Raw genomic sequence first — 70,547 nt, forward strand, 5'->3', positions numbered from 1 at the left:
AACGAGCAACAATATTACAACTACGCGGAGCGTGGCCAGTTTTAAATAGAAACGCGTCGTTCACCTGACGAAATTGTCGAGTCATCGCGACACACATATTCCGTTCGCATGCAAATACTCCCCCGTCCGATTCGTATTCCCAACGCTTACGGAGTAATCTTCGTGAAGAAACCATTGACGCAAATGACACCGTTTCGAAAACTCCGCCGTGCTAACGGGTAATATCATTTACAGATACCGTCGTGACGCTTAAACGCCGCGTATCAGCGTCCCTACCTACCTCTTATCTCGGCTTCGCCTCGTACACCTCGCGTGAACCGTTCATCTTCCGTCGCCTCGCCCCTTTCGCATTCGAATTTCGCGCCCGGCCAAGAAGGTCCGTAAACGCGGGAACTCCATCGCGGCTAGTGGACGCGCGATAAATCAACGGTTTATTGTTCGCGAGCGTCGCGATGCCATTTTTATAGGCGTCAATAAATTTCGAATTTCCACCGGTCTCAACCCTTGCCGGATCTTTTTTAGACGCGCCGTTCAGCACTCGTAACGAGCGCGGACAGGTCGACGGATGAGTACAGTGTCCCTCTTGCGTGCTACCAGCTATTTTCCAAATGAGTTTATTACACTATCGTAGCTCAGTCTTCGCTATGGACTTGCTCGCAAATATCTTAATGATCCTTACATAATGGTTCAGTTTGTTTGTTTTTTTTTTCTCCGTTTCTTGCCTTTTCCATTTATCAAATTCCATTTCACGATCGCATGCATCGTAGCTTGGCCATCCGAAAAACGTAATTTTCATAGAACACGGAACTGATCGAGCTTCGTTTAAGGTGGTACGAATTAATCACGTCACAGGAAACTGGAGCGTAGAAGCTGTGCCATTAAAAGTATATGGTACTCGTATCGTGTGCTGTTGGAACTTTCAAGTGACCTAGCACCGCGGGTGGTGACTAGTGTAATTTCTACGAACCCAGCGGCGAATGGAGAATAAATTTGTAAAAAGAAAAAAGTAGGAAAGGTAAACAGAAGACTTTAATCCCTTTTCATTCTCGTAATCCGTTTCCCTGATCAAGACGGGCAAAAATCTAATTTACTAAAATCGTAAAGCATACAAGGGTGACGGCCCTCGCGTCCGAACCTCGTCGTTGTTTCGAGAATTTACCTGGGCTTCGCCGAGCCTACGGCACTATTATTCTCCGCGTAGCTATTAGTTCATTGGAGTCCGGCATGTTTTTCGAACGAAGGCAATGACTCGTTTGTGCAAAAGTTGTCGACAGAATTGTCTAGCTGTTACCCGCCCTCCTCCTGTGCATACACTTCTTTATCGTGGCACAAAATATGCCGTAAAGTTAAGTCAAATGTTACACGTAGACACAAGCAGACATCTGTCACAAGTGCTGCACAAATACGAGAGACACGAAATCTCTTTTTTTCTAAAAAGAGATCGAGATCAAGCAAGATAAACGAAGAAAAATGGAGCAACGTGAACAGGTTGAACGGAGTTTAATTCAACGAGACAGTAGATCGGGGGGGGGGGGGGGGGGGAGGAGAACAAAGAATTTCCTCGATTGTACGCGAAGGTAATTAGTTAAAGAAGAGAGGGAGAAAAATGGGAAAAACAGGCAGGGACGCGTGGGTTGAATAGGATAATAGTGTGATGGGAACGGAAACGTGTCGAGAGTGCGATGGGTGTTGCGACTTATGGGTCGGAAGAGGTTTTGTCCCTTTTACAGGTCTTTACTATTGCCTCTATTGCGGGGGCAATTTCACTACAGTTAGGTGCCGAAATTTTTAAAGAGGTAAGAAATACAATGTAGAGCAATCATCGGGCTACAGGCCGGCAGACGGGACAATGCGAGACAAAGTCGGAGCCACGGACAAACTGTCCCGTTTTTAATTAAAACGGTTACGTTTTAGGGCCACCCTCGGACCCCCCATCAGCGCGTCTCCATTAACTCCAACTCCTCTGGGATTCGGTTTGGCCCATTTTTCGAGCCTAATTTTTCTACCCTGTGTCTCGCGCACACGCTCGTGCGAGTACGAGAAAAAATTGAAACTTCTGAAATCCGCGAGATTACTTCGCGTCGTCATCCGATAAAATTCATTCCTCGCGATTTCGCGTTCCGTATCTCCTGGGGAACGAATGGAAATCTGATTCGGGCGTACCGGCACGGTTTTGCTTTTTTTTAGAGAAAGAGAGGGCGAAGCTGGTCGGTGTGCTTAAGATGGTATTGTGTTGCGATACCGCAGCATTACTCGCATCTCGAAAGCCGTAAACCGGCCGAGTAATTACGGCGTTTACCACAGCCGCTGTGGACCCGTGTACCGAGCCGGCGGGGTTCAGGCGAAGTGCGAAGGGCTCGTCGCAGCGAGCGACGTGACGACACCTTGACAAAGTGCGCTGGACAATGGGCAACGAGTGCCCTTTGTCGCGTTATTACGCCATCGATCATGCGCCGGGACAAGGAAAGCACGCGCCGTTACGTAAATTACCGGTCACTGCCGTGCAAAAGGCGATGATTACGAGGGAGCTACTCGACCGCGACGAACAATGGAATCGAATCGTCGCGAAACTAACGCGATCGAGAGAAACCGACGCGAGTTATCCGTTTCGATCGCGTTATCCGCGCGCGCGCCTTCGTAGAGGGAACGTTCTCCAAAATGAAAGTTGCACGGGTTACCACGATTACACGTGTATCGTAATCGCGTAGAAAGAGTGGAAAGGCCAAGGAGAGAGTGAGAGAGAGAGCGAGAGAGAGAGAACAGGTATATCCGTAGGCGGAGCGTTTCGAAGCGGCGAACGAAAGGGGCTTAAGGGACCGCAAGCGCTGGCTGCGATGCGAGTCAATATTGTGACACACGTCGCCGTCGGTGGGCCTCAGACAGCTGCCATTATACCGAGAGATTATCTCTCGCTTCTATCTAATGTAATCGACCTTGCGACGGGATGATTCCACCAACACCGTCGTGATTCGCCGTCACAATTCACCGACACCGACGAAACACGCCTGCCATTTAACTATTTCGATTCCCAGTCTTCCTCGGCTCGCGAGTATCGTACGGATTTCAGCGACACCGGCTAACGAGAAATTGTTACCCACTTTGGTTCGTTAATTTGAAAATTACACCTTCGAGAGCCTTGACCCGTTCGCTGCCATCTGTGAGATACCTCGTAGGTCGCGTTACCAGCTTCGATTGATCGTGGTTCACGGTTACAGGCCGAGTATAAACTCTTTCGATTCGAACGGGTTTAACTTCGTCCCGCATGGTTTTCATTTAGATATTGCCGTGTGATGGAAGCTAGTAGTAACTACGATCTTCTTACGCGTTACTAGTGTTTCGATAAGGACGACGGGTACATTTTGATGTGTTGTAGACTTGAACCGTACGGCTTACATTAATTCAATGGAAAGAAATATGGAGCGTAATGATAACGAAAGGACGACGACAACTACGATCTTAATTATACCCGGCGGCTAATTAAATTTCCACGGTCGCTCGATTTTCTGAACTCGGTTCTCGCGATTTCGAAATTACGTATGACTTTGTCACGACCGCGAAATGAAGTATCGTTTTAATCTGCCGACGCGGTGCCAACGAACCCGATCGTATTAAGCGTAACTCATCTACTTGGAATATTTAATTAGAAGTTAGAGTATCCTTTTATATAAAAAAATGGAGACTAACACGTCGACTGACTGTTATTGCTTGGAATATCAATGCGATATCTCGTCGTGATAAATACTCGGGTACCGCGTAGTTGGCATCGTTTCGTTCAAACGCTTGAAAAATCGGTATCCGTTTGATCGGGCACCTTTGTTCGCGAGTTTAAAAACGGACGGCCATTTCAGTGGCAGCGAAGGACGAACGAATTTTAACGAGCCGATGAAAAAAATAGAACAATTGCCGGAGGAGGTTTAGCAGGAGCAGTCCCGATAAAAGCAGGTACCTCGAGCGTTTCGAATGCACCCGATCGCGTGCGTACCCCCAGGACGCGTCGTATCGGGCAGGGTGGGGCCGCGTAAACACGCGAGGGGGGCAAAGGTTGTATTTCGGTGAATTTCCGCGGGCAGCCGCGAAAAATGTTGTCTAGCGTAGTTGGCGTGTTTTACATGGGAATCGCGTCGAAAGGGGGATAGAGTAGAGAGGGCCGTGAGAGCCGCCTTCCTCGGCTGTTTTTTTCCTCTTTTTATCGCCGCGCGATATCCCCGGACGCCATTACGGTGGCCGAGGCGAGTACCAGCCGCTGATTGGCCGAGGTAAGCCGACCGGTGGGGGTTGGACCGGGCCGTAGGCGGAACTCGACGACTTAACGCGGTCGCACCCTACGGTAATCATAGACGAGCAGGCAGTCGTCAGTGCAACATCGTGAACATCCACGACACGTACGTCACCGATCGTTTATCGTTTGTCCCGTCGGTCGGTCTCGCGAGGAAGCGCGAGAGAGGATTTCCGATCGTGTTACGGTGCGCGCGCCCCCTCTAACGCCTCGCGTGTTCGCGTTCTCCTTCGTTCTATCTACTTTTTTATTTTTCTTTCTTCTTCCGTTTCTTCGCCTCCCTTTACTGTGCGGTGAAAGTGACCAGACGGACTCTCTTCTCTCTCTCTCTCTCTCTCTCTCTCTCTGTATATCTCACGGTGACATCTCAGGCAGGTTGCAGTCGAGCATCGAGGCAAATGTACCCCGCGACACCTCGATAATCGGCGAACAGTGAGCCGCGTTCGTGAGAGATCGGTGCACGCGAGATCGCCGCCTACCCGATGACGGACATTAGCAGTATCGGTATGGTCTCTTACTACAATCCGCTCGCGATGTACCGGCAGCAACAGCAGTCTGCCGGTCAGCAGCAGCTGGTGCAGCAGGTTCAGCAACACGGGCAACCGCAGCAACATCCTGCCGCGGCGAACGCCGACGGTGGCCAGCAATATTGGTACGGTTACCCGCACGGACACCCTCACGGACCCCATCACCATCAATCAGCCGGGACTCAACAGTATTTGGACCACGCGGACGTTCTACCCGGATGGCCTCATCCGCATACCCACCCTTACACGCATCTACAGTATCAACATCACCAGGCGTATCAGCAGCAGCAGCAGCAGCAGCAGCAACAGCAACAGCAGCAGCAACAAATAAACGCCGTGACGGATTGGAGCGGCGACGAGACGAATCCCGCGGTCGGCACCGGCGAACCAAGCCCGCCAATCACCGTCAGCGGCAGCGAGATCAGCAACCCTGGCACACCCTCCACTCCGCCGGCTAATAACAACAATAACTCCGTCACCCCGAATAATAATAATAACAACAACAACAACAACAACAACAACAACAATACGAACAACAATAACACGACGCCGATGAGACCCGCGCAGATTAGGAGTCCGTACGAGTGGATGAAAAAGACGTCCTATCAGAGCCAGCCGAACTCAGGTTAGTCGGGTTTGAGAATCTTTTTATGTTCGCGCATGATTCTGTTATTCGCTACTCGAAATTGAATCGTGCGTATAGAGTAGTCAACGACGAAGATCGTTTAGAGATAGAAGGATAACGCCAATATAAGGAAAGGTACGGCAGGCAGATAACGCGGTCCCTACAAAAAGCCATTCGTTCGAATCGTAATGTCGTTTCCGACCCGGCGAATCCATCGACGATAGCGATGTTTTTATGCGACGGTCATGCGATTGTTGTTGCTGCTAATACCCTTCTTTACGAGATCGCGAATCATTCGTCGGGCGAGATTCAGCCGGCGATAGAGCCGGGCAAGGTCGAAAGCGCGCCATCGGGAGGCTCCGTCGAGGACGTTCGGCGACCGTTTTCGGTTCGCGCCGCGTTAATTCGCCGCTCGATTGCTCGAGATACCATTCTAATTGCCCGTATTAAATTAATCGATTGCGTCGCCGTGATGGATGAGACGAATTAAAACGTTTCGCGTCAACGCCGATAACGCCTCCGCGTTAATGGAGCGTCGATAGTACCGCGACGCGTTTCGAGTTCCCGATTCATTAATAAATACGGCTAGTAGCAATCGCCTGAGTTACGCCTACGCAAGTTTTCATGTATCGATGAAACAGCAATGGTTGTTCGTGTTCTCGCGCGATGGGATACTCGCAGGAATTGTTCGCTCGCGGTTTAACGCTGTTTGCGAACAAATTCTAACGTAGAATCAAACTGTTTCCAGAGGTACGAACATTCCGGCAATGTCGTATTTATTGCGAACGAATTGACATTTCTTCATTCAAGATTAACGATGAAGAAACCTAATCTCCGTGTTTACAGCTATTAACGTATTCGGGAACCTTGCCGTATTCTCATTATGCGTACAAGTTGACTCGTGAAGCCACGGTAGAATATTTACACATTACTTGGGATAGTTTGCATTTATAACGTCTCGTCTCTTTGTTTTACAAATTCTCATTCTATTCTATTTATTGATAACCTCCCGAATTTATTAATAAATATTCCCTTGGGAACTCATCGAATCGAGGATGAGAAAATTTGACCGTTTAAAGTTCGAAAATTCAATTCCGTACGTAAAGCATAGAGATAAAAGGCGATTCGTGTTTGATACATCTGGCTGTAGTTCGGTTCGATTAATTGCGGATGAGAAAGACTTATTTTTTTTATTTTTTTTTTTTTTTTGTAAGAACCGTGGAGCACATCGCGCGCGTTCGCGCTCGGTTGTAAACGCGTCTCCGTGGTCTAGATATGGCGAACAAGGTAAACACGGTAACAGACGAGCAAACACCTAATTGCTCTCAAATATTTGTGAGATAATCTCCGTCCTCTTGCCGTCGTCTCGATTTTCAACCGGACCAAGGAAACGGAGAACGCTACCCGTTCGTGTTACGGTCCCCGGTAATCTCTCACCGACCGAAAGATTAATTCCCCTAAAAATGTATACCTCGACAAACAGGACGCCCGGAACGATTGCAATTATACGAATTCTTCGCCACGACTCTCCAACGCGTACGTGTACCTACGTGTTTCCTGGTTTACGTGGATCGTTAATTGCTTCTGTAAACCTTTCGACCGTGTGCTAATTTTTCCTGTACAGTTTACCGTGTTCAGTTTCGTTTACGCGTTGTATGCACAGCGAGGAAGATTTACGGTTTCCAACAATCGGTGGCATAATTCAAAAATCGAAATCGTCCGTACGTGTTATCGTCTATGTGTAACTTTTATCAATTTTAGAGTATCACATTTCTGAACGGGATAGAAATAGTTTGTTTTACGTATATTGTACTGTTGCAGCGTGCAACATAACTACAAACTGCAACGCAAGTGCAGGTTCAACGATTCACGAGCTCTGCACCATCGACGGCCTTGGTACGATAACGTTAATTGTCGTTCGATTATTATGCTCGTCGTTATTTAGTTGACTAGTAATTATTGCGACGCACGACGATTATTTATCGTCGTTGGGGAATGCAGATATTTTATTGGACATGCGATTATCAGTTAACGGTCTCGCATCGGGTATATCCGCCGCGGAGCATGTTCGTTTTCATGAAATTTTAATTGACAGAATATCGATGGCACGTAACATTGTTGCACGATAAATTCTCCAGTTAATTTTTGTTTTGTTCCATTTCCCGTAGTGAAGCGGTAGTTGCATGAAATCTGTGTCGAATTTCCGAATCAGTTTCACGCTACGTTTACGAATAATAGTCAGAGTCCTCGATTCCGTGTAACGATATACTCGCGGAACCGCCAATGGGATCGTCGTCGAGACGCCGAGCGACGTTGAGCGACGCCGACGAGCGCCGAAACTTCTCCACTCTTGGCCTGTTTCCTTCGTTTCCATTGCTCGGTTTCACCCCGTCTTTCTCCTTTCTCCGACCGTTTCACGACCGCGCGACCCTTCGATACCTTCTAGCGGCTATTATCTGCATTTTATGGTTATATTGCAGGCAGCCGCTGCCTCGTATAACGACGGCTCTCTGCGTTCATTCAAAATACCTATTACAATTACACGGCTAGAACCGCGCGTACTCCTGTCAGCGCGCGATTTTTCCCCGCGATTATTACCGCTGCTCCTTCTCGAACGATCCCGCTCGCTGGATGTGGCAGCGATGGCGGCACGCGGTTCCTCCGGATTTTATCGCCGCCGCCATCTTGGTCGCTACCGTGGAAAACCGATCGTTTCGCGGTCACGTTCGAGCGGTTCGCCATTTTTTCCTCTCCTTTCATTTAATTACGAAGAAACGCTCGCAATTCCATGGTAGCAACCAATAAAGAGTACCCCTGACAGGGGGAAGACCGGGTTCATTCAGCGTCGCTCCTACAGTATCGTCGTAAAAGTTATTCCAACAGTTTGTTTTGCCAACAATGAAGGTTAATTAAACTGGTCGTCCGCTTGGAACAGCGGGGGGTAGGTCACCGGATTCGTGTGCCTGACTTTCTTCGGGAGAGAGTGGAACGGCTCTGTTTCCGGTAAACGGGATCGCGCGCCGTGGTTGCTTCGGCTGTATTCCTGACCCTTTGACGTTATTTCGCCCGGGTTTGCCCGCAACTCGAGGGCCGGCTCGTTAAACTTGGCCATGGCCAGCATGCTAATATAATAATAAGCTGAAAGGCGGTTACGGGAAGACTTTTCCGGTTACCTAGCGCACGATTCGAAGGTATACGCGTCCCGTTCGTTGTCTGTCCCCCAAGTCGTAGACATTATTGTCCCCAGTTGTTCGCCGTGGACACGTCGTTCGTGAAAACGCGAACCGTTTCTCGAAGATGGCCGATAGAACCGGATTCCGAGCTGTCTCGGCTGGATTCGCGATCGGCGTCCTTGCGCTCGCGATTTGTGCGCACGTGCCGCTCGATATTGCGATTCTATCAAATTATTCGGATCAGTCGGATGATGCTCTAGTAAATAACCGCGTCTACCGCGGTATCTATTACAGTTGACACGCGTAAATGTCGGTATCGAAGACAAATATTGCGTTACCTGCTTTAGTTCCAGGTTGATAACGATTTCAGCGATTTCTAAAACTGTATCGCATTGTCGTGCGAGGCTTTCTGGTAACTCGTGCGCGTCGTTTTCTCGAGTTCTGCTCTTTTTCTCCTGACTGGCTCGCCTGATAAAGTGGTGAGGCGGCGAGAGCAGGAGACACTTGATACGCGATATACAAATGTTGCACGGCACAATAGAGGTGTAATTGTGATGCCGGTGACGAATGGCACCCGTGCGGGTCCAGGAGCATCGAGGGTCGCGGGCGTTATGGGGGTGGCTCGGGAACCGGAGAGGGCGTCGCTGGATAGCGGGAGGAAAACCGGGGCACGCGCTTTCACCATCTCGCATCGCGTAATGGAAGAGCAAACGCTATAATGGGGTGGCAACGAGCCCCAGGAGCCCTCTTTCTTTGCTCCCCGAATCGCGTCTCTGGTTTCCCGACGGCTGGTACGCAAAATATTCCTCCCTCAGCCAAACTCGAACAGCGAAATCGCGACGCGGATTTCCCGTTGGCCGAGATCGAGATTCGCGAAAACGAATAAAACAAATAAACGCGTCAACGCAACGTTCCACTATTTCTTTCCTTTCACGTTGATTCTCCCGAGGATCGAGTTGACTTTAGTTGTTTTCCTAAGGTCGACGCTTGGTTAAAGGTAGACGCCTGTTTCGAAAGAAGTTCGTTTCGTAATCTCTGTGCAAATATCGCGCGACACGTTTCTGTGCTGTGCTCGAATTCTTCCATTTGTTGTACGACACGCCTGACAACCTGCGTTCCTTGTTACGCGCCGGTTTTTCTTATCGAGCGCACCTTGTTCCCTCTAATTTTCGTAGCTCGAACGCTGATCGAAATTTTAAAGGATGGACGCCTGCAAATATATCCGTAATCCGCGTATTTGCCGACGCGCGGTTCACCACGATCAGCGAAATAAAATAATCTTGACTGACCTGGTGTAACAATTACGCTATTCAGGGCACTGTAGCAGATCGAGCGTTGACAAGGAACCAGCCGGATGATCGTAGGTGCGAGTTCCGATATCGGAGAGATGAAAAAGGCCGACAATAATCCTTGCCGACTCGCACACCGAGCAGCGGTTCGTACAACGAAAAACCGACCGTTCTCCCCTTCAAATAACGCCCACCCCCCTCTGGGATTCCGATAGACTTTTTCGGATGTAAAAGTTCAAGTGGATACACAAGTTTGCCGGTTAAAAATCCGAGTACCGCAAAGAAGGCGACTTCCACGCAACCGTTTTAGAATTCGCTGTATAATTCCACGTAGAGGAGATTTTCATTTCCCATTTTGCCCTCGCTTCCTCCTCCTTCTCTTCTCTTCTCTCGCGTCTTAGTAACGCTGCGTAGGGTTTGGAATTTTTTTTTCGCCGGTCCGATGAAAGTCTCCGAACAGATAAAATGTCTGTCGATAAGACTTAATGATATTGTTACGTGCATCAGGTTTTCAACGATGATTATGCCTCGGATCGCAAATATTTGCGATCCCGAATAACGCGCGGCCGAGGTGTCTTCTACACGATTTGGCGCGAATTACTTCATCGCTCTTTATCTAGTTCCCTTCTCGCCGTTGATCACTGATTCGCGAATTGTGCGCCGTTCCACTGAATCATCGTCTAGCGTGTTTCCTTGTACGTAATCGCGCGCGTGCAATCGAGAAACGAGCTCGTTTTTCCGTTCGCAACGTCTCACTTGAATCGCAATTTTGAGAGAAACGCGACAGAAGTGTGCGCGATAACGATCGAGCGCAATCTGAGCAAGTCTGAAAATTCGACGTGCCACGATATATTGTTCTAATATTTGGATAGACGTGATACCTTTCGTATCTATCTGTTCCATTCATCGACGACGGTCAAGCTTTTATTCTTCGATGTACTTGCCTACCGTGACATCGCTTTTCGTATCATAATTGTTGTTGCTATTGTTATTATTATTATTATTATTACTGTTATTATTTACTCGTGCAACGTTGCCTTTCTCTTTGGCAGAAAGGTTTTTCTTAATCCCTGGTAATTTCGTGCCAGCCATGCTGGATCCAGCTACGCGCAGGCATACATGTATACCATTGAAAAGTCTAAGGTCGAAGCTTATTCGTGATGTCTCGAAGGCCTCGAGCACTCTTATCGAGGAGTGGTGGATTAACGTGCACGCCTTTGATCTCGCCGGCACCAGGCCTTATCTAATCGTTTTCCTTTCTCCCGTTCCGTCCCCGTTCCCTTCCACGATCGCTCCGTTCACCGTTCTCTGTTCTCCCTCATCCCGTATTTCGTACGATTCGTGTAATCGTTTCGAATGCCAACGTTCAAATCACACCCACTGCCTGCCGGCAATTTTTTCCTCGCCATTTTCTGGCCAACGTCCCTTTTTCCGGAATTCTTGTCGCGCCGCTCGTAAAACATTCGCTCTTGTCCGTTTCCCTCCTTTCAGGATCGCTTGTTACGAATATCTGGCGTCTCGATGGTGTTTCGGCGCGTAGAAATCGGCAGAAATCGCCCCTGTTAATATCGAACGCCTCGCTTTCAGTTTGTTGCAGATAATCGAGTTATCTCGCGGGTATATCTGGCTTTGTTGACGTTGTCGATGCAAGAAAATAATAGTTTGCCTTTATTTTACGTTGCGTTCATTCCTTGGTTATTACTGGTCCTGATTTATGGCTGTAACCGTGCTTCGAATGCGTTTTAGGTATCCCGTGTTAAATTGCGTTATTAATTCTCGTTTCGGTCGAGATGCGTATAGTGGTAGTGTATATACGCGAGCCGCCGATTGTCAAAAGCGTTATCTCTGTTAAACGCGCTATTGACAGGGGAATTAGAGAAGCAGATATTAAACGTGTAATGATGTCGATCGTTATCGTTCCCCTTTTTTTTCTCTCGGCTTTTACAGGAAAGACTCGGACAAAAGACAAATACAGAGTGGTCTACACAGATCACCAGAGGCTGGAGTTGGAGAAGGAGTTCCATTACAACCGTTACATCACGATCCGCCGTAAGGCCGAGCTTGCAGCGAACCTCGCGCTCTCCGAACGACAGGTGAGTAATCGCCGAAAATAACGCGAATCTGAATCGGTGCCGCGATCCCGGAGCGATCGCGGACGACTCGTCGAAATTACGAAACTGACAGATTAGTTGGACGGACGGAGAAGATTGTAAGTAACGAACATTTGGAACATTTGGAGTGACACGACCGTCGCGGCGTCGATCGAGTTCACTTTGCGAATAGTCGCGGGAAGTTAGTTAGAAAAAGAAAAAAGAGATCAACCTGAGACGTTTCCGTTGGCCCATGTTGCAGGTGAAAATTTGGTTCCAAAATCGGCGAGCGAAAGAACGGAAGCAGGTGAAGAAACGGGAGGAACTGGAGCAGAAGGACTCGAAATCCATGGAGAGTTTGTCGTGCGGCGCGATGGCCAATCTGACGCTCGGAGGAATGGGAGGAATGGGAGGAATGCTGGGTGGTTTGATGCACAATGGTAGCTCGCCGCCCCTGGGCATCGGCCATCCGCCTCACACGTTGGCTTTAGGCCACGCGCCTGGTTCGCTGCATCCGCACGCCCATCAGCATTCCCATCCGCACACGGTGTTGGGTTTGTGACCTGAGGAACAGGTCGCGGAAACTTGGTCCAGCCATGGCTGACCATGGCAGTCCTCTCTTCGTACGTGATGCAGAAGAACGAGAAGAAGAAGGAGGAGGAGGAGGAAAAGAAGAAAAATAAAAAGAAGAAGAAGAAGAAGAAGAAGACCAGCGGTTGGCACGGCAAATTAAAGATCGTGCGTGATCCATTTAGCAGTTCATTATTCGCGATTAATAATACGATCGAGATTGCAGAAGGAACGCGACGGGTTAGCCTCGATACGTCTTTTTTTTCCTTGGGATAAGACAATTCCAATCGATTTCGTGATATGCAATGTGAAATTTGGTGAACGTTCGAACATTTTGTTTCATCGTCACTTCGATGAATCTACAGACGGACGGCTGAAAGAATCCTACAGGAGGGAAACAGTGGTTGATTATTTTATTAAGCGCCTTACTTACGGTTTCATTTTACGGATGACGACTGACACTGGTAAAGAAGGATGGTCTTCGTCCTGCAGATTGTCAAGACTGGAATCTGTATTTGTCCGTCCAACGGTGACTGCGCGTGGAGAGACGGAGATATCTTTTTTTTTTTTTATTGTATAACCGTTTGTTAGCACTTTTTCGTTATCCTCGGCACGGGAGGAATTCATGATGGCGGTCTCGTTATCCACGGCACGTTCTCTTCTTTCCTCTATGCGGACAGTATTACTTTTATTCTATATTTCACTGGAACAAAGTTCTGAATTTGCTTCGTAACGCAGCGTCACCTCTCCTTTATCGTTCTGAGAAATGCGTTCAGGCTTTTTAAACCAACGGACAGTGACGCGATTCGGATCGGACGACCTTGTGTATATAAAAAGAAAAAAAAAGAAAAAAAAAAGAAATAAAGGAAAGACGACAAAAAAAAAAGCAAGAGAGAAGTGGTAGCGGAAGATCGAGAGCAGAGGAGAGGAAGCCAGAAAGGATCGGGGGTTGGTTTCGGGGGATGAAGAGGGGTTGGGGTCGGACATCGATCTGGTAGTTAAGTTCAGGGCTCCCACGGGACTCGTTGCCACCTTCGCAGCTTCCTCTCATCTTGCTTTATTTGCGCCGTTCTCTCCGCGTGTCCCGTGGATACATAGCCCGGGCATTGGTTACCGCTGCTCGCCCGCTCGCATAAACCGCATTACACGTTTTTATGCTCGTATTTGTATACGATCTAACGAGAGTCATTCGAACCTGGAGACGCAGGCTCGAACTTTCCTCTCGAAGGTGGCGCAAACAAATCGCCGGATCGTAAACGGTGCGTTACCATTTCGCGAGAATTACAATCGTTATTGCCGTCCTTGCCCCGTTGGATCTTTAACGACACGAGAAATCCTATATAACAGTGATTCAAAAATGCGAACGCTAATCTGTGTATATATACATATATATATATGCAATGTGTACATTGATGCTTCGTCGTTTTTTCTCGTAATCAAGGAAACTTTTGAACAAACAACCGAGCTTAACGTAGCCGAGTTAGCTATTTAATTATTAGGAACGCCGATGAGTGAGTATTAATGTTATTTTATATTATTTTATGAAAGAACGAATGTTTCTACGTTTCAACGTTTGCGACTCGCTTAACTAGACTTGTTTTATTCTTTCGAGCAGAGCAGTTTCATTTTATCAATGAAATTCTAATAAAACGCTATTGCTAAATGATTATCTCAGGATCTAAATGAAATAAACGATATCCTTATCAAGCATCAGACCCGTGCATTTTGAAATTTTGCAACGCGATCAAAATATCGGGGGTGATACTACTAGGCTTGACGATCTTATAACGTTCTTCGAATTCAACGAATAACCTATAACTTGCGATGCTTATGTATGCGATTGTTTATTACGGGCTGGCAACGTTCAAGGGACGTAAAACCACTGGCACTTTATTATTTTTGGCCCCTCTCTTAATGTGTTACATTTTCTTTATTGTCGTTAATACTCGAAAAGCGCCCAAGGTCGAAGGATCCAGTATACGTATGCAACAATAAAGTCGCGCGAAGAAACATGTAAGCGCGTCAAGAACGGAGTAAAACGAGTCCAAGACGGGAATAAATGTCGGGGATTAAAATCGGTTCGAGCGATCTTATCTCTTTTCTTTCTCTCGTCATTTTTCTTTAACATCTCGATCCGCGTATATTTCACAAAGGTGCTAAATGTTACCGCCATATTCCTATCGCTGGTTCTCCAAGTGCAGCTTTGCTTCTCGCTAAACTGTCGCAGAGGCAGCGATCGGAGAAACATCTTGGGAAAGTCGAGTTCAAACTTTACAGGATCTTGTTGGCCTTGATTTCGATAGCGTTAGGTCACGATATGCTTGAGAAAACGAACCTGATGTTTCGTTTGCGATATTTGTGATAAATCTCCGTGCGATAATCGTCCCCGTTCTTTGCAATCTGGTAATGATAGATTTTTCAGTATACATTCGGCTATTTCAATTCTATATTCAACGTGACTCTGTTTATTTCCTCCGTTATTTATTTTGTTGAAAGAAATGTACAAGACAAGTTGGACATAATATAAATATCTCGTTTACCTTTTCATTTTAAAGCAAGTATTTCGTTTCTCGCGTTTAACACTGACTGTGATAGCACTTTGACAAAACTTTCAGAAACGCTGTCATCGAAATATCGATCCGGTGGATAGTGAATGGTCTTCTTCTGCCCTCTATGATATTACACAGCGTGCAGGAATTGTGTTTACCTACATTATCGTGGTCGATAAATTCAATGACTCGCGTAAATATTTTGTTGCGTAAATTTGTTGTTACTCACGTTCATACGAAATGGTTTGCTAATAAAAACGTATTTTATCGTGTCTCACGAGTAAGAGATTATCACAGATATCGTTTTGTGCGAAATAATCAGTTCGAGTTTCACTTGGAGCCATCGTGCGAAGCGGAACCACCGGAAACGGTAGTTTTCTGTTTTCACCCGGGAAGAATCGGAGAACTGCTACCTGGGCTCACCGCGTAAGGTAAGGGGAGCGCGCGTACTGCAAAAGGATTTTAGATGCATACGAAGGGAGGACGTTTTATTACAGTTTTCATCCGCAGATTAGCCCCTTTGGAACCATCGATACTCGATTCCGGAGCGTTTTATAGCCCCCCATAAAAGTATCTATTTGGTGTTTTCGACTGGACCGACTGGACCGAGGAACTCGAACAAAAACCTATCCCCCCGCAACCCAGACCCCGGAATTTCTTGGTGTATACGTGAAACGTTGTTGCGTTTCAGGGTCCAATTACGTACGGGTTGCCGACCAGACAATGTGTACCTTCCACATAATTCCAAAGAGGCTACGCATCCCTTTCGCTTCGTCTTTATCTTCTCTCCCGATCCTGATTTCCACCGTTCACGACGCGATGCCACCGTCGACTGTGTACACTGTACTTACACATCGACATCACCAGGCCGTTTCATCGGTCGGTTCATTTTATACGTGTGGGTCACGGGGAACGAAGGAGCACTCTTTGGTTCCATCGCTTCTTTTGTAACGAACTCCACAAAACCGTGTGTCGATCCACCGAGATTTCAGTTTACACCGTCCGATGTGAACGATTTCGTGGATCGTAAATCGTAGATATGAGAGACCAAAAGAGAAATTGGTAGCGGGGTATAAGTCCCGATGTAGTCACTTCCTCGAGGGTATTGAAGTGGCATCGAATCGTTGCGTTATCATTTAAAGCGATGTAAAGAGAACAAACAAGCGAATAAAGTACAAACGCTATATTTCGTGGCTGCTTTATGCCTGAACACATTTCTCAGAACGATCAAGGAGAGAAAACACCACGTTACAAAGTTGATTCAGAACTTTATATCCCTAACAAACATTTTATCCCTAAAAAAATAGAAAAAAAATAAGGAAAGAAGGCATTAGAACCACTGTCCTACATGACTGTTACGCTGTTTATAAAAATTTATGAATTTCAATCTACGGCTCAGCTGTTTGCTTAAAATATTTTAATAAATTTTCACGCATTTAATTCAAATTTTCCAGTCACTGTTAGTGTTACAATCTTATTTTCTGCCGAACCGGCAACATTCGAAATGGTAGAAGAATTAAAATATGTTCAGCATGTAATCAGAATTTTATCATAATTGATATAATTCTTAGCACAACAACAGACAAAATAATATACTCGATTAATACTAGAAAAGACGCTAACACCAAACATGCTAGGAAAATATGCAGTTAACATTATTATGCAAGCATATTTATTACAGTTCTCTGTCAACCCATACTAAAAACTCAATATTGCAGTTTTAGAATTATGAATTTTTTAATTTGCAAACATTCTTTCGAAATATCAAATTAAAAACAACCAGCAAGAATACTGACAGTAGAAAAATGAAAATGGTCGAAATGTAACAAAATCATAATAACAACTTGTATCGTTTGGTATTCGTATTTATGACATAATTGTAGAGTCACAAAGTTCCAAAATATCAATAAATTATTAAAATTTACACGTGTGAGTTTTTATGTCACGACATTAAAACCATAGAAAGCATATGCAAAAGCATTTATAATTAAAACCGTTGACTTATAAAATCAATGCAAAAGCAAACGGCTTTGTGCATTTATTAACACAATTCTTTTCACGATTACAGTGATGTGCGATATTTCCCATTGATATATTCCACTGCATTTTAAAAGTATTTATAGCAAAAATTCAGGTTAAAATTAATTATATTAACAACAGGAGATTAGCTTATTTATATTAGTCCATATTTTATATATCATTAGTTTTGCATTAATGTTATTTGTCTCGCAATAAAGATTTTAGAAAATTACAACTTACAGATAATAAAAGTGATAAAAAAATATTGATAATGTAATTAAATAGACAAGTTAGTACTTAATAATCACCCGTTGATAATGCATTAACGCGAACCTTCATTTTTGTTAAGATACTCTTACTATCTTTTAGAGCTACATTCTTAATGCGCACAGTTTAAAAAAAACCGATTAAAGTACTTACAATATGCAAAATGATTATGCATATTGTATTTATAAATATCTATATACATAAATATGATTATTCATATTTATATACATAAATACGACAATAAAGCATATTTACATAATCTCATTCTGCTTTATCGTGTAACAAAAAGAAATTTCTAATGCACGCCGATATATATATTCTCGTTTATATAGATCTCTATTTTTCATGCAAATAGGTAGATATATTTTGATTATGTTTTTATATGTATAATTTTTAAATTTCATATGAAAGTAAAAAATTCCTCCCTTCGTTTCCTATACTTATTACCATAGGCAAATAACTTATATCCAAATAAAATTTATATCATATACTTATAAAAATCTATAGTGTTATGCATAACTATTTAGGAAACGTTGTATTCAATTTGCTATAAAAGAGTAATATAGCAAATCTTTAATTTACATCTAATAATATTACAATTTAATAGAGATTATTTTTCAATAAAAATAGTATAAACATTTTTTATAAAATTCTACAAATAGATTTAGCACACTTGAAATATTTTATGTATATATATGTATATTTGGCAATCATTGCCAGATATTTGTGAAATATAGTTTAATTAATTTTCATGATAAATATGTGACAAAATGAAAATTTCATCCTTCATGTTCTGGCAATTCTTGCAAAGACAGAATAATTTTATGAAATATGCCTCTTCTCGTTATGCATTGTTATACGTTAGTTAACTTATTTTTAGAAGCATTTTCATTAAACGTAAAAGCATTCATAGTGACACATAAGCACTCTCTCTTTTGCACAATTACGTGCATACTGTAGAAATGCTATAATTAGTATTGTGCGATAAAATTAGGTTTTCTTATTTTCCTATACAACAAGTATTCATGAGCATTAATAAATTCCTTTTGTTTTTGATAGATTCGTAGCTGTGGTATTCTTCATCGAATACTCCCGAGTGGAAACCACTCAATTGTTTCGGTTGTCAGATCAAAACGTCCTAATGGCAAACGAATACCACCAAGAAATTCATTTTCTTGTAGAGTATCATGATTCCATATTGTAGCCTCTAAAGTTCTCTCCTTAATAACATCCAAAGCCATTCTATATTCCAGCTACGATGAATAACGGTGCGTTATACATACAAGAACAATCATATAAATGGAAAGAAAAGATAAATATAGTTTCACTCTAAATTCATTACCATTTCCATGAAAGAAGGATGACAATTTTTCTTTACAACCTTTGTTTTTCGTTTCGTCTTTTTCGTAGGATCAGGTTTAAGATAAACTTTAACGTACGTATTTGGTTCTTGACCATTGGCTACTTTAGGTAAACCTCTAGCGTGATGGATCATTACATAAAACGCTCCGCGTGTATAATGAAGAGACATTCTAATTTGTCCACTTTGTACGTTGTCTCTTACTCGTTTTTCGGCCCACCAATTGCCAACTGATTGAAAAAGAAAAAAAAACGACAAATATTCAACGTATTAAGTATTCAACGATCAGTAAGAAACACGTCGACTAAATTTTCTAAAAATGCTACACTGTTGTACTTGCGAAAATTTGCTATACCTTTCACTTTACGTAAATGAATATCAGCGTTTTGTTGATCTCTTAGTAAAGGATGAAAGAATGTGTATACCAAATCGCTCTGGGAAATTTCTGGTGCCATTTTGAATAAACTCACGAGGAATTTCTCAATATCCGCCCGTCGTTTATCCGCAACTTGTTTTATATTAGATCTCCCAACGCTTATACCACTTGGTAAACTATATAAAATAAATCATTAATTTATATCAATATAATCACATTGCCTAATTACTAGATATATGTATGTACATCGATACACAAATTTTGTAATTGTATGGAAAGTATTTAAAATAAGAAGAAAACTTATATGATTATAGATTTCGTGTATCGTACGAAAGATATTTTTTTACATATCAATGATTTCGGTCTGATTAGATAGTACAACAAAAGATAACAATTGAATTCTGATATAAAGTAACAAAGTAGCATGATACAAAGTAACAAACAGAGGTAGCAATAACTTGTTAATAGTGTTTATTGTGCGCGTCTAAACAATTGGTGTATCTTGGAGCATTTAAACGGCTAAATAATATCAATTTTAACGGGTGCGTATTACTGTCGAATTGATAACAAGTACGTAAGATTAAATTACATATATGCATTGTTTTAGAACGAAACGCTCAGAAATTAAAAATGGTGCTAGGTCGCTTCCATGCTCAAATTCCGATACAACGGAATTCATCCAAGAGATCGACTGTACCTGAATTTTATCGTAAAATATCACAGACTGATTCTACAGTAAATAAATTAAATAAAAATATAATTCCATTTAAACCCGTTAATGACAGCGTTAAACAGTAAAGTTCTTAATCTCAATAAAATCAGGAACAGACTTTCGCGTCAAATAAATAATCAAGAGAAAGAGCTTAGCCTATTAGGAATGAATATTTTTGTAAAGATGACCAAGCTATTGTATGATCTCTATGGATACAAATTACATACAACATAAATATGATTACGGTATTTTTTAATAATTCGAGATTGTCGGAACAATTATACCATCACGTTAAAGAAATGACAATATAGCGTAATTTTTACTTACCTAGCAAGTTTTGCGAGAGGAAAATGAATGCACAACTTTTGATAGAACTCACAAAATTCCTTATACGATCGAAATAAGTAAGTAGGATCCGCATGACCTTTTCGCTGTATGCGTAAAATATACATATAGTATTTTTCAGGATCGTATCGTTTCTGATACCCGTGCACTTGAACACTCGTTAATTGACCTTCTTGTTGCATTCTGCAACGATTAGGTAAATATGTCCTCGTTTCGAAATTTGTATAAAATATTAAGAAATATATTAACAGACTTACGTGTATGTGCGTGGTATAAAAGACAATAACGTCCCATCATTGTGATCGCCTGAAAATCTAAGTTGCGCTAAATTGTGTAAGAAGAAGTTGAACTGTGTGAACCAATTTTTAAGCGAACTTTCTATCATTCGAGCAAATGTTGCAGCTGCCTCAGGATTTGTTTGCTCGGGCAGAAGAGCTTTTTGCACGTAACTAACTGCGTCCACTGTCACCCCAGGGATACCGGATGATGTCATCTGTGAATTCGTGTAGTTATTCATTTTAGACTTGTTCACTAATTCTTTCATCTCAATATCACTAAGCTTTTGTTCTATAACACGTAGTTTATATAAATCGGTTGTATTATATTTTTGTGATAACAAGCCATCCATTTCCATTTTTTAAGTTTATTCTTTTTCTTCCTTGTTAAAACAATATTTACAGTACACAAAATCACACTATATTGATAACTATTTGTTATTATGATTTCGTACGTATTGTTATTCCTCACTTCTTTTCCATACAAATTCTCTCAAACTGCCGCACTGTTTGATACTATAAGACCTCGAACGATAAACACTAATTAACTACGCACTGCATATAGAGCGGCGTGATAGGCGGACCGCTTTTAGATAAAACGCGAGGATAAGTCCTTCCGTTGTGGTTTTATTCTCAAAATAGATTCCTTTGCTTCTAATCAATTAATTAATAATTGTAGAATGTGAAAAATCCAATAAGTCGACTTTTTACAAGTAATTAATAGCACTTCGGTATAAATTTGTAATATAAATGTTCAACATACCAGTCCAAAAAGATGAAGAATTAGATTTCCATGTTTCCGTACCACGTTGAATGCTTGACAGCATAAATCAACGAAATGATGAAATTTCGCCGATGGCTTATCCCCGCCATTTATAACATACGCCATATCAGATGTTAATACGAACGGTGTTCTATCTCTAATTTAAAAAATAAGACATAGTTTCGAGTTTCGATGCTTCAGCGATAATAAAATTGTTAATATTTACCTCTTAAAATTTCCAAACATTTGTGCGTCACCTAAGAATTTCCCAAAATCAATGTGAAACAAATGACCTGATGTTTTCAACATAATGTTATCATTATGTCTATCACAAATTCCTAAGATATAAGTAGCCACACTGTAACCCGCACAGGATGCGGTAAAATTTTCGACTGCTCGTTCGTATTCTAATTCGGAAGGATTATGTTTTGCCAACCATTCAGCGATTGGTCGGTCTTTAAACGAACCAGTTAGGCCAAATTCAACTTGTATTTTCCTTAGCGTTTCCGCATTTGTAACCATTTCTATCATACCACGTTTGTGACCAGTAGGCACACAGGCAAACGTAACCATTTTTAGATCAAGACCTTCCTTTAACCAAAGCTTATCCATAATACGAACCATTTGAAGAGTCAACATATCTTGCTGTAAGTCATCCCCAACCTTTAACATTATATTCATATTACGTTAGACTACAATATATGTATATATTATTCTCTTATATTTTTGTTTACTAATTTTACCTTAAATATTGCCGGACAAATTACATCGTCGCAACTAACGAAGTTAATCTTCAATGGAAGAGTAAACGATGGAAAGTATGAGCAACTTTGTATATTTATACCAAATACTTGTTTACTAGGGGATAACGGCAAACATGTACCATCATCTTCCATTAACTGGCAATGTATATTCTGTAGACCAATTTTCAGCGTATCCATACGCAACGAATCTTTCGTTTGTTTGATATTTTCTGCCACTTCGTACAGATTCTGTAATATTATAAATTATTATCATCGTGATTCGCTAATTTACAAGAAAGTATGTTGCGTGTAAAAAGGCAGTGATTACTTTAACAAGCAATTGTTGCGTAAGAAAACTGTTTCTTAAAGCATCTCCGATGACCGCTAGCAATGCTCGTAACATCAGTTGTAATCTTCTGTGGTAACGCGAGGAGCTAATATTTTTATCGTCTTCTGGTGCAATTTCAGCAGAATTCTAAAAGTTGTATGAACTAAGTATTTTCTATTTTACTTTACTTACAGGCGATCATTCCAATTTGAATACCTGAGGACTTTGCCCTGGCAAGGCTTGCGTTAATAACCAATAAATATGATGAGCTACTCGCGGTGAAAGTAAAGCTCGTTCCAATAAAAATTTTGCAAGAGACGACGTTTCATATGTTTCATGCTTCAATGCTTGTAACAACTGTGGCAAATAATCAACGAGTTCATCGTTACTCAGTTCTCGGATCCATTCCACTGCCATTTCTCTAACTTTCATATCTGGAAAACTGTGACATATCTACGGTTAATTAAGATTATTATTTTGTTATCCTCGAATTTAGAATGAAAGGATTACCAAGGTAATAACAATTGTAAAGCCTGAACAGGCGCTAAGGGGCTCCAAACCCTAAGAGATACATGGAGATCGGGTAAACAAGCCCAATCCCAACTATGGGCAGCTAAAAGTACTTTAGGCAGTGCTTCGGGTCTATGGTGTAAGTAATGTCGTTTTTCCCATAGAATTTCTCTTTCTTCGATAAGTGGTCTGTCCAAGAGAAAAGTAATTATTAACGATATGCGCAATTGAATTTGAAAAGTCGTGCAATTAACCGCTTACCTTGAAAATGTATGTTGTTGCGTGATATCGATTAACAATTCTTGCGTATTCTGATCTAATGAGTTAAAGTCAAGAGATTTTACATCGTAGTCACGCAGTTCTGTCGGAAATAATACTCTTCCTCCATAATCTGGTAATTCTATACCAATAATGGCATGCGTATCTCCATGAGGGTGAATTCCGGCTGCTGGAGCAGGACCTAATCTTTTGTCGGCAATTGCTGGCCAAAGTGGTAGGAAAAAACTTCCCTGACTCATAACTCTGTGCAGATAGAAGAAAACATATAAAGTAAAAGGAAAATTGAATATCTTCTCATTTTAGGAAGTATTAATTAATTACCCCTCGTAATCAAAGAATTGTATAGCGCCCCAACCTAATTCCTCTTTTTGCATAGTATTTTCTGCCGATGAATTGGACTCGTGTTCTGTAGGCTGCAATGTGCGACCATACAGAACTAAAACTAATCTAGCTTCTCTTGGTACTTGACATACACTTATTCCGCGAAATTCCAGCCTTTTGTATAAAGCAGAAAATAATTTATAAACATAGAAATTAAAAAAAAATGGTACATAGCTTTTAAAATCAGTACCATGAATTAAATGAGATTCTTGGATGAAAGTTAGAACTGACTGTCATAGGTTCAGATAAAACTGGATTCCCAACAGGTCTAGTCCCGTGAAATATTTGAGCCGCTACAATGTAATCGTCATGTTTCCATGACCCTGGTAGTCTATGTAATGCACCAACTCGAACCAGAATTGTATCTAGTACTTCAGACGACATCAGCGTATCTATTACATGGAAAACAATATGAATTAAATAAATTACTTCTAAAATTTATAATATACTTTACAAGTCTATGTATTTCTCACTTATTGGAAATTCTCCTCTGCTATTTACTTCAAAGTCTACCCTGAAGGCGTGACAATAAGTCTCTACGAGTTCCTGTATTGCATCACGAATTTTTCGACAATGCGACGTGATAACATCCGGAAATTTTGATCTTAAAGTCACAATAGAGTAGTCACCGTCTTCGTGTACAATTTCTGGTTTCTTACACTCTATATTAGTTGTATGAACTTGAGGTAAAAATTTACAACATTCATTTACGAAATTATCAACAGCTTCAGTGATTTCGAATGTTTCGATATTCCCCATTAACGCGCAAACCGCCTTCACCGCTTGAACAACGCCGCGAGGTTGCAATTGTGGTAAAAGACTCGAACTATGATTAGTGGTTGCCAATTGTATAGCAGCAGTTTCTACGCGTTCCATTTCTTTTTCCACGGTTTCTATATTTTTAAAATAAATTAAAAAGTTCATAATTACTGCATTAACATTTTACATAATGCTTCGTAACGATAATAATTTACACAAATTATTTTCAAGCTTCATACCTAATAAAATAAGAAGCGTATCATACGAAATAGGCTGTACTGGTTCATTTGGAAGAATATCTTCTAATTTGAGGCATTGATCGCGATTATCATCTTGTAGCTATTAAAAAAAAAAAAGAGTTATACGTGTACTACAAATAGTTATAATGTATATAATAGTTATAATATAGTTAATAGTTCTTATTTAAAAAGATGTACACGCTTACCGTTCGTGCTATGGACTGTTTTATTTGTGTTTTAGTTAGAATAGCTAACTCGATATCTTTCTCTAGTTTGATACATTGATGTATATACTCATATTGAGCTAAAGTTGTATTAGATGCAAAATATTCTGCTAATCCCCATACTCTCAAACAATATTTTTCTATATTTACTGTGTCCTCGTCTTCTAAGGAACAAGCGACATTAAGAATAACATGTTCAACGCTACAATTTACTGAAAGAAAATATATGTTGTGTATTAAACAGTTAAAATTTATTTTGTAAATGTTATAAAGTATATTCTACAAATTGTTCTATTATATATTTGTATAGGCTTACCATCGCATGTAAACGAAATGGGCGGAGTATTTTCATCAGAGTCTATTAATTGTGGATGTACAACTAACTTTATACTTGTGCCTTCAGGATATAAGCTTTCTATTATTGGACTGATCACATATCCAATGTTTGTGCTGGGATCATTAAATGGAAATTCACCTAAACATATTTTGCATAGTATCATAAAATTTTAATTCGTAGAATAGGAAATTAAACGCGTATAATTTACTGACTTCGTATAGATTTCATCATTTCATGAAAAGCTGTAAGGTCGCAGTCATTCAGCGATGGCCGGGTTTTCCTCACTGTTACGTTATCGTACAAGCGTGTTTGTCGTTTCTGTCAAAAAATTTGAGTTTTTAAAATTCCAATTATTTATTCTCTCATGTAGGAAATTTAGAAGATAATATTTACTCTTCTATCTAAAGAGGTTCTTCTTCTTTCAATAGTATTCCAAGCCGATGAGTTTCTAGGAGGTAGTGGTGGTGGTGCAGCTGGAGATACAGCTGGAGACTTGGCTGATTTCTCCACAGCAACATATACTGGATCCGAACTAACACTTTCATTTGTGCTGTACATGTAGTCGAATGGATCAAATGGATCATACACCGATCCACTGACTTGCGATTGTATTTCTGCTTAAACACATTATATTATAAGACCGATGTTACAAATATGATTTCGTTTTATTTTTAATCTTTAGTTTTAATATAAAAGTACCATCTTTATGCCATTGCGCACTGTCATTCTGATCTTCAGTCTTAACAAGTAATGGATCAAATGCTTCCAATACGCTAACTCGAACATTTGTTTTATCTTCTACTTGATCGAAAGAACTCAAATCTATAAGATTATTATTTGGCCTCTTTTCTATCACCTTTAATACGTTTAGCTGCTCGTCATCTGTAGAGAATATAGGTTTCTGAACACCACAAACAGAAGAAGTAATACTTGGTCTGTAATTCATAGGTAATGGAGGTATCTGTAAAAAGAATAGTTTATTGATTCTTAAAGAATTATTGGCAATTTACATTAAACATTACATTACATATTATGCAAACATATCACAGCCATTAAAAAACAACTACATACAATAAACGAAACTAACAGTTTTTTAAAACGTAACAATATTAAACTGACTTAAAGTAAGACACTTATATATGACATGCATATACATGTATATATACCTGAGTATGAAAATAATTTTTAAAATTATTAAGATTCCATGCAGGCTGAAATAAGAGTTATCAACGATAAAATTATTGTTTAAAAAAAAAAATTAATAAAAAAAAGTGTCATCCCATTCTCAGCAAAGTTAAAAGTATCTACTAAAATATTTTAAGAGCTGCTACTTACTTGCGGTGTTGTATCAGGTACATTGCTGCTAATACTACTGGATCTTGACATGATAGGACTAATTTTTGGAGTTCCTGGTGTGCAAGGCGCAGTGGAAGATCTAGGGCCTGGTGAAAGTGAGTGATATCGGAAGTCTCGAGAGTGATAACCCGCAGAACTATTACTACGCGATATTCTTCCTTGTTTTTTTAATAATGATGGATGAGTCTCCCATTTTGGTTCTATAGATGTATTTCTGTTATGTAAGAACAAACTTTGTTCAAGTGAATATATTTATATGTCACACTCTAATTGTTTGCTAAAAGTTATCAATATGTTGTCCTTACGGAGGTGGAGCTGGAGCTGAACAGTAATTGCTTAAGTTATCTTGTTTCACTGGAATTGTGAAATTAATCAAATCAACGGTATGCTCTTGGCTTGTTGTAGCAGTTGTTGAATTTTTTCTAGATGGAATTGGTGGCGGTGCTAATATCACAGCATTGTTAGACTGGTTGGTATTAAAGGAACCAGGCCTTGGTCTGCTTCTACACTGAAATCTATAATCTTCCGTTAATGTAACTTATCTATAATAATTTTTCCCATTAAACATTACTATACACAATTATAATAATAATAATAATAATAATATCAAAGTTTCATTTACTTTTCAGCTTGTGGTGTGTTATCTCTTTCTGATGGACCACTATGTACAGTGCTGTTTCTTCTACTTATCTCACTTTGCGACACACATTGTTGTTGAATATTATTACTTTCTGAACGTTGCTTTTGTAACTTAAATTTTTCTAGAGCAAGAGTTTCTAAACTTAGTGCTTGAGCACGTTCCATATCCTCTTGGAATTGACGTTCATAATCAATCACCTCAGATTTTTGGGCATCGGTATTTCTGTTGTAGCGTGACATCTATGGTTAATTAGAAATTGGTTAGCGCATTGTGTAATACAAGAAGGCATTGAAACAGATATGTATATACGTGCATATTTAAGATATAAATATGATGTAAAGCTACACAAGTAAGCTGCTAATGATAGACATAGTAGTAATATTCGTACTACAGGATTATAATAGGCAAACAACGGAATCATCTTAACCTATGCCTGAGGTACAAATGTTCTAAATGCTATCAAAAAAGTTAAGAAGGGAACACTACCAATCTACTACTTCCCATCAAGTACTAATCGATAATATTGCTGATAGTATACGTTCACTAGTTAAATTATCTACAACAGTGATAAAAAAATGCGTGTCAGTGAAATGTTTTGTTTCCATTGACCGTAGCCGTGGTACTCGTCCCGGGATGAATGAGGTAAATATCTTGTAAACATAGACCTTATCGTTTTCTGGATTCCATTATCTGATTAAAAATGACAGAAAAGTGATATGCGTCTACGTAAACAGATTTGTGCCTCACCCTAGCATTATTTTCAACGATATGCTTTCCTGTCAGATATCGTAGAAAATCTTCAAGTAGAAGGAGCGATACAGTTCGTAAGAAAGCACTGTCACCTAATCAAGGAAATGACATTTTCAACCGTATAATTGGTCGCCGTGTACACACGACGTACTGCACGTACATACGGTGGTGCCTATACACCGAATACATACGAATTCTTCATGAACGGAGTGCACTGACTTGAAGTTGCTGCCACCGATAGATAGTGCACGGGCAGAAGGCACAACAAACGTAACTATCGGTACGTGTGTGAGTAGCGAAGTATTCTACTGTATACGTAATTCGCACTACATATACACGATACGTCTTACAATCAATACAACGATACGTTTTAATAAAAGCTGACTACAGTGCGGATGCAATTGAAAGTACATAGTGACGGTATACAGTTAGTTTACATTAACTCTTTCCGGTATGTATATCAACTGTTCGGGTGATTAATCTGTGGTCGGATTTCGGTTCGCAAAATTCGATACACGTCGCTGAAAATTTACACGAACTATTAGCCATTTCTAAAGCCTACAAAATACCGCACGGCTCGTGGCTGTAATTTTAACATTTGGACTTGTACTGAACGGACATCCTTCGTCCCACTTGCATGCATATGTACTTCCTTTTACAGCTCATGGAAAGTTTATAAGAGTGACGGGGAAGGAACAGCGGCGATGTAGAAAAGATTTACACGCCTGGGGAAAAAATAGCGAAGATGATTGATGGATAATGGAAATGAATAGAAAAATGTTTCAATTATTCGCTGTGGTTCGCTTACGTTTATATCGGATCGTATTGTTTACGACCAGAGTAATCGTATGTAGCGGTTCGTGTTGCGAAAAGGTGCATTCAGTGCATTGAACGTAACATCCTGACGATCCATAGGAGGCTGATATAAGTTGAACTTTTTGTTCAGACAGTATATCAGGCAATGAACATTCGTTGATGATCGGTCATCTTACAGTTATCCATCTCATTATCTTCTGTTTATGCTTTGTATCAACAGAGAGGGCTGGTTGCCCTCCGTTGACTAAAAGTATACAAAATATTATCTTCTGTTTAGACTTTGTACTTCTAAGAGAATCCGTTAATCGTTCCTTGTTGTCTGAAGGAAAAGTATGGTTGAAAAATCAGCTTCGTATCGAACGTGTTTTAATACTTCTTCCCCTTATACATATAAATTCGAAGGCGTGCAGGTGTATTTATGTGTGCGAGCGTCACGTTGATTTTGCGAAAGTGAGTAAAAACGATGATAAAAAGCTCAGCATCAGTGTAACCGTTGAATTGTGCAAATAAAAACAGTATAATATGGGATATTCTTTCATTAAACAATCGCTTGTGCGTTTTACCATCCAAAGCTGCTAGCTAAAACAAGAAAAAAGAACAATCATTGCACAAAGGGGTAAGTGATACATATAATTTTTCGATCGTTTCATTTTTAAAGATATATAGTGTTGATAGTTCGATAGATAGATCATTTATAATTTAACAGAATAGATAATGAAATAAGAAAATTGAAGGAATTACACTGTTTCAGTGATAAGTCTTTGGTTTAATTTCACTGGCAGGCTTTTAATTTCTTACGGGTCGTTAAAAGAAGCCGGTAGCACATTAGGTTTCTATCGTGGTTGAACGGGAATTAACTCCTATAGTTCTGCAACGGTTGGACTGGATCGTTCTAGGTCCTATGTGGGATAGTTGTGGGCTTCTAGCGTGGACTTAGTATAGGTTTGGCTATTGGTAAGCTACAGTTTTTAAGCTACCGGTTCTGCTCGGGCCACGGATCCTAAAATTGGTTAAAAGAGTCAAATGGTGCGGATATTTTATTTATATTATTTTGTGGTAGATATAAGTAATGTACACACAATATGTCTACAATACAAAAATATAAACGTTTCTTTGCGTAAGAATAAAAATACTTTTTATAGAGTAAAGTGCAATAGCACTATCTATACAAGTACAAATTCTTTAATAATGTATGACACAACGTTTTCGATTCATACGAATCTCAATTATTAATGCGTTGTATATGTATAATAGTTAACTCTATACTTATAAAAAATACTACAAAATTCAGTACGAGTATTCGTTGTAAAAAATATCATTTATAATTTCGAATAAATACTTAAAATGCGTTTAATTATTTCAATGGAGTATAAAAATAGAAAAAAAATGTAAAAGAAATCGATATTGACATTGTTTTACTGGCCGCGTTTAATATTTAACAGGGAAAAGATATTAATATTGATCACCTGTTCAAGGTATTTTAAGTACATAACAAGCATTATTAGCATTTATACGTAAAAAATTTGTTTTTTCTATATCTTATTAACTTAAGAGGACTTTACAATTCTAAGCCAGAATCCTTTTTCGCTGGTGGTTACGAGACTACGTCTACTAAATTTGATCGGTGTTATTGTTTTCTCACATACTTCAACTCGGTGCTTTCTTAGGAACGAAATTATCCCCACTTTGATTTGTAGCAAGGCGAATCGCATACCTGAAACAAACACGGCTGCTGTTAATATAACTGTTTTATCACTATGACGTCATTCGATCGGTATATTGTAACTCATTCATCAGCTTTCTCAAATAATAATTTATGATTCATCGAATTCTAATAAAAGTTAAAGTACACATATCGAATATTTGCAAAAGCAAACCGATCGCATTTTATTTTCTTATAAATAAAATACTTTCTCGAAATATGATTGCCAAGAAATCAATACCAGACGCACCATTTCTTCAATTCATTTTTTCAAACAATAAACGGAAAGAAGTTACACATTTCCTTTTCTTCTTTTCATTAGAACCTGGGATATCAGCCATGACATTATTTAATCTACCAAGTCAAATTGGTAATAATCTTGTAGGGCATACACATTTTCTTCGTACCTTTGATGTTAGAATTATAAAAACGTTTAATTGTATTTGCGATGATGTATACCTATGCAATTGCGTGGTCCCTCGCCAAACGGAAGATAGGTGTACGGATGTCTGGTTCGTTTGTTCTCTTCCGTGAATCGTTCAGGATCAAATGTTGCAGGGTTGGGATAATAATCTGAGTCATGGTGAAGCCCATAAATTGGTATGATGACCCGTATGCCAGCTGGTAATTCGACTTTACTGCCCGGTATTTGATATTGATGTTCGCATCTCCGGGACAACATCGAGGCTGGAGGATACTTCCGTAGCGTTTCTAAAAATAATTTACAGGGTGGAATTCTTTCTTTTTTATAGTCATTTGTTTAATTTCTATCCTTTCAACATATTCATTTATAGGGGTAATTTAGGTACGTTCAGAATTAAAACGGGATAGAAGACTAAAGAAAGCTTTTACGTTGTAAAGTGGGATGTCTTCTCATCTGAAACTGCCAAAAATCCTTAATGCAAATAGAATGAGAATACGCAAATATTTCTCAAGATTTAAAGTAAGCGGCATGTGACGAAAACAATTACTTTTAACGTGTAGGCGTTAAGAAGATCCCAAGGTGAACTTCGTTTCTTTAAACGGAACATGGCTTTATTTATATCTCACTGCAGGCGTGATAATAACCTAATCAATAACACAATGTAACCTGAAGGTCAGAAAGGCAAGATTACTTATAAAAATCCACACGATATACATACTTACGTATTTGAACTTTGAGCGCTTAGAAAATATGCGAATAGCAATTATAGTGGCAATCAGTCTACGTATAAGAATATCTCATATATCTTATCTATTTCGAGGTACACAGTTTCTTGTGAAATTTGATAGAATGGAAATGGCTTATTACCTGATATGACCATATCAAGATACTTCATGTCTTGCACAGCATCGTAAGTCAATTTTCCATCTCTGCTGTCGATGGCGTCTTGTATGTCGCGTCTTGTTTTTTCCTGCACTTCAGGATTCAATGCCAGCTCATGTAGGCAAAATGCAATGGTGTTCGATGATGTTTCATAACCAGCGGTGAAAAACACGAATGCTTGGGCAGCAATGCTGTTTTCGTCCAATTCTATAAATAATGGCGATAAAAGCTTTTCGATAAAAAAATGTTTTAATCGTTCGGTTATTTAATGCCTACGCGAGACACTTGGTATGAGTCTCTATTAAGTGATAAATTGATAACAATTTTGGAATATGAATATAAATAATTGGATTGTGAAAAACTCGATTGGAGATAATTGCATCTTTTCAATTTATATTGTAGATATATGGATTCACAACTGCTACTTAATAATGCTTCCTTTGTGCGCGAGGAATTGCTTCGTTTAACGCGATGCACGATTTTATTGGCATTGCGTGGATCTCGGAGCAATCGCGCGAATGAAGTACTTACTGTCAATTTCATCCTGATTAATTTGTTACAGAACGGTGTCGTTTGCGGCTAGATATTAGAGCCGCTCAGGGCGTGTAATAGACTACTCGTATACCGACTGAACAAACTTATCAATTAGACATGTAACGTTCTTTCCTTATTGACATAATTAAGTTGCTCGGAGCCAATAGAAAGGTTAAATAAACTGAAGCATCGATAAATGATTCTCCCACGCTCTAACAATCAATTTTATCTAGTGTCATTGTTCGTTTATCCATTAATTAATATTAGTCCTTGTTTTCTCACCCAGATTCCAACGCTTGAATGAAAATTACTGTATCCTTTCTTATTCGTTTCATACAACCTTCGTCCGCAAAATTCTTTGATTAACATTCTGACGATGTCGAGTTCACTTGTAAAAAGCGTTGCAATTCACTATGGGCGTTGTGCAAGTTCTCCCGAAAAAGTGTGCGCCATAGTGAAACCGCAGAACAGTGACAATCATATACCAGCCGACGGATTAACCTTCATAGGTATAAAACAATCTATAAAGATATAAAGGCACCGATACGCCTGTGCAATAATAGTTTATATCTCGTTCTTACGCTTTAACAAGTGTCCCTGGGTTTTTCCTCTTCTCGACCGTGACCGCCGCTCATTTTCATGTCTAGCAAATTAACATACCTATCTCCTCGGCTGTCTCCGTATCCTCGTCGTGGCAAATCTGCCCGTTCGCGGACTCACTCTCCAGGGTGCCTTTGTTCTTTAGTTCGATCAACAGGTCCATAAAATCGTGACGTTTAATGCCGTGCTCCTCGCGTTGTCTGATCATCTGCGATACGACGTCCTTGAAAAATTTAGTCACCTCCGGATCGATCACTTGGACGCCCAGAAGCTTGTACAGTTTGGGTACTGCCGTTCTCAGCATCCTCCAAAGGGTGGCCTTGTAACTAGGCTTCGAGAGCTTCTTAGCGGCTCTGTGAAACTCGGATTCCTCGTCGGTGAGCGCATTTATCTGAACGCCGAATGCACAGCTACCGATTACGTCTATCGTAAATTTTGTTGCCAGATCGCGAATCTCGTATGGCCGATCGGTCCCGGACGAGGCGTCGATTAACATTTGAAATTCCTCACCACACTCGACCAGCAGGTAGAACATTCTTTTTAATTTCCCGGACGAGAAGACCGGGGTCAATTTTGATCTGAGGCTCTTCCATTTCTTTCCTTCTAGGTTGAACAGATGAGCGGATAGCGTGTCCTAGATGAAGATGAAAAATGTCGTTAATTGTTAGATTTATTAACGGTAACGTGAACTATTTCATATGAATGAACATTTTTATCTACAGCAATGTTCCATTAAAATCTGTCATGCTTCAGATCCTCTTTGTTTCCTGAACAAAATCCATTTATCTATTCGAATGTTTTCCTTTTACCTGCGAATTCACTGGGATGCCACGATTCAAGAAGCAGGCGAAATTTTTCACGCAAACGTTCTTCACAAGGTCCGGGTCCCGTAAAATCAGCACAGGCGATCTAACACGAAACGCCCCGAAATATCTCTCGTCTTTGAACCACTCGTACATTTCCTGTATCCCCTCTGGTAGGGATTTCCGGAATAATAACATAGGGGCGAAGTTCCCAAACAGCACGGTGGGTTTTCGAAAGGACACACCACGCTTTTCCCAAAAGTCGAAGGTGGAGGTGAGAAAGCAATACAGGACACCCAGGAATAATCCCAGCAAGAGGAACTGTTCCAAGAAATCTTTCAATGTGCTCCACATTTTGAACGAAATAAAATCTAATCCAGTTTGTATCTATTTTTTAACAAATCTCACTCTTTGGATTCGATGTACAATCGATGGAGACCTCTTCTAGTTCTTCAATTCAAACACTCGCATGCATAAAGTATTCATTTATACGCTAGTACAATACTTCCTGTTCTCTTCCTAATCAATACGATTCTTTCATTACTTGGTTTAAACATGAAACGTAATACGATGATTATTATGCATTATCTTCGTTTAATCTCCCTTTGTGTATAGACAATATCCATTACATACCGTTAAACGATCCTTCTTGTTCCTCTTTTTTACATGTTAAATGTCATACATAATGCATCTTTGACTCACCGTTACGGGGCATTAGAGTTCGCCGGATATTGGTTCAACATTATCGCCACGAGGTCAACATTAAATTGCGAAACAAAGGATCGGTATTGACGAACTGGCGGCTCGAATTACGCAGCGCGCGATGAGCTGATCGGATCCTTGGGACTGTTTATAGACGTGGAAGTGCACTTGCCGGTAAACCACCGACTCACTAGAGCCCAGTGTTTGCACTCTCTTGTTTCTATCGGTAAAATGTCAGTGATATACGCGTGCACTCTCCACACTCTGGCCTGCGTGTACGCGCGCCTGCTCTGACGTTTCGTACGAGCACGTGATTATCGGCTCATCGGTTGCAACATTCGGATGCTAGCGAAGCGTTAATCGTTGAAAGCGTTAAGCGTTAATCGTTCATTCGAACATCAACGCAATTAGCTTCGTTGTCCAATGTGGATTCTTATTGCCTTATATATTTTCGACGTAACTTGTTCAAGCGGCTTCACTTATCTCTTTGAACCATCTGTAACCGAGATAATGAAGCGCGTTATGCGTTTATCGACTAGAGAGGAAAGCAACAAGTCGTTGCTTTTCGATTATTACTGGAGCGTGTATTACACATATTTTCTAAAGTAGCGCCGTGAAAGTTTCTTCCATTTGAATACGCACTCTCTACTACTCTGTTATCTATAGTGCGAGGACTTAATGTTCCAATACTTCGCCTAAAACATTTCTCTTCAGCGACGCTCGAGGGAAGATCCTTTTCTAAAATGATGGTGGCAATCTATTAACTCCTCCACAAAACGACACTCGACTTATATATAAGAACGTGTACTTACTTTTGTAATATATTATTACTCGATTATTAATTCCACCACTCGTCTCATCATTTTATATAATGTATTGTCTTCTACGTGTAATCAACGCGTTCTTCCATAAGAATACGTAATTATATAGACGTAGAGATTTACGAGCAAATGCAAGGGAGTATTTGAGTGAAGCGGTTAATGTAGTAAGCACGGGCACACTGCGCGAGTCCTCGGAGAGAACAAGAAGATGGGAAAATGAGGAAAGAACGAAAGAAAGGGAACAACGCGTATCGTTCTCGCCGAAAGGCTGACCTCCCACCGACTGGAAATCATGAACGCACGCACGCATTTATAGGAGACCTTGCGTCCCTACTTCGGCTCAAGTTCGTGCCCAAACTCCTGTTCCGGTCGAGCCTCGCTCATTTATCTATAATAGCTACACCATTTCCCTCTCTTTCTTCCACCCTCGAGACAATTAGCCCCGAGATGTATGGTCATTTCTACATGTTGCACGAAATACAATTGACACTACCATCGTGTCACTTTCCATTTCCACGCTATCCGCCCCGCCGTGTCATTGTTTATAAGTAACAAATTCCATGATTAATAATTAAAAATCCAGAGATATGTTATCGATGTAACAGTGTCGCGATGTTTTTAATATTTTTGTATTTGTCACGCGCACGTAACGTGGGAAAATTATATCAAATCTGGAATATTTCATAATGATTGATTATATCTGAAAAAAATAAAATCAATTATTTATTTGATATGTTTCAATGTTAGATTGTGATGATGTTTGCGTGGGTTAGAATTTACTCGAACAATACATAACGCCCCCTTCGTAAGGAGAGGCGTGGAATGTCGAGATACGTGGATATCTTAAAAGCGACACTTTAATTCCGTGGCTCGAAGTCATGCAAGAAATTCCAGAATGTAGTAACTACTACGCTGCATGCATAGATAACACAGTTTACGTCTCAGTTCGAACGCGTGTCTGTCAGCAGTCCTGTGCAAATGAAAACAGATCTTGCTTTTACTTGCCTGGCTTGATCTCTCCTTCCCTCCACGTCTTTAGATGAAAACAGATGGTAGCGCGCGCGTGCGGGCCCGGTTCGACTTCTACCCGCGTGCCTTTCTCTACCGTCTATCTCTTTGTGATATATGCGGGGAGACTAGGTTACCAGAAAAATACAAGCAACACGAATCAAAACTCGTTGCCACAATACACGTGCCGTTTCTTCTCGTTTGCGACTTGTTCCTTTTACCACCAATTATTTATGCTAGAAAATTACAGGCTCGCATGGACGAAATTACGACTACTATTTCATTTAACATCTCCATTTAATGTAAGGCTAATAAGTCCGAAACTGTACGAGGTAATAGTAGGTAATACTTACGTTTATATGTTCCCTAAGTAAATTATATGTTATTAATATTTGTGGAAAGATTGATGTTTCAACGATATTCGAGTGTACACCACGATTAGGATTCCGTATTCTTATTGGTGCATCCATGTTATCATTATTCATTCCTACTCCCTTTCTTGCAGCCTGCAAACGATAGTTATATAATTAATTCGTTCATTTAGTTCCATTTTCTTGGAAGAAAAATTACCCGTTCGGATGGGACAGAATTGTTGGTAGCTTCTCTGCACAGTATTTGAATTTAGAGGAGAAAATATATGGGATTGCAAGACCGAAGATAGCGTAAAACGTAACGTTAGCGGCGCAATATGGAGTCAAATTTTAGCGCACTCTGTTGCTGGGATCGTGAACTTATTCTTTACCATAGTCAACGGTACGTCGAGAGTGACTTCTTATCGACAGAAGAAAAACGACCAACGTAGGGTATGTTGTTACATTATATGTAGGTAACATAATTGTTACTTTCACATGTTCCATCTATTCGCCGTCACGTGGCTACGCGTTTGAATTTAAATTTACAACATTTTGATCAGCAAAAGGCTTGGAGAGAAAATCTTTGTATATACAACAAGGTACCGCTGATAAATGTAATTCGATAGTACTGATCTGTTGCTGAAGGAAACTAGATTGAATCACGTTGAAGGAAAGTAAGAGAAATAACTTTGTTAGAGGTTAAAGTGCACACTTCTAGTTTTTGTAACCCGCTATTTTCACAGTTTGCCTTATAACATCATTTAGTAAAAGTACTGCATTATGCGCATAGCATTACCTCGAACGTGTCGCTTGCGCAACATAATACGCAACAGTTGGCGAGAATTGTCAGCTCATTACGAAGACATTGTATAATAACTGTAAATCGTCAGATACATAGCAGATTTCAAGAAATGGGCGCTGTCCGAAACAGTGACGTTCAATTTTAGATCTCGATAGCTGCTCGATTCGTTCAGACTTTTTCTTGGCGTGTACCGTTATTAAGGGGCAAATTTAGCAATTTCTAATGTTTAGAAAATCGTCGGGCAAGGGGGCCACGTTTATGAATCATACTCGATATATAGATCCCCGAAATTCCTCCTACGTACAAGCTTCAACGAGGGTAAAGTGTAGGAAAGAAATCCATCGTCCCACGACGCATTTAATTAAGTATTCGCCAGATTCCGCCCGTTTCGTGGCCAAAAGTAAGAGACGAAAATCCGGGAAAGAAATCGAGCGTCACGATCGAGGAACGATCGCGCGGAGCCGAGCCGTCGTGCGGCGTGGCCAGCATCTGGACGATTCCCAAAGGCTGCATACCAGACGGCGCACCGTCGCGCTACGAAGCCAGGGCCTCGAAGAGGGAAATCGCAACCTTCGCGGCGGAGGCATCGGGCGTCGTGGGCGAGCGAAACGAGCGGCGAACATTATTTTCGAGCTGTCTGTGGCGCGGCTCGTTGATCGCTCGGAGTAACCAGCTCGCATTATACGCACAGTGACAGAAGTGACGCATCCTTCTTCCAACTCGAATTCGAATTCGATCCCGCCACGCGCCTTTGCGAAACCCTGGTTAATATTCAGATTAATTTTTAGAACCGATCGACGTCGAACGTCGCACGATAAGCGGGGTCGTCGGAGAGGTGAGGAACAGTCGTTGGTACGCCGATACCAACGCCGATGATAGCCATACCGTGCGAGTGGTAGATACGCGGTCTAATTATAGTGAGTCTTTTCAACAATTCCCAAGCGATTCGACACAGGAGCGTGATAGATGCCAAAATGAATGCCCGAGCTGTTCGACGGTTCCTCCCGGAGAGAGAGAGAGAGAGAGGCGGTTGCGCAACTTGGTTGGCGAGAACGCGGAGGGACCGCGCGCAGCGCGGCACGGGAGTCTCCGAAATGTTGATGCTAAATAAAACTTCTAGCTGGTTGGGACGATGCCATGCGTTCTAATTTTCACGAAGGCACGGCCGCTGGCGGACGTTGTGGCCCGGGACGTCTGCCGCGTCGCCGGAGAGAGGCGGACGACGCGATAGTCCGTCGAGGATCACCGGGTTACCTGTTCTTCCGTGTCGAGGAGAGGCGAACGAACAGAGGGAGATAGGGAGAGAGGGAGAGAGAGATATAGACACAGATAGACATCTACATGTCGGATAGATAGAAAAAGAGAGAAAGACGAACGGGGTGGAGAGACAGAGAGAGAGAGAGTGTGAGAGAGAGAGAGAGAAAGAGATAGAGGGTAGAAACGCAGCGTGGTGTTCCCGTCGACGGTAAACTGGCGAAACCTGTGACGTGTTGAGAAATCGTTGAAAATCGTACGGAAATCGTTCGGAATCTGTTCCCTGTGCGATCTGCGTCGGGCGCTGCTGCTAATAGCGGCAGCCGTCTGGCCAGCGGTACACCGGACCGTCGATCGTCGTTGCTAGTCGGCCGAGGAAGCTCTGGACCAGTGCTACGTCCGGCGGTTCTCCCATGCGAACGGTGCGGTGACATGGCTGCCGCCCTTCTGGGCAAGTGCGTCGGTTTACTCGCTCTGGTGGTGCTGCTCTGCTACTGCGGTCGCTGCTATGCCTTCCGCATACGGGATCATCCGGTGTCGGGGCAAACGGCAGCCGCCACGTCGCCGGAGCAGCCGCACCGGGGCTCCTCTTGCACCTCCATGTTCGGCAGATGCCAGGAGAAGGCGACGACGACGAGCACGGCCAGCCGAAAGTGGCGCGACGCGACGGTACCAAGGCTTGCCAGCACCGCGCGGAAACCACCTGTCGAGCTGACGTCTGTCGACGGTTACGACGCGGGGACGGAGGGGCAGCGAGTTAGACAGGTGAGACGTCCCGTCGATCGGCACGGTCTTGATGATGAGCCCTACGGGCCGTCGAAGAGCGTCGAGGTTGACGAGGACGACGACGACGACGAGGTGATCGTGGAGGTGGAGGATGACGGTGAGGAGATCGTCAGCGGTGAGGAGGACGAGGACGAGAACGGGGACAGCGACGATGGGGGGACGGGAGATGAGGTCGAAGAAGACAGGCAGGATAGAGCGAGCGAATCAGCGAAGGCAATCAGGGATGGTAGGAAAGTTATGGGGGACACGGTGAAAGACGAAACGAAAGTGGAATCTAAGAGGAAGGCGAGTATTGAGAAAGGATTCAGAGAGATGATTAAATCCAGGAAACAGGATAAGGTAGATGAAAATGAGGACGAAGACGAGAGCGAGGAAGTTGAAGATGCGGCTCCCACACCTCCACCACGAGTACTAGAGAAGAGTAGACACGCGGATAAAGAGAAGGCAAGATCGACGGCAACTGTGGCGGTTACCGAGAAACCAAAGATCGAACCGAAGGAAGTATCGAAAGCTAAGGGAGTACCTGAAACAGGAAAGAAACCAGAAGGGAAGAAGTCAGCGGAGACTGTAGCGAAGCCAGCGGAGGCTACGACGAAGCCAGCTGAGGCCACGAAGAAAGTCGAACCCGGCAAGATAACGAAATCTGAATCCGAATCGTCCAGAGCGAAGGCTGTGGTGAAATCGGAGGAAAAAGGGAAAATGTCGAAGCCACAGGAAACAGCAAAACAGCCAGTAAAGAAGACCGCACCGGTTAAAGTTAAGGAAGTTGAACGGTCGGATAGTGAGTACTGCGAATCGTCCAACATTTCGCGAAATTAATTAGCACTAATTTTGCTATCGTTTTTCTGTGATACGTGAGAAGTACCGCAGGGCTGGATTCAAGATGGAGAGGCGACGTATAGATAACTGAAATGAAAGATTAAGTAGAACCCACCCCTGTCGTACGTCGTACGTATCGTTTCATGTCGGTCGCTGCGAGCTAAAAAGGGCGGCACGATGCTGTTTGTAGAAGGCGAGTCGAAAGTAAAAACGAAAACGCACGTGGAGGCCCCTTTCACTTTGTCCGAGTTGAACGATGCGATACTACGCGTGCCGACCTTCGTGCCAAATTTCACGGCCGTTGAGAACCTCGAGTGTCAGCAGCACGGGAGGATCTTCCTGCGCCAGTTAAGGGGTTACAAGCTGTGGGCCCTGCAAAGTAAGCGAATTTTCATTACGAATGTTGTCCCGTTTGAGAAAAACTGCAATGTATCCCCTGCGTCAGTGTTAGATGCGAGCGCGAAGCTATCCTCGGGCCTGCTACGGGGGAACGTGAACCAGTTCGGCGATTTTGACGAGTGTCTGGGCATCGTGGCGCACGTGAAGTTGAACGAGAAGACGGTGAAGGTCCAGGGCAAGTATTGCTTGGCGAATATAGATTTGTATCCGTCTCGCGCGGACATGAAGCTTCCGGTTAATATGATGCAGGCGCGCGGCTTCATAAGGGGAACCATGCACGACGTGAGTCAAGAATCTTATGCTCTCGATCGGCTAATGCTGTAATTTCCACGCGTTCACGAGCGAACGATGCTCGCATTTTTTTCAGCCTGGTCATTTTATTCCAAAATTCACGACTGTCAACTGGGCGCTGTGCCTCCCGGCGGCGTGCACCGCTGAGGACGCGCGAAACGTACTCGAGTACGCGTTGAGGGAATACAATTCTACCGTAGGGATCAAATTCGTGGTGGACGTTGATCCTGATATGTGCTACGTTCAACAGAAATCGCGAAGCTATTCCAAAGAAACGATTGGCGTTCTGTATGTATACGTATCTTGATAATTTTATTATGAACGAGCTCTCGGATCGAAGAGTTGTTAATTACAAGCTGATGTGTTTTGCAGGTATTTTTACGCAATATTCGCGTGTCTCGTCGCAGTAGCAACCGTGAGAGATTATTTGGTGGTGACGGAAAGAAAAGGTATGGAATTTGTACTTTCTCGTAAGTTTAAACTTACGCGCGTACACGCATACATTTTTTATGCTTCTCCATACAGGGAACTATTCCGAGAGAATAATAATGGCCTTTTCTTTACGGAGAACCGTCAGATCTTTGTTGAAGAGAGGGACGAGCGATTTCGATATCGCGTGCATTCACGGGATTAGAGCGATCGCCACGATCGTTCTTTACGTCGCTCATCAGATCCCAATCATAGCTAGGCTACCGTTTTCAAATCGAATCGCGTTCACGGAGGTAAACCAAGAAGTGTAAATTCCATTGATTTCTATCCTTGCGTCGCGCTCGACGTGTTTAATGAGTGGTCGTTAAAATAGGTCGCGAACATACCGATCAGCACCGTTTTAAGGGCGTCGATGGTCTACACGGACACGTTTTTATTAATCAGCGGTGTTCTAACTGCTTACAACATGGCACACGAGTTTATAACGCGAGGTGAAATTCGCTGGTTTTGTCGTTTCATCGCCAGATACATCAGGCAAGTTGTCACGAATAACTGATCCATTTTTTGACACGTCCATTATCGTCGCTTTAGCGGAATTCGTCCGTTAAATACGGAACACTTTTATCTCTTACCTTTTTTTTTTCAGGCTCACCCCAGCGTTACTCGCGGTGGTGTTTTGGTACGCGTTCATAATGGAACACGTGGGAACGGGACCACAATGGAACAGCGTCGTAACGCCAAATGCAGAGCTCTGCAAGAGCAACGCGTGGACAAATTTGTTGTACATACAGAATTTCTTTCCTTTCGAAGAAATGGTAATTGATGCGGCACTCGAGCTTGCAAAGACGTTCACGGGAAAGCAATCTTTATATTCGTTTTCTCTTACATTTTTGTAACGATCGATTTCGAACGAAAATTCTGTCTTTGTCGACAGTGCGCGACGCACACCCACCAATTGGCATTGGACATGCAACTGTCGCTACTAGCCCCGATGTTGGTCTTCTTCTTGGAATGCAGACCAATAATCGGGATCCTCGTCATATTTTTCTTCATCCTACTATCGGCAACGCTACGTTACGTGGCAACGATGAGCAACTATCTTTCCATCGTTATCTTTCATGGAATGTCGTAAGTGTGCATTGTTCGAATTTTCATTCGCGACTTCAACCAGTTCACCGGCTCATTTGTTTCAGATTGAAGCATCTCTACAGGACCGGCAATTTAATTTACATACTACCGTTGCACCGAGCTACGCCGTACGTATTTGGCGTTGGGCTCGGCGTGCTGTTGCGCTACACTGGGAAAGACGTTAGAATCCATAAGGTATTCGATCCGTTTTTCGATCAATTTTCGTCCATAATCGCGACGCGGTGATTTCAGGTGTTAGTGATCTTGGGATGGCTGATCGCGATGGCCTTGGGATCTTGGTCGTTATTTTCACCGTGGCACCTGGCCAGGAGGGATTACGTGTACGACGCTGAAGAGGCGACCAATTACGCTGTGATCAGTCCGGTCTTGTGGGCTTTGGCTCTGTGTTGGTTCATCCTCGCGTGTTACACGCATCACGGAGGTCTCTTTCTCGATACTTGACGTTACCCATAACGCGGCACACGTTTCGTTTTTCTCATCAAATCTCTCGAATTGTCCCGTTCCCGCAGGTATGATAAACAGATTCCTTTCGAGCCACTGGCTAATGGTCTTCAGCAGGGTGTCGTACGCGGTGTACTTGACGCAGTTCGCGGTATTCTTCCACAACGTCGGGACCGCCAGATACTCGAGCGAATTTCAGGTTCACAGGGCGGTACGTAATCAGACGATGAGAAATTCGTATATCGTGTACGCGGTCGCATTAAAACAAATTGAACGCCCTGGTCCACAGATCGATCCTTTCGAAGCGGCGGCGGTCATGGCCGTCTCGATCGTTCTGACGTTGTTCTTCGACCTGCCGATGCAAGAGATCAAAAGCGTGCTGATGGAGAGCACGGACGTTCTGAACGTGGAAGTTCCCGCCAAAGAAGGGTCGACTTCAGCCCAACCGTTAGCCGCGCCGCAGAAACCGAGCCAGCCGGAGCAAATCCAGGAGAAGAAAGTTTTCGAGGAGGACGAGGTAGCCTTGACCGGTTGGGACTGGCAGCGAGACATAGTCGACGGCGGTACGAGGTTTGGCCACGAGACTGTGGAGGACGAGGAGCAAGTTCACGTGCCGATCCTGAAGAAACCGGACGGACGGAGGCGGTCGTTCATCGGCCACGAGCTCTCCGAGACAAGGACTCTGTCGTCCTGGGACAGATCGGAGGGTCTGAACAAAAGATCGTCCACGGACGACGACGAGTACAGGGACCATCGATACAGAAGTAGAAGCGGGCAAAGGGATTACCAGGACTCGGAGGGCGCAGCGTTGAATCTAAGGAGGGCAACGCAGCACGACTGGGAGGAGAGCGGTAAACGTGGCGGACGTTCGCTCTCTAGAAGTCTCGACGTTAAAAGATTGTCGACGCGGGACAGCGAGAATGAGGACGAGTATCTAAGAAGAAGGCAATCGGCGGAGGTGGTGGAAGAAAGACGGGGAGAAGAAAAAGAAGAAGAAGAAGAAATAGAGGACGATCGCAGAGGACACAGGAGATCCCAGTCCGCAGGCAGATCCGCGACAAGGGAATCGGACGATCATCGTTCCTGGGAGTTCGTGGCCAGGGAACGTTCCTCCTCTAGAGGCGCGGATTCGAAACGGCTCTCGAGTCGATCGGAGGAACGCGAGCTCGCGCAAAGACAAACAAGACCGCCGCTGTTGAGATCGGCGGACGCGAGGCGAACGCACTCCTCCGAGAGCGAGGACGAGCACGCCTCGTCGCGGAGGAAATTCGAGAAACGGCAACCGTCCGCGGAGCCGAGGATAAGCGACGAGGAGGATTGGGAGAACGAATTAAGGATACGGCGGCAGCAGTTCATGGAGAAGCTCGCGACCCAGGAACGGGATCCGTTGCCGGAAGAGGGGGATTTGATCCCTCCTAGAAGGAGATCCTCCGCGGAAGGTAGGATAGCCTTGCTGAAAGACCCTTCCGCGGACGACAACATGGACTCGTGGACGGTTAGCGTAGGCTCGCGCGTCGCTCAGCTTGGGTCCTCTCAAGAGCCCAGCGAGCCAGAGGAGGATCTCGCTTACAAGCGACGGAGAGAGTATCGCGAGCAGGCTCCACCACCTCGGGAGGACACTCAGAGCGAAGAGGAGGTCATCTGGGACGCGTCTAGGAGGAGATCGTACACAAGCAGTAGCCAACCGACTTCTATGGAAGAGGACGACGATGCCAGTTACAACTTCGTCCTAACGAAGGACAGCAAACGAGTGTCCCTGCAGGATCTCTCGAAACTGTCGCAGGAGGACTCCGACTTGACCGATTCCGGATGGAACATCGTGAGGAAGGAGGGTACCAGCGAAGGGACGGGCAGGTCTTCCTCTGGCGGTCTGTACAAACGCGAGTCGATCGTGAAGAGCCAGGCCAGCGAGGAGGACCCGGAGTACCTTCTCCCGGAGAGGCCCAAGCTGGTTCAACAGGAGCGGGAGCATCCGTTTAAGAAGGCTTGGCAGATGCAAAAGTCCCGTTCCGACGAGGAAGCTTCCGCGTACGCGATCAAAGAGCCAAGGGAGCAACCACGGGCGGAGTCGAGGTCGAAGGGCGAGGACTCTTCCGCGGAGGAAGTCAAAAGGGAGTACAGCGCGGAACAGTACGAGGACACGGGCGCGTTCGCGGATGACGAGTCGGAATCGATCACGTTGGCGCGCAGCAGGAGCACGGATACGGAGGAGAACACGAGGGCCAGTTCGCGATCCGAGGAAACGGAGTCCGCGTCGATGGAGAGGAGCGACGGGTCCGAGGCTAACAAAGCCAGTCTGAAATCGTCGGACGTCGAGGAGGACCCTTTTAGGTCTAATTGGCCGTCCGAGGACGAGCAGCTGGAAACGCGTAGAACAGGCACCAGGAGCAAATCGGAGGAGGCAGAGTGGAGCTGGGAGCGGGAGGAGACTTGACGAGCTTGAAGATGGGGAAATTCAGGGTCAGAAAAGTAATGATGATAAACGTAAATATAACGAGGTAAATTATTCGCGGGGAAATGTCGTCGTCGGGACTTTCGTTTCGAGATGGGAGCTCGAAGGAATTTGTTTGTTTTCTTTTTCTGAAGAGGTTCACAGAGGTCTGGTCTGGTCGCGGTTATTTGCGTAATTTATAGAGCGTGGATACATTTCAGATCGTCTTATTTCCTGTCAAGGATCCGAGAGTACGGAGTCGATCGATTCACGGCGTAGACGGACAGGTTTTTACAATCGTTTTGTTTTGATGCTATCTGGACTTTTCAGCTCGAAAGTTTCCCAATTAAAGATCGTCGCGAATGTTAGAAGACCAGAAAAAGAGGCCAGTTTCTGTAGAACGTACTAAATGAATTGTTCATTGTACATACCATCGTGGGATAGTAATAACGAATAATTGGATTTTCTCGTGATTTATGGCGTTCCTTATACCTGTTTCATATAATTGTGCTGTTACGATTTGATGAATCTTGCTTGTTGTATAAGTGAAAATTATTGGCAATAAAGTGATGCTAAAAAGTGGAGACTTTACGTAACGAAGTTCTCTCTTCAAAAATTGACTCGGTCAACGCGATCTTTATTTTTTACCGTGGAAGTCTGAAAGCAGGTATTAGCAGGATAAAAGGAAGGATTGCGTTTCCTCGGCGTTGTTTTACGACGCGAGATCTCGTAAAGCGCTGATATGAGCGAATAATGGCCATCGTTTGCTCGCCAGTTGATTCTTGAGTGGACGTTATCCGGCATAGAGCGATATGTACGCGTGCGTTTATAGTGCCGCAGGAATTACTTTCGTTCAGCATAAGCATCAACTCTCAATTAAAAATTAAGCCTGCGATCAAACGGGCTGTACAATCATTTCGCAATCAGCTTCATCCGTTCGTCAAATCCGTATGTTTTCGTTGTCAAAATTAACGCTGGTGTGACTGTGGCTTTATAGCTGCCGCACGGGACCAGCGAAGGCATCCCAGGATTAGGTGAAATAGCCGTCTACACGCTTCGGCTAAATTGATGGGAAGATCGTCGTTCCATCGTATTTTACGATTATGCTTCTCTATCTGTTGCTTCCTTTACGCGCAGCCTACCTTACACGGCCCTTTAAACTTTTTGAGCTCTAAATCGTTCCTCGCATGCAAATCATTACACTCGATGCGGGTTTTGCAATTTTCTGGAGCACTTTTGCACGTCGATTTAGGCAAAGTTTTTATAATGTCGACGGAATACTGGAGTGGATGACCGGTTCAATTAAACCGCGACGCGGATCGAGAGAATGAACGTTAATAGGAATTTACACGTGTTACACGGATCGTGGTATCGAATGACGTGTTATCAAATTATCCAGGAGAATTCTGACGCGAAGTATACGAATAGTCGGAGGACTTGGATAAGTGGTTCCGGTCCCTGGGCGTTCTCGGGTATGAAACCACAAAATGGCATAGCCGTCGTGAGCACGGACGTTCGTGGAATTCGAAACGGTCGAAACGCGGGCGGTACGACCTTCCACGGATCACTTCCTAACAGTTTGGACTACCATGCTTCACGAGGCCGTGGCTGTGCGAGCGAAAGCTTGGAACGGGACCCTTGAGATTCTAGAATCCGGGGCCACAAACTGCATGACCCTTCATAAGCCAGGAATGCGACTGTGGTGGGTTCCGTTTCAGGTGTTCCGGATCTTCGGACAAGAATTCTACCCCTTTCGACTCTTTGTCTCGAATCCTCGGTGAAAATCGATCCGACTATCGTCCTCGATTGTACATACCTAGCCCTCGTCGTTCACGCGTTTAAGTAACACCCAGGATACGGTTTCGCACGGCAAATTTTGCTCGATACAGTGTTTCGGTACCGCGTGAAGCGAATAGACAAAGGGGAACAATTTTCCGCACAAGCAACGCGCAATCGTTACCAAAACCGTCGCTCTCCCGGGGACACCCCGTATATACGAGCATTTCGCGGTTTGCACAAACAGAAGACAAGTCCTCTTCTTTCCATCCCGCGCGACGTGCCCGGACTCCGGAAATCGGGTGATTTTCACAATACGTTCTTTCACGGTTGCACCATTTCCTGTATGCACGCTAGCGGTGGCTCGATGTACTTGCCAAAATAAATACCCGTGAACCCAGAGCACGGCTCTGTCTTATTCGCAACGGCGTCTTTGTAACGGCAAGAGGCGTCTCTTTGGCCACGCGAGGTGTTTGCCCTGGTCGAACACGTATACCCCCTGCGGTGGCTGTTCGTTCGCCTTCGCGGCTGCGAGCTGCCAGTCTCCGCTAGTCATCCAAACTCCAATTTTATTCGGATGGAAAGAAATTATTGTAGAAAATGCGTAACAACTGGTGCGAGTATCGTGGTCTCGTTTGACGAGATAGTTTTCTCGAGTACAGCTTTCAGCGATACGGTAGGTGTGCGACGAAGGATAGAGACGTCTAACGAAAAGGACCCTCGAGTGATGTTCGAAGGCGAAGAGACGCGTCTGATGCTGCGATGGCATTTGCATATTCGGGTATTCGTGCAAGGAAAGCTTTCGTCTGCGCATTACACGATCCAGGATTGTTATGCGAATACGCGACAGCATTCCACTCTGCCAAGTACCTACGAGAGTGTCGCAGATACAGTGGATACGTTGTCGGTGTACGTTTCTCGGTTGAATACTTGAGATCACACGTACGACGTCTCATCCGCCGCGTTTTATAAAGCGATCCTGGATAGCGTATGGGAAAGGGACAAATTTTGCGTATTGAATCGCTCGTCCTCGAGTATGCCCCGTTCGTGACAAATGATTATGTTTGAGGATTACACGTTCTCAGAAATCTTCGCAATTTCGACTCGCGTTGTCTACTTAGAAAACTGCTCTTCCTCCTTACTTTCACCTTCGTCCCAGTTTATCTACCCTCTTCCTATTCGTTCGTCTGATAACGTTTTCGTCGCGCTGGTACGAGCTCGATACCATCCCTGGCCCTAATACGATTGTGATGGAACGGGGTGTCCGTTCGGGTGTAACTCCGCGATAATGGACATTGCTATTCAAGGTATTTCTCCCGTTAAATGACGTTCTCCCAGCTTGCGCGCCACCCTAACGGCAGATTTTGCGGTTCGATGCGACGCTTAATTTTTCATACCCCACCGCGGCTGGTGTCTAATATCTAAGTACTCGCTGCTCGTTTTCACGCATCGGCTGTTCGAATATCGTTAAGTATCTCGTGGACGGGAGGGAATATTCGGATCGCGTCGTAAAAGCATCCTAACGCTATGAGATTTCCGTTGGTAAACGCGAAAGCATAAATACCGGGGCAGTATTGAATTTTTGATTGAAGTGCGCTTGGAAGATAAAGGGATGCTTGCTCCTGAATATGCTTTCCGTTTCGCGTCGATATCACGATTGGTTCCAGAATGGAAATCGAATGAACGTCTGTCACTGATCAGCGCATTCTACTTGCTTGTAATTACATTCCAATACTCTTCGATATCCTTTAGAGTCTATTCTTCAAATCAATTTGTCAACAAATATTTGAATGTGCCCTTTCGCGAAGCTGCGCGTATTCCCCTTGTTCAAGCGAGATTGGCTTGGAAGAAAGGAACGAATCAATGAAATTGGTTGAAGGCTTCAACGGGCCAGGAGCAGGATAAGTGGCGCTTGACATTGAATTATGAATGCGTAGCGAGAAGGGGGAGTAAGGGTGGTTAAGGACGCAACGATTGCGCGAAGAGGGTGACAGTAGGTGGATAGAAGGGTGCCGCAACCGATCCCGCATCGCAGGTATTATAAGTTCCGTCGAATCCTTCGTGGGAATGTACGGCTTGCTCCTCCGAGACTCACCTCTGCTGCATTACTACCAGCTCCTACCAAGTGTAATCTCTAAGCTCCTAAAAGGTACTCGTCCCTTTCGACCGAGCCACTCCGTTATATCCTATCCCTGTTCTCATTTCTCCGAACTCTCGATCGCCGATTACGTTTTCAATCACGCATCAACGGCGATCGCGCGAAAATTAATCCAGACCTTGTACGAAAACATCGCGTGTAAGCGCGGTCCAGGTTCCGATTTAAGGGAAATGAATTTTATATCGTGGAATCTATGATATTTGTTAATATTGCCAGCCAATGTTTTTTCAACGTGACCCAATATCTCGTCTTCTGATCAAAATATTTGTAACCTGTCTTTGAAATAGTTTCGATGTGTTTTAATATCGAACATTTTCAGTAAAACGGCGCAATATTTTGATTGGTCGGTTTTTTTACATCTGTACATACACGTGGGTATACACTCGAACAGCGTTTGAGCGCACGTTAAGTAGATATCTCCAGAATATTCGGAAAACGCTAATGTTTGTCCATCGATGCGCTCTGTTCCTATCCCGTCGATCGTATCGATCGCAATTGCGCGCGTTTCAAAACGGTATGCCCGCGCGTAAACGTTCGCACGTCGCGCGATCGACGATGCCCCGTGCAGACGCGTGCGGTTGAATTTTATTAGAGGGAAAAGGGGGAGGACCGCGATAATTGCGCGATCGGTGCAATCAAACGTGGCCGACGTCGAGCTGTATACGTATAATATTCGTATCACATCAAACAGCGGGCCGATCTCGAATGCCTCGCGAAATTTTCAGACGCGTAATAGCCCAGCTGCGTAAAGCAATTTCACGGGTCATTGCCGTTGAAAGGCATTCTGGCCCCTTCGGTAGTCTCGGTGAATCGATGTCCTCGCGGGACCCACTAATCATATCCGTTGAACGGTTCAAATTTTTTTACAACAGCCGATCCTATTAGTCTTCCTATTTTATTCGATCAGACTTAAACGAGATCAACCGAATGAAACTGTTTAATTGTTTCGCAACAACGCTCGTCCCGTGGATCGGTCGATCGCTGATAAAAATGCGCGGCTGCATAAACGCCCGTAGCCGAACCGATCGTCAGCCGCTATTATTTTTTCGTCGTCGCGGCGGCGATCATTTGGCATCCCGTTCATAGGATACAGGCTATCGAAAACAGGCAGTGTTACCATTATCATCGGTGTCGGGGAACGTCATTGGCTTAATTGGTGTTGGGTCGGTCGAACGTTTCGCCGGTGGTCGGCGTGTATTCGCGGTGCAACCGTGCAGTTGAGCGCAGCCACGCGTGATTTCCCTCTGCACGGCCATCTGCACGCATCACAAACCCCAAAAGGGTGCTCTTTCACCCGGCGACCGGGCCGCGGTGGGTATGGGCGCCGCGAGATATTGCCGGTTGCCCGGGTGAAGAGTCGAGATGGGGGTGAAAGGGTGAAAGGTGCGGGGCCAGTGGGTGGCGGTAGCCGTCGGCGGTCTGGAAAGCGACTGTGCGCAAGTTCCAAAACAAACATACGACTTGAGCGGTTCGAATCGTTTTCTGGTTGGAAACCTGCCGGGGAAATCGACGGGGGGGCGAACTTTACGCGGAGCTGCGCCGAGCGAGTTATGTCAGCCACGGGATCCCGTGCCCGCTCGTCGATTCCAAACGCTCGTTATTTTTTCAACACGGCTGGGCTAGGAGTCGCCGTTTCGTTTTTGCCGAATCGAATCGTTTGTGGTTCGATTCAACGTCACGTTCTGCCGTTCGCGCGGTGGAAATTTTATGGATGGAGTCAGAGAGCGGGCGCGACGCGGGTAATTTCGGAAATATGACGCTCCTTCGATTCTTCGCCGCTTCAGTCTATATCGTCGACTATATACGCGTCAAATAGGAGCGATTAAAATCAACGCTCGCTGAAATCATCGATTCAGCTGGTCTGCGAGCGATTCCTGTTTTATTTACCCGCTGCCCGCCGCCATTTCCCGATCTCTTTGATCACCATTAAATCCAAGATAGTAAGCAGCGTAGCGATTCGAACGAACGACCCCTGAAACTAGATCGATGGAGAGTCTTCGAACGATTCTCAAATCGTAAGAAGTTACCAATCGTTGCTTGGCCAGGAGCGGGGACGCGGTATTGTAGGGACGGAATGGCAGGGCGCAGGAAGGCTGTTCTCTCCGCTAAGCGAGGGAGATAGCGGGGGTATTATCGGGGAACTAATTAAACTGAAGCATAAGAAATAAAGTAAAAGGTCGAGGGATTACCGTTCTCCAGGTAGACGGCCCGTTCCACTTGGGCATCTTTTTAACGTTTGAAAGGCAAGAGGGATCCATAGAGTTAAGTAGACTGGTCTATCTGGAAACGTTGGCTGTAACGTCGAAAGTGGCGGGTGGTAGATAGCGATGGGTTCGCGTTTCCTTCGAATGTGCTCGAAAGTTTGGATAGCTTGATACCCAGACGTCGCCAACGTACACGTCTGACCATTGATGGAGCATCTCTACTGCGCCTCTTGTTAATATGGCAGGCGTTTTCAAACCGGGTGCTACGACATGATATTTAATTATCTCCAAGATTCAACAACTAAATCTTGGTTGGAAAGTAGATTGACGCAGAGAGATATTTCTCGTATGAGCTCCAAGAAGAAACTGTTCGACAGTGACAGCAGCTCCATTTGAACAAGCTCCGCACCAGAGGTGTACATAACAGCCTGTCGTTCACTCGACAAAGGAAGTAACGATACGTGTAACGTAATTAATTTTTAGCCCGGACACGTGTTAAACGCGCCTCGGTATCGGGCTCATTCCCGGCGGAGCCGAAAATTCCGCGATTTTCCGCGGAAATAAACGACCGGTTTTTTCGCGCTCTGGTGCGCCCCGCGGCTGGCAAACAACGCCCCTAAATCGTTTGAAAAACAAGCGGGCGTGTTTTGTTTCCAGCGGCGTTGAAGCGGAGCCGCGTGTACGCGCTACCAATCTGTCATTGACGAAATTGCGACCGGCGACAAGCAATTTTCGACAAAATGCCGGCCAGAGATTCGCGTAAACGTGAATCGGAGGTAATTTCCAACGGGAGGGGTGGTGGCGCTGCGTAACGCCATCGGATCGAAGGAGGCTCGCTCGATGGAAGTTGAAAATTAAACGAGGGACCTCGTGCTCGAGCGAATGAAACAATTTTTCGATTAATCAGAGAAGGGGACGGCGTTGGGGCAGAGCGGCGAGCAGTAAAGGTTCTGTTAGTTGGGCGCAGGGAGTATAAGGGCGAGCGCACAGTGCCGATTTCCAATCCTTGTGGTCCACCACATTCCGATGATACATTGCAGTAGTCACGCGTCATAAAGTACCTTGTCGGACGCTTTTGATAGCTGATCGCATTAACGTGATAAAAAAAAAAAAAAAACGAAAAGATGCGTTCTACGATAGAGCAGTACCACCCTTAAAAGCGTTGCCAGTCTCTCTGGCAGCACGCGTGAACTCTGGCAGGTCGGTGTGCGTCCAGCCTAAGAGAAGTCTAAAGACTAAGAGATCGAGAAGGGTAAGAAGAGGGTAAGTGGGTGGGATTTTAGGCGGGACGGTATCTCGACTTATTTTCACGGATCGGATTTCTCCGGGCCAGGGGTAACGGTATCAGCGGTTTTCACGTCCCGCGGCAATTACATTAAAAGTTTCTTTAAGGGGCGCGAGAATTGAGCGGGAAGGACTCGGATAAAGGAAGAAAATCTCGACGAAGGTGGGGCGGTGGAGGCGGATCTGGCGGAGAGGTAGAGAAGCCGCGGCTGCTGTCTGCGCGGGGAAAGTGACATTCGACGAGGAGCGAGCGAAATCCATTTAGGGAAAGAAGAGAAGATCAGTCGGAGAGGGAATAAGAAATGGCCGAGGCGCCTGCTAACGATCCACGAAGGTTTTTATCTCGTCATCCGTTAACGGTTCTCCTTGTTGTCTAATGCCTCGTCATTATAACTCAAGCCTGCGCCCAACCGTGCTCGCGCTTCTGACTCCATCGTCTTCGCTATTAATTGTTGTTCGTTCGCCTCTCTTATCGGGGTGATGCGCGAACGCCTCTTGTATCTTTCTTCTCGTTTTATAATCTTCGCGGCGATTAGTATCCACCGCAAAATAACAAACAGCGGACTCGTTGTCGCGGGAGGGGGTGGGATAATCAGATTAGCGATCGTCTAGCCCGTGAACTTCGTAATTGGAGCACCGTCTGTGTTAAACCGAGGATCATGGGTCGAGAGTTGATGCAATTTTCAGATAACTCATTCAACTATGAACCCGCGAATAAGTGTTTTCCGGGAAACTTTCTCCGAGAACCATTAACGATCGATCGATCGATCGATAATTCATCTAATAACGTATCAATGACGAGTCGACGCCATCGAACACCGTTTCGAATAATAAGCCACAGCGACAGTGGATTTAAATACGGGAAAGGCAGGAAGGAGCGAGAAGTTCTTAACCAGGGATAAAATGTCCTGGCAACCTCTGCGAGTTCATGGTAATCCAAGTCTCCGGATATTTTAATCGGTCTGATACCAGGACTGTATTTACATATCAAAATTATTGGAGCTTTCCACGGAATTATCGGATGACTGTCGTTCGATGGAACGAAGTCTCGTCCTCGAGGAGATCGTCTAACGATTCTCTAACGACCAATAGGGAGTTCTCCCTCTTTGCTCTGGATATTAGCGATCGTTGAGGGACGAAGAAGAAAGTCGTTTTCGATGAGGAAGGGACGGTCTTTAAATTCCTCCGTTCTTTGGTTAGCGAGCAGCTTTAATTACTTGCCGATAGTGCCGTGGTTTCTTTTCATCGAACGGATATCAGCACCGCGAAAGTCGACGAGTTCCATTTACGTGTATCTCCGCCGAATTTCAAGAGTGGAATCTTCGCGGAAACGATGCCACTTCAATTATGCCGATCTACGTACCATTTAATTCGAGCAAATTCACAGTTCCTTTTCTTCTTCCCCCACTTTGATCGGACGTTGTCTTATCTTTTAATTGTAATGCCCGCTGGCCATCGGACTCGGCCAAGTACCTTCAACTTCCGCCGCTAATCGGTCTTAACGAGTCGATTAAAAATTGTTCGAGGAACCGTCGCGTCGCTCGTCGCGAGCGTCGTTGAAAATCCCCCTTGTCTAATACGCGTTTCGTCGGCTGGTGCCGTTTACATAATTCTTTCGGGATTCGCGTCGCGGCGGCGCGAAGTTTCCCCTTCGTTATTTCCCTTCCGAAACCGATTAATACAACCAACGGCGGCGATAATATCGCGGGGATATGAAAAATGCATTCCTCGCTCGTGTAGTTGATGCCGGGGCCGTTGGGAAAGGGCCAAACTTTCGAGACTTTGGTTTCGCGGAGGCTGGGCGCGCAGCATCGTCCGACGCGGTGGGTGGCTCGCTCGAGTTAAAGGGGTGAGAACGGGCGGCGGCGGTTTGCCGGAAGAGCGCGGTGGTTAAGGAGAAACGAAGGGGATCGACGAGGGACGAAAGCTGTACCGCGCCTCGCGACACGTCTCGTTCTTCCTCATAATAATATTTAATCCGATCCATTGCATGGTACAGCGGTTCGCTCTTACCCCAACCGTCGGAATATTTCGAGGTTTCTCGTCTCGTGGAGCAAACCTACCGGCGTGGATTTATCACGATATTACCCGTTTCTTTGTATATCTGCCTGCTAAATTAAGGATTCGATGAAAGATGGAACCCTTTCTCGTTAATTATTTTATTCTCATTATACACTATATTTTTTCAAAAACAATTCGATTCTAGTTTGATTAATATTCGTTTGCGAATGCGAAATGGAAAAAAGGGAAGCAACGTCCGGAAAGCGATTTAAATGTTTTACCATGTTAGAGTGGAACGAAGTCAAGTTTTCGGCGAATATGGAAACCACTTTAGTCTGAAACGCACGAGCTAGAAACAGTGCGGTTTCATGGGCCGGTGCATTCGCTTTGTTTACCGGCCGCTAAATTCTCGGCCAATTATATGAGGTTTGCGATGCGTCCCGCGTTTTAGCTTTTCTATCTTTTCCGTGACAGAGAAGGTCTCGTTAAATTTCACCTTGACTCCGAGGGTGCCACGACTGTGAAGTGTACTTCAAACGAAACGGATGTAAACGCTGTAACAGCCTGTGCGTATGAAAGTATGACTGCAATTAGTGCTAGGAAACGGGCTGGTGCTTCTGGAAAATTGTAGCGCGGAATTAACAACGTACTCGTCCGGCGTTCAAGTTTTGACGACAGACTCATTAAGAACGCCCGCCGTTCGACGTATCCTTCCAAATAGACTCTCCCAAATTTATGAATTTTAAAAATCAACAATTCGTCCACTTAACTGCAATCCGAGGTAATATAACGTTTCTAAAGTTATTCGAATCCTATATCGTATTGTTACGTGAGTATGAAGTGAAGTATTAAAAACGTTATTTTTTATAAATATTGATACTGGCTGAAGGAATGTCTGATATGAAACAAAGGAGAGCAATATGAAATTTTGTCGTGCTTCCTTAATTTGTGCTACGTTAATTTCTTCCTGCTAGCTGGTTCGTACGTGAAATGCAGCATTTGTTGCCTAGATTGAAAGTTATTAGAGACTATTCGATGAAAATTTGTACACCAATTATTTTCAATTAACTTTGTCGTCGTCACGCGTATATCTTTCAGTTATTAAACTCGAGCTGCCATACAAATATCCATGCTTGGCTTCATCGAAACAGGTTAAACAAAATCGTTACGTTTAAAGCAATCATCTGGGAGTTGCAAATTTAGATAAAATTAATTTACCTAAGTTACAAATATATTTCCACGTCGATAGGTACGAAAGTTTCCGTGGCACCGGTGTTCTACGTCGAACTGCGAGTAATAAATAACGATTGCGAACGTCAACCAAGAATTCGCCGCGGTCAAATTGATACCATAGATCAAGCTATGGAAAAATGGTCCGGGCGTACCGAGACCTGGCCCTCCTTTCGTTCGATAAAGCTTTATCGAGGAGCCGTCTCTCGCTCCTGGGGAAGACTTTCTCAGTCGGCCCTTGAAAATTGGCACTGTCATCCGAATCTGTAGATGATAAAGCCCCTTCGGTTTTCGATTACCCCTCTGAACAATAGAAACGCGGTAAGTCAAGATCTCGCGAAACACGGTGAGATATTAAAAAGCGTCTAAAGGCGTGGAGCTGTTTTCATCGTCCCGCAGTCGATGGGTATTATTTCTGGGGGGAGAGGGCAGGTTGGACGTGTCCGAAAGGGGTGGCTGGGTGAGCGGAATAACGTCTCGGCCTGTACACGGTGGCGTGTATCGTGGTAAAAGTGAATTTGGGAACTCGCCCAAATGTTAGCTCATCGGTTAAATCCACGAGCGGGCGAGAGGTATTTAATATTGTGGCGGAGCAGAGGTGGCTGCGGTATAGGCAGGCAGCCGTGAGCTGCCGGGCGGACCCCTCTGTTTACCATATAGATGACTCGTTAGCGAATGTTAAATTACTGTATTTGCCTAGTAGAGATTTATCATTCATACCGCGGGCCAATCTACCCAGTCGTCGCGATAATAAGTCAGCTTCCATTCTCGTGCCTCCTCTCCAATCTATAATACGCCCACGGCGTGATGCAGGTGGCAACCCATGTAATCGATTTACCGCCGTGCCGATTCTTCCAATCGTGTCCACGCTCCCCGCTCGCCCTCCCGGCGTTGTTCACGTGTCGTTATCGGTTTGACGAATTGACACGTTTACGTGTTTACGGCTAATCCCGTCGTTTACCTTTGATTAATTTATGATGATCGAGCGGGGGATTAGCACCTGTTCTTGCGATACTCGCAGCTGAACAGATCTCGTCCGAATTTCATTATCAAATCAGTTCCGTTTCGTATCGATTTACCTGCGCCACCTTCGCGTTTCGATCACGAGTGTGCGCGCGTGAATTTTCGATCCGTAGAAAGGGCCAAATCGTTCCTTCTCGTTTCCACGCCGACGTCGTACTCCGAGAGAGCAGGAAGGAAGATGGAACTTAATTTTCCGGTTTTATTGTGAGGAACTTATACCGCCTAAAGGCCTCTGCGCTGCCGGTTTCTTACTGCCGCCGCGTTATTATCGTCGACCAACGAGTCCTGAATAGTTTCGCGAAGCGTAAATAGACAGACGTAAATCGTGCGACGACGATACGTGCTAAAGGAACATAACGAAGAGGATTTCGATGTTAAACGCGATTAATTTTTGTTTCCAAGATCGTTGCGCAGATGTCTTTTCCAGACGTATATCACGTTTCCCGCAAAATCGGTTAATCGATCACAAATTTCTTATTTGCTCTCGTTCGATTCCTTTTGAAGCTGTTTTAATAAAACATTTCAAAGTTGTCGCAAGTATTTGAAAGGCACGCTATGTATCGATATCAAAAATAGCAGTGACGAAAAAGGGGATCGATGTTGGCCGGTTGAAAAGCATGGGCAAACAAAAGGGATGCAGGGACGAGATGGCTAATCATCGCGAAACGAGAGAAATCACCGCGACCAATGCTCGAATATAATTACTCCGGCAGGTAAAAACGCGAGCACCTCCCTTTCTCTGTATTCACCATAAAAAATAAGGGGGCCGGGTATCCATCTCGCAATTTGAATGCCGGTATGAATAGGCACTTACGCCTAGCTTCGAGTACCGTCCGCCAAGAGATAAAAAGATATTCGTGTTGCCAGGCTCGAGTTTCTCCGATTTTCCAGCTCTCCCACCCCCTGATATCCCCTCATTTTTTTTTAATTATTCCTGGAAAAATTAAACGAATTCAAACGCAATGAAACCGACAAAAGTGGAGGTCTACTTTAACCTTTTTTTTTGACAATGCTCGTCGACGTCAAGATTCATTCCTTTATACCCTCTCTTCTTTTTATATCCTATCTCTGCGGATAGAGATTGCAGAGGACTTTGAGAAGGTAATGACACGCGACAGAGAATCTTCTCCGTTTCTTCAGATTTGACATAATTAAACGCGATCCGGTTTCTGGCTATTTTATTTGGATTGTTCGGTGTATGTCAGCATCCGATCGAAATTTACGATTCGTCGTAGCGAAGGACTTTAATTTCGTCGCGGACAAAGTGGAAATACTCCCCCGGCGGAATAATTAATTAAGCAGCAGAATTATGAAATACCCTTTGATACGAAGGTCGCTTCGGGAACAAGAACAATGGACGTCGCGAAGTATGGAAGACGTAGAGAGAATCAGAGACACTGGGAAGGGAGACAAAGATAGGGTTGCTGGTTTGGATCGCGACGAATTCGGACTGTTCTCAATTGATTAAATACCGACCAATAGCCAATGCTGTTCCGTGGAAAGAAAGGGCGAAAAAGAAAAGGAAGGGGAACGATGGAAGAAGAATGATTTGCTATCCGCTGAATTAATTAATCCTATCGTCGAGTCGTCCTGGTAAAAATAGCCGCGCGAGGGACGGTTAGGGGATGAAATCTTTGACGCTTAATCCCGCCATACATATTGAACGTAGGAAGAATAAAAGGTGCTGCGCAAACGAATTTAGAATTCAGCGGGGACCATTTCTGAATGTATAATTCTGTGGTTAAAACGACAACGCGACGGTTTGTAACGCGAGTTCCCGCGGAACGTGCCGCTCTCTGTGTATAACATTGAATTTCTAAATTGGAAATGACACAGACGTGCGAGGAATTTACTGAATTAGCTGTTTAACCATTTCGTGTCATCGAGCCACCTATTTTTCAACAATTTTTCCCTTCGCCCACCGAAGTTTCAAGTAAAAATGGCGAGTAATCAAGGCAGCGAGATCCGATAGGGTAATGAAACTCTGTGGGTTTGTCGTTCGCCTTTCCCTTACTATTCTTCCGTCCTTCCCTCGGTTCGCCTCCTTTCCCTAACATTTCTCTTTTTCTATCGACCGTCGCAGCTGCAAGAGAATTACTATTGAAAAGTTACTCTACAAATTAGGGTAAATGAAATTAAAAAAAGTTTCTGCTTTGCAGCCTGAATCTCGAAGGAAGTTTGCCAGTGGAAGGGTGCTCTTGCATTCGGCCGTGTTCCGGCCATAATGAAAGGGGGAAACTATTTTCTTTCCTCCCTTTAACAACTTAAAGTCCTCCCTTTCTGCTTCTTTTTCGGAACGTTATGAAATTAATGGTATTGTCCGCATGGGAGATGCGCACTGAGAGGGGAGACAAGATTTATGCACGATTTTGACACATCAGATAGGAAAAGAAAACAAAGCGGAAACAGAACGTGGCCCCCTCCCTCGATCGGTTAATGGTGCTCTTGCAACTAATTAACTTGCTATTAAAATATTGGTGATTGGCGTTATCCACTTATCGGTCTTATCGAGTTTGCGCCGGATAGAATGTGCCCGGGAGGAACGACGCCGACGTGGCCGCCTGACTTTTTAATTACGTGTCATAAATTGGCCGACACGCTCGGCCTGTTGCGGGACACTCCATTTTCTGGGTGGCCGCAAGTTCGATCTACCACTTTCGTGCTTTGAGATAAGCTTCACGCTGCTCCCACCATAAATTGTCTCGCTTGATAAATCGACCGGGCAGCCAAGCCATTCTGAACGCGTACCTACTGCCTGGGAAATAAAGACAACCGTGAAAAAGCTTTCCAAGTAAACTTCGCGGAATTTACCTCTATTAACGACGGGAGATTGAACGGAACGATGATATTATCATATATCCGTACCAAGAATTCGCTCTGTTCACTGGTAACAAAATAACGGATTATCAACGTCTAATTAGCGATATCAATTTAACCGACGAGATTTTAATTACGTTTACTGAAATTTCAGCGATTATGACGAACGAGTGGAAAATTTCCAAGTGTTTTAACAATTATTTGCGATCAAGCTGTTAATTTAATTCGAAAACGTTCATTTAATTGTGAAACCTTTAACGTCTCTCATCGGCTTAATTTTGCGCAGCAGTTTAATTTCATTATAATAATTATATCCGATCGGCTGAATTAGCGAGCGCGACTGAATTACAATTCCTCCCCAAAAATCACGCGAATTTACACGCGGCGCGTTTCCTGCGAGCGTGGCGATGGAACGTGGCGTCGGGAGGGTAGCCGCGATTGACAAATCCGAGAACTCATATGCAATAAATCGTGGACAGTAGCGGGCCGCTGTCCCCGCGAGCTTTTTTGTATTTATGGTCGTGGAGGTAGGTGCGAGGAGATCGTGCGAAAAATAGAGGGGTGAAAGGGCAAGACGATCCTCGAGGGCAACCTTTCTCACACGCATCGACGCGAATACAAATAACGTTGCCCTCGGCTCGCGACCCTTACGTTACGAGCCGCGCTTTAAAACCCCATTGCTCCAGAATGCGCGATCAAATTAACGGATTCGAACAAATTGCAACGAGCGCAGTCGCATCGCGTACCTAAAACAATCGCGGGTGGCATCGAATCGGGTCGATGTGACTGTTGTTTGCATGTACCCAGCAGGACGAACACGGGGCGAAGAGAGAGAGGCAATGGAAATGAGTTTTCTGCGGGGCGACACGGAGAATTTTAAGGTCCTGCAAACGAGGCTCTAGGCGAGGCAGTCTCTGATATCTGCTCGGTGTAATTGTCATTCGTATCTTATTCCAAGCAGCCGCGACGAAGGACGAAGGACGACGCCGGAGCAGAGGGGGATGAGAGGTTAAAGGATGGTTGGTCGGGGCGTTCGCGCGGCGAGTCGGAAGCGGAGGAACAGAGACCGGAGAGAAGAACGAAGCGGCGGCTGCCTAGGTATCGTAGCCTGGGAGCAAACACCGCCTCGCTACAATGAAACGCAATTTCCTGCTGTTGCTGCCGAGACTGAGCTAGTCGTCTCATTCGTCTTGACTAAAAGCTTCACTCCTCACGCTCGCTGCGTTAAACAATCGTACCTGCGTGGCATTCGTTAAGGAAAGCCTTCGTTGCGATTGCGAAGATTCACGGCACCTAGTCGAGTTACCCTCCATCGAGTACCCGAGACGTTTGTTTCCTCACCGTGATTATTTCCACCGGCCAACTAACGCGTTCTCCTCTATCGACCCTTTTAAATTGTCTATCGCTTTTCCCCCTCATATTTTATATCAAATAAAAGGCCGCGATGCATCAAGCGATGTAAACCGGACATCGAGCGGAAGTATTCGGAAAAATCACGTAGTAATTCGTAGAACTCGTATGTAAAAGTACCGTCAAAGCATCGAAGCTGATAAATGGAATGTATAGAAGAGATGTATAGACAGCTGGAACGTGTGGTTCTATTGATTTTTTATTTTTATTTTATTTTTTTTTAATTACGAGTGAAACGACCAGAACGGTAGTTTGGGGTAGAAAAATGGAAGCGGCAGAGTGGATCGTGCGGTGGGAAGACAGGCAGGTATTATTGCCTTAATCGATCAGCTCGATAATTCTATTACCATTTGCGTTATTCAAATGGTATTTAATTTTCCGCGCCGTTACCTTTATTTCCCGATTTACATTTCATTCGTTCGGAATTGTCTCGCTCCCCGCTTCCGTCGCCTGTCCCTTCCCGTTACTGCTCTTCCTCTTGGTTCTGGTTCGTTTCTCTTTCCCCCCTCCACACGTACACCCGTCGCCTCTCTTTTTGAATCATGTAAAAGCCGCGATCTTTCGTAATTATGTATCGATACATTGAAACCGAATCGACTGTGCTTTGTAGTCTCGACAATTTTGCGCGTCACGTTCATTGTAACAGGTAGCGTACGCGTATATATAGTTTAAGATTAATGATCGTATAATTATTACGCGTGTTATTTCATTTTAATTTCTTACGACAGATAATGGATTATGGGAGAAAGATCTTTACTGTTTACATTGGCTCTACGCGATGCTCTGGCAGGGTTTAATTTTCTAATGCGGCAACCAGAAGAGACAAACGAATATTTCATTTCCCGTCCGCAGAAGTTGATCTTGTTATATGTGTATTTGGAGGGAAGTTTAATAAAATTAAATTGCGAACCGGCATCTTCGAATGTACACATACCCATAGTAAATTGAGGACTTCTATGCCGACAGTTCTGAAGTCAATTACGATATTAGTCTGCCACTTGCATAGATGCAAACTCTGCGGTTTGCTTAAACTCTCCTACGTTTTATATATGATGTTACGATGCTATCACGTAAACTTCTCTCGGCTCCATTTTCATCAATTCTCCACGAAATTCACCGATAAGTAGATACAACGCGTATGCCAAGCATTGGCACGATGCCTCAAACACTTGGTCCTTCTATCATTTTCATACTTTTCTCCGACTGTTATTCCGATCAACCAATACTCATTTGCGACACTACTATTGACATGTTTCCCGAGAATTCGCGTGTGGAACTCGCACGTAAAGCTGGGTAAATATTTAAATAAACACGAGCCGCGGGAACGGCCTATGAAAATGGTGGGAATAAAAGAAAATCGATGGATAACATCGACTCCACGGTAATTACGCGAAATGAGCGAAGTTCGACCCGGGGTGCTATTGGTTTTTCATTAGCGAGCTTGTTTTACATAGACGGCTTCACGGTTCAGGTGAAAAGTGCAAGGAGCGCGAGGGGTAGGCGAGTGAGGTTAAAAAAAAAGGGTAAAAAGTGTTGGCGTCGAAGATTAATTTAATTAAAGCACCGTCGAAACTACGAATTTCCAGCGGGGAGGAAACAAAGGATTGGCAAGAAGGGAAAACAGCCGAGTAGTCTCCTGGCGCGGTCGAAAAACTTTCAAGCACCTACCGGATGAGGTAGCGGCGAACGGGGGCGCGGAGAAACGAAGGGGAGGCGCTGGCTGAGGAGTCGCTGAAAATTCTGGTACCTTAGCTTGTCCAATCGCCATGGTTGATGTCGGTTTCCTCGTGGAGAGAGAGAGAGTGAGATAGTGTCTATCGGAAAGTTTCTTTAATCAAGTGTTTGATCAGTGCCCGGTTTTCCTTGCATTCATTGTCCTCGTTCGTCCCCAATCTCTACATCGCCAGATTCATTTTCGCTCGTTCCGACGTTACGTTCCATCGCGAACACCGCTGTTGACTTTTCTTCACTCTCTTAATTACGTTACAATTAATTGCACACGAGCGCAAAGACCGTATCTACGGTTACATTCTCCCTCGAACTCTTCTACTTTGGGACTGCTCGATCGGTTAGATCGAGCAGAGAGACGTGGGATCGAGCGAAACGTTAACATTGCCCGCGAAGCTGTCGCGTCGTAACGATTACCATTCTACCGTCGAATCGATCAACGGAAGCCGCCGTCGTATCGGTTAATTTTCGTCCGCAATAATGATTCCTCGGTGAGAGGGGTGCGAAGCGGCACAGGGTGCAGGCGGTGGCGCGGAAGAAATAAAGAGAAGCGATCGAGCTTGCGGAATTATATCAGCGGCCGTTCCAAGCCTCTCTCTCTCCCTCTATTTCGCCTTATCGATAATGCGTCTGTGAAAGCAGCTCGGTCTTTGTAATAAATCGAGCTTGGGGACGCAGTTAGGGGGGATCAAACCGACGTCTCGGGTACTAACCGTCTTTCTCTACTTCTATGTCCCGGCCGCGCTTGATATCGCCGGCATAAATCGATATAAATTTTCGAGGATTCCGAACAGGTCGATTCGCCAGGATATACAGACTCGTTTTTCAGAGTTTGCATCCGCGTGGGAAGAGTCAGCGAGGAGGAGGACGCGCTGGAGGGTGAGCGCGCGAGCGTGTAGAGGGTGCACGTGCATTCACGCGCACCCAGATCGAGCATATGCGTTTTATGCCGGTTCGTACCAACCCGATCAATCTTCCAAAGTGAATATTTCGCCGAATTCGCATGGCCCACCGCGCGGCCACCATAATGTTCAAGCAGTTCGCGACGACTTCGAAACGATCGACAATTTGTTTCCTACGAACGTCCCTCCTGCCTCTTTGCGTTTCGATACGGCGCGTGGATTCGATCTGTTCGACTTACCGTCGATCACAATTGATCGTCGCGCGAATGTTCCACGGTAGGTTTGCAACGATTACTTAACCGGTCGAGCACAGTCGAGAATCGCGCTCGAATTTTGCCGGTGAAAATTCGAAACGTTTACGCGTTACTGGCTCGTGAAAGGAATTGCGAAACGTTCACACTTTTCCGTCGCGTGCCCGCGGTTCGTATCGTTTATGTGCGTCACGACGCCCGAGTTTCTTCGTGCACGTGCACTACGTCATAATCGGATTTCGAAAACGCGCTCTGTGCGCCTCTCTGCTGTCCGTTGCGGCTAACTTTCCCGCTTTTCACGCTGGGACGGCGGTCCGGTAATTCGATTCCGTCGAATTATCGCTCATTCCGCAAAAAGGATAAACGTGAACGTGAGCCGAATCAGAGTGGTCGGTCTCCGTCCGTTTTGCCTTGTCGTAAAGTCCGCGCTACGCGTACCTTCCTCGAGTCTCGATTACGATTACGGTAATTCGTACGATGAACAAAAATTCTATTTAGCAGTCGTTCGCAGGGGGACGTCTAACAGCGTGTCACATCGCGGAGCGTGCGTCACGCATTGCGATCGAGAGCTGGAAAGAATGGCCCCGTCCGCGGGCGACGATTCCTGAAATTGGTCGCACGGAATCTGGCGCCAGGCGAAGTCGCGATTCGCAATCAATCTCGCACAACCGTTGCTCTTGACGCCTCGTACGTTACAGAACGGGACGGGGCCAGTAGATTCATATTAAACGATGTAAAGAAACAGGACCGGTGATTTATGCGCAGAAATTGTCCTGTCACCGTTGCTGTTCTTCTCCAGGCTTCAAGCCGGCTCGACTCGCGTAACCCGGCTTGCCCTTCTTTCGTCGACGTCTTATTGTCTTCCCGCGCGTCGCACAATATCTGCTGCATTAAATCCCGCTTTTTCAAGACGGTGCTAGGCAATATGGTCCCTATCTCTCGTGCCTTTTGTATGCCACCTTGTTCCGTGAATATTGCTGAGATGTTCAGCTTACTTTTAAACGGGAACGCGGGAATCATTTCCTTTGCTTGGCCTTTAGTCCGATTCCTCTTGGCCCAGCATGAGAAATTAATTAATCGCGATTCTGCGTAACGAAGAACGGTGGGGTAGCATACCACGGACTGTGAATGGAACTTGTTCCTCGGGTAAAGATAAATTGAAATGCAGCGAGAGACAATGATGATCTTTGCTAACAAAGTCATCGTTCATAATGAGAAATTGAAAAATGAAGACGAAATACTTTTAACGCAAGGCCCTATTATCGTCGATGTCGCAGCACTCGCGTCGTTTAACGTACACGGTACAAGCAAGACCAGCCGTAAAAAGCTGTTTGAACGTGGGTTGCCAACGGGCAACCACTTACCGTAAAATTGCAGTTTACGTGAAGACGGTACGCTTTAAATTTATTTGTAGATTCCGTCTGAAACGGGGTAAAGTTTCGAAAATGGCAGAAAGCTTGAATTTCTTCCCAAACAACTGTCCACTGTCTCGCTGTGCACTTGAAATTCCACGCGTAGTGAAAACGGAGACGTACGTTGAATTCCTATTGCTCAAAGAAACCGATTTGTTTGTGGTACGCTTTCTGTGGACGATATCGCGAAGATTCCCTTGAACGGCTTCTACATTCTTAGTTTGCCCCTTTCACGATAACAAATTTTAGACTGTTTCGTTTTTCACTATGGCGCAGATTCCCCCGAACGGCTTCTACATTTTCAGTTTCCCCCTTTCACGGTAACAAATTTAAACTGTTTCGTTTTTGACTATCGCGCAAATTCCCACTCCTGTCACGGTAAAGAGTTTCAGACTGTTTCCCATTTGACCGCCCTTTTACAGGGTACAACAAGAAAAAAGTAACGGTGTGTACATTTTCAAACGAGGAACGTTGATTGTTAATAGGATTATTGCTCCGCTTTAATGGCATCAGACGAAAAGGGCTGCGAAATCTAGTTACCCGTGAAGCATCACACGGTACGACGTCTGGTCAACTCGCGGTAACAATATCATTCTGCAACACAATTGGGCCCCTTGGCCACTTAAGCGAGTACCTGAAAAAGGAAAAAAAAAGCAGAGGCGTGGTGGGATAGTGCGTGTGCAGGTCTCGCAGCGGGGGTCGCCGATGCGGGGCGATAGAAAATTGCTTGTTCGGTGAAATTTGGACTGCGGTATCGGCAAAAGCCTCGCCGTTCTCGAGTAATTCGGTCGTCTCTGCTGCCCCTTCCTCACTTGACGAGAATGGAGGTAATTACCGAATTTCGACGAAATCCATGGAGCGTAGGGCATTTAGAGAGCTGTTGTAGTTTCGACGACTCGGCATTGCCGACCGGCTGCTGGTGGCTGCTGCTGCTACTGGTCCGTCAAAATGAAACGGTACGCGCTGGTTCGACTGACGAAAGAGAAAGGGAGAAGGGTTGGCGTAGGAGGCTGGGGATGTTGGCGGGTGACAGAACGGCGAACGACGAACGACGAACAACGAACGAACGGCGTTATAACAAGGGCTAGTTAGCGGGACCGTCGCATTACCCTCGCGTAGTTCTGCCTTAGTACAATGGCGACAAATTTCACGCGCTACATCATCCGGTCCCCGTCGCACACACCGACGCTTACGGCCGAAGACGACGGACAAAGTGAACCACGGGGACGCTGGCTCCTCCCCTCAGCCTCGATACCTTCTTCTGATTTCGCGGAGCTTTATCTAGAAACCCCTAATAACGACTAATTCCTCGGGTTTGTTGCGGAGGCTTCGCCGTCGCTGGTGGTCGTTTCCTGCTCTTTCGAGTTGGTTAGATGGGCTCTTGAGGGGATGCGTCTCGATTTCGATGCGGTTCACGCGCACGTGGTCTCGCGTGGGTGTTTAAAAGTTTGTCTGCCTTAAGCCGCACGAAAATTCTCACTTTTCATTGCGGTGTGAGGGTGGTAAACGATCGTATTGAATTCACTTTCGATTCGCAACCCCCTCTTGCTACCCCCTTCGCAGACTATTCCAATATCCAATTCATCTTGTCGCGAACGCAAAACGTTAATATCCTGCTGATACGATCGAAGTTAGACGTCTATACGTACGCACAATGCCGGCGTCGTTCGCGTGCATGCGTGTCGTTAAAGAGGCAAAGGTCTGCCGCCTCTGTAGCGAGGAGAAATTCGTGGCGGCGCGTGTATAATTCCCGCGGTTCCTGGCTCGCAGTTTCGCTTGAGTGACAGGCTTCATTTCCGTATCGAAGCACGAGCGTTTCTCCGGTCCCCGCTTGATTCGATGGAAATTACTTGATTCCCTTGCGCGCGACTGATCGACAACGGGGCGGTGCGATGCACGACCCGGAATCGAAAGCCACACGGCCTTCGGGAATAGGCGAGAAAATGTAAGTCTGTTATTACTCTCTTCGTCCGTTTCCGATCTCCGTTCGAACGCAGCTGCGAGGTCGTCGCCGATCTTTCCTCCGTGTGGGATAAGCCACGCGATTAATATCTCGGATCACTGACAAATCGTTCCAGATCGTCCGTATTTTATCTTCGAATCGTGCAAAAATCCAGGTGCTCGGCGGTGAGTCCGCAAAGCAAAGCGGAAGGTGCAAAACGGGGAATAAGAAAGTTCGTATTCGAAGCGTCGAAGTTTCTTTTCGTTGAAAAAAAAAAAAAAAAAAAACGAATCGCGCGACTTCGCGAAGAATGTATACGCGCGATCTGTACTCCTTTCAGGTTCGATTTATTCAGTCTACGAGCGGAGCAACATCAACGCCCTCGACGATAATATTTACCGACGCGCAAATACGGCTGTCGGCATTTTGAACGCGTGTACACGATCTTTCCGCGTACTTCCAACGACTGCCGTCTTCTTTCGATCGTGCACTCGCATACGGTATATCCGGAAGCGCGTAAAACAACGGGGGCGGAAGCACGCGATCCCTTGAATCCACTCGCAGCGATGGAGTGGCGCATTAAACACGAGAATTTTTCTCTCTCTCTTTCTCTGCCTTCCTCCCCTCTGTTCCTCTCGTTTATTCTCGATACTTTCCGTTTCGATGGCTCGACGCAGCAGTTTCTTCTCGCGTCCGCGTCGAACTCCGCAAGCCATTCGGGGGTGGCGTCTCGTACACTTTTGGTGAACGCGTGGGAAACGATCGCGACTCTTCCACGAGCGCTCTGTCTTCGTCGAAACGAAGCACGAAGGAGCACGAGTTTGCAAGACGCACGCGAGACGGATGGGTGGAGGGAAATGTTAATTGCGACCGAGGAAAAGGGAGCCGCGCGGGTGATTAATCGCTGCGTTCGGACGGGGCATCCTGTTAAGTGACTCATTCGCGGTATTTATACTTAATTGTGCAAATCGGGTGTACGCGCGTTCTACAACTTCGCGGAATAGAATAAAGCTGGCGAGGAAGTTGGACGATTGCATCGAATTAATCTAACCGCGGCTTTAATAGCACCGTTATCGGGTGATCAATCAAAGGGTAATTGAGGAAGAGACGGGAGACGAGAGCGGTATTCGTAGAAATGTATTTTAACCAGGGACTCTAAAGGTAGCAGGGACAATAAGGACGGAAAGAAGGGTTCTCTCTTCGTCGAGAGAAAGGGAAGACGGAAGGCGAAGGACGGAAGCCCGGAGTTGGTAATCTACGGCCTCGTGGGGCCGTGGGGTAAATTCATGGTATCCCAGCGATTATCACCCCTCGACCTCTTCGTTACTCGCTGTGACCCTTGGACTCGCGTGACCTTCCAAGAATCTTTGCTAGCGTGTCCCCGAGGGTGACACGGTCTTGGGGCATTGTACAACGACGACACCTGTTCACCCTTCCGACGAGAGTAACATCGTTACGACGAAAGATAGGGGATGTAAAGGAATTTTATTTCACTTGAAATTTATCGGGAATATCTTTCTCTCGGTTACCTCGATTCTTCGCTATATTTTTTTACTGCCACTACGGAATCTCAGTGTTCTTAAACTGCGTTTTACGATCGAACTACATGTAATCAAGGGTATCGTCTTCGAGGGGTTGTTTCGAATTTATTATACATTCGTACGTGGACGAAACGTTTACGTTCATTGTCGATTGTACATCGTAAAATCGATCGAGGTTCTTTTTTTGAGTTCCTACGTCGTGACAGATTTTAAACGATCAGAAACAATCCGCTGCTGGTAACCGTTCGTCCCGCGCCGCAGATCGAGCGAACGACGCGCTCGCTTTAATTAGGCGGCAAGCTTCGCCGGTAATGGACCGTGTAAGACAGCTGTCCGACAGCATTCCGCCACGCTATCGGAATGTCAGATGTGTTCAACCATCAACCTGGGTACGGTGAGGGAGGTTTAAGGAGCGGAGGATCCGAAACTTGCCTTCTATATCACACGCTTGGTCTCGCTAGCGTATTTAGAATAAGTTACGGCGTCATGAGATTACAAGTCTGCGGAAGCATAAACCTTCTCGTTGCTCTCCGTACCATAGAAGGTCCCGCGTTGGCATGCTCGCGCCATTAATTAAGAGCTCCTAAAGGCTGGAAAGGGTGCAATATTCTACACAAAGAGGGCGTGCTCGTGTACCTATTCGATATAGTTCCGCGTAAAAAGTGCTATTATCCAGGCAACAATCGTGCTCTTGGAAACGTACCAATTACCCACTTGGCGCTAGGGCAATCGGAGCCAGATCTGAGAATCGTCATTTGATCGCCACGAGATATCTGTAAACGTATTTGTTCTTTGCATCGAATTGTAGAGAAAAAAAAAAGGAAGAAATTGCTCGAACGATACGAACAGTATTAGGCAAAGATTTCAAGGGCACGGTGCCGTGACACCTGTCGGTGGGAAGTTTTTCTCGAAGGCCTGGCTTCCGATGACGGAGTCAGGGGGTGCGAGGCAGAATCGCGGGCCGTAGCTCGAAACCCTTCGGTATTCAGCACACTCGATCACACAACAGTTATCAAAGGAACTCATTTGAGCGGCTGAATGGATAGAAAGGAAGTCAATCTCGGTACGCGGAGATAAGGCAGCCGTTTTCCTCCGGTCCCGTCGGCAGACCCGCCTCGGAGTCTGCTTACACGGGGATGTTTCTGCGCTAGACGCCTCGGATGCCTCCGCGACGCGTTATACCCTCGCCCGTCTGCTCATCACCTGGACTTCTCGTATTCGCGTGTCAATACTTCCTTATTCCCTTGCTCTGGGCGTTCCACGAGTAAAAATCCAATCTGCTTACTCTCCTCCCAGGTGTACGCGCACCCTCGGAATTATTTCTGATAAATTTGTCGCGTAACTTGGTCGTTGCTTGGCTAATGGAAACCGAGAATTTCACGTGGACTCGAAAGAAACGACGAGCAAATCGATCGATCGATCTCGTTCGCTACGAACGATTTGAGCAATTGTTCAAGTCGAACGTTCGCCGCGTCGTCGATTCGAGGGGTGTATTAAAAAAACGTCTTAACGCATTCGTTCCCACTAGTGTCGCTCGCGAGGGTCCGCCTCATAAATAAATTGCGGGAAAGTTTATTAGTTTATTAGTTCCCGGCGAGTCGACGAGACGAGGGTGTAACGTAATTACATGTAAATAAATGTATGGGTCTGGATAGTTGCC

At 44.5% G+C, this 70,547-nt stretch overlaps 4 protein-coding genes across 10 annotated transcripts; 2 read left to right on the forward strand and 2 right to left on the reverse strand.

The window, feature by feature from the left end:
* The first annotated feature begins 4,686 nt into the window (after window positions 1–4,686).
* On the forward strand, window positions 4,687–12,790 carry Cad (homeotic protein caudal). Of its 4 annotated transcripts, none has more exons than XR_013101788.1 (5): window positions 4,687–5,428; window positions 7,250–7,324; window positions 11,838–11,983; window positions 12,243–12,607; window positions 12,653–12,790. XR_013101788.1 is itself a non-coding variant. In XM_076894173.1 (4 exons), the coding sequence occupies exons 1-4, from the start codon at window positions 4,759–4,761 to the stop codon at window positions 12,540–12,542; spliced, it is 1,191 nt and encodes a 396-aa protein (XP_076750288.1). In that variant the 5' UTR covers window positions 4,687–4,758; the 3' UTR covers window positions 12,543–12,637. The 4 variants fall into 4 exon arrangements, 2 of the variants coding, with proteins under 2 accessions (XP_076750288.1, XP_076750289.1); XR_013101789.1 differs by having other exon boundaries at window positions 12,668–12,790; XM_076894173.1 differs by lacking the exon at window positions 12,653–12,790 and having other exon boundaries at window positions 12,243–12,637.
* A 5,303-nt stretch (window positions 12,791–18,093) lies between these two features.
* On the reverse strand, window positions 18,094–28,268 carry Pi3k68d (phosphatidylinositol-4-phosphate 3-kinase catalytic subunit Pi3K68D). 3 transcript variants are annotated; one of them, XM_076893507.1, is made up of 25 exons: window positions 27,760–28,268; window positions 26,995–27,251; window positions 26,678–26,887; window positions 26,352–26,586; window positions 25,716–25,977; window positions 25,410–25,633; window positions 25,229–25,334; window positions 24,996–25,154; window positions 24,662–24,891; window positions 24,456–24,555; window positions 23,931–24,350; window positions 23,648–23,849; window positions 23,398–23,571; window positions 23,059–23,319; window positions 22,798–22,986; window positions 22,504–22,729; window positions 22,288–22,434; window positions 21,960–22,208; window positions 21,443–21,879; window positions 21,217–21,373; window positions 20,436–20,671; window positions 20,161–20,361; window positions 19,101–19,297; window positions 18,728–18,975; window positions 18,094–18,638 (listed from the first exon to the last, which is right to left on the reverse strand). In XM_076893507.1, the coding sequence occupies exons 2-25, from the start codon at window positions 27,249–27,251 to the stop codon at window positions 18,465–18,467; spliced, it is 5,301 nt and encodes a 1,766-aa protein (XP_076749622.1). In that variant the 5' UTR covers window positions 27,760–28,268; the 3' UTR covers window positions 18,094–18,464. The 3 variants fall into 3 exon arrangements, with proteins under 3 accessions (XP_076749622.1, XP_076749621.1, XP_076749620.1); XM_076893506.1 differs by having other exon boundaries at window positions 25,410–25,630; window positions 27,499–28,268; XM_076893505.1 differs by having other exon boundaries at window positions 27,499–28,268.
* Window positions 28,269–30,017: 1,749 nt separating this feature from the next.
* Window positions 30,018–33,923, reverse strand: LOC143422637 (putative cytochrome P450 6a13). Its single transcript, XM_076893432.1, has 5 exons — window positions 33,530–33,923; window positions 32,781–33,354; window positions 31,572–31,793; window positions 30,740–30,991; window positions 30,018–30,292 (listed from the first exon to the last, which is right to left on the reverse strand). The coding sequence occupies exons 1-5, from the start codon at window positions 33,875–33,877 to the stop codon at window positions 30,126–30,128; spliced, it is 1,563 nt and encodes a 520-aa protein (XP_076749547.1). The 5' UTR covers window positions 33,878–33,923; the 3' UTR covers window positions 30,018–30,125.
* A 4,723-nt stretch (window positions 33,924–38,646) lies between these two features.
* On the forward strand, window positions 38,647–45,799 carry LOC143422693 (uncharacterized). Of its 2 annotated transcripts, XM_076893509.1 has the most exons (14): window positions 38,647–40,030; window positions 40,259–40,447; window positions 40,514–40,749; window positions 40,835–41,046; window positions 41,131–41,207; window positions 41,284–41,480; window positions 41,561–41,721; window positions 41,834–42,002; window positions 42,122–42,315; window positions 42,381–42,510; window positions 42,568–42,757; window positions 42,846–42,988; window positions 43,067–43,584; window positions 43,627–45,799. In XM_076893509.1, the coding sequence occupies exons 1-14, from the start codon at window positions 38,896–38,898 to the stop codon at window positions 45,209–45,211; spliced, it is 5,136 nt and encodes a 1,711-aa protein (XP_076749624.1). In that variant the 5' UTR covers window positions 38,647–38,895; the 3' UTR covers window positions 45,212–45,799. The 2 variants fall into 2 exon arrangements, with proteins under 2 accessions (XP_076749624.1, XP_076749623.1); XM_076893508.1 differs by having other exon boundaries at window positions 43,067–45,799.
* The last annotated feature ends 24,748 nt before the right edge of the window (window positions 45,800–70,547 follow it).

Source organism: Xylocopa sonorina, chromosome 4 (assembly GCF_050948175.1).
Source record: "Xylocopa sonorina isolate GNS202 chromosome 4, iyXylSono1_principal, whole genome shotgun sequence".
Lineage (NCBI taxonomy): Eukaryota > Metazoa > Arthropoda > Insecta > Hymenoptera > Apidae > Xylocopa > Xylocopa sonorina.

What these genes read in the sequence shown, in the direction of transcription:
- Pi3k68d (XM_076893505.1), bottom strand. An exon ending in CGCAACAATTGCTTGTTAAA is followed by an intron (nt 22,209 to 22,287) that starts GTAATCACTGCC and finishes ATAATATTACAG; the next exon opens with AATCTGTACGAAGTGGCAGA. An exon ending in TTTGTCCGGCAATATTTAAG is followed by an intron (nt 21,880 to 21,959) that starts GTAAAATTAGTA and finishes ATAATGTTAAAG; the next exon opens with GTTGGGGATGACTTACAGCA.
- LOC143422637 (XM_076893432.1), bottom strand. Translation starts at nt 33,877, where the DNA reads ATGTGGAGCACATTGAAAGATTTCTTGGAACAGTTCCTCTTGCTGGGA. An exon ending in GCATCCCAGTGAATTCGCAG is followed by an intron (nt 33,355 to 33,529) that starts GTAAAAGGAAAA and finishes ATCTTCATCTAG; the next exon opens with GACACGCTATCCGCTCATCT. An exon ending in TCTTGATATGGTCATATCAG is followed by an intron (nt 30,992 to 31,571) that starts GTAATAAGCCAT and finishes AATTATTTTTAG; the next exon opens with AAACGCTACGGAAGTATCCT.
- Cad (XM_076894173.1), top strand. Translation starts at nt 4,759, where the DNA reads ATGACGGACATTAGCAGTATCGGTATGGTCTCTTACTACAATCCGCTC. An exon ending in TCAGAGCCAGCCGAACTCAG is followed by an intron (nt 5,429 to 7,249) that starts GTTAGTCGGGTT and finishes GTACTGTTGCAG; the next exon opens with CGTGCAACATAACTACAAAC. An exon ending in CTGCACCATCGACGGCCTTG is followed by an intron (nt 7,325 to 11,837) that starts GTACGATAACGT and finishes CGGCTTTTACAG; the next exon opens with GAAAGACTCGGACAAAAGAC.
- LOC143422693 (XM_076893508.1), top strand. Translation starts at nt 38,896, where the DNA reads ATGGCTGCCGCCCTTCTGGGCAAGTGCGTCGGTTTACTCGCTCTGGTG. An exon ending in CAAGCTGTGGGCCCTGCAAA is followed by an intron (nt 40,448 to 40,513) that starts GTAAGCGAATTT and finishes CCCCTGCGTCAG; the next exon opens with TGTTAGATGCGAGCGCGAAG. An exon ending in GTGTTACACGCATCACGGAG is followed by an intron (nt 42,758 to 42,845) that starts GTCTCTTTCTCG and finishes CCGTTCCCGCAG; the next exon opens with GTATGATAAACAGATTCCTT.